This window comes from Mustela nivalis (assembly GCF_964662115.1).
Source record: "Mustela nivalis genome assembly, chromosome: 8".
Lineage (NCBI taxonomy): Eukaryota > Metazoa > Chordata > Mammalia > Carnivora > Mustelidae > Mustela > Mustela nivalis.
In genome coordinates, this window is record NC_139027.1 from 98,038,250 (window position 1) to 98,110,338 (window position 72,089).

The 72,089-nt window shown below is 38.9% G+C and overlaps 1 long non-coding RNA gene across 1 annotated transcript; it reads right to left on the reverse strand.

Annotated features, from left to right (window-relative positions):
* Window positions 1–12,824: 12,824 nt before the first annotated feature.
* LOC309871415 lies at window positions 12,825–41,515 on the reverse strand. Its single transcript, XR_014315264.1, has 3 exons — window positions 41,441–41,515; window positions 32,204–32,301; window positions 12,825–13,238 (listed from the first exon to the last, which is right to left on the reverse strand). It is a non-coding gene; the product is annotated as an uncharacterized lncRNA (long non-coding RNA).
* Window positions 41,516–72,089: the final 30,574 nt, after the last annotated feature.

Genomic DNA, 72,089 nt, shown 5'->3' on the forward strand with positions numbered 1-72,089 from the left:
AAAAAAGAGAGCTATAGACCAATATCCTTGATGAACACAGATGCGAAAATACTCAACAAAATACTAGCCAATAGGATTCAACAGTACATTAAAAGGATTATTCACTACGACCAAGTGGGATTTATTCCAGGGCTGCAAGGTTGGTTCAACATCTGCAAATCAGTCAATGTGATACAACACATCAATAAAAGAAAGAACAAGAACCATATGATACTCTCAATAGATGCTGAAAAAGCATTTGACAAAGTACAGCATCCCTTCCTGATCAAAACTCTTCAAAGTGTAGCGATAGAGGGCACATACCTCAATATCATCAAAGCCATCTATGAAAAACCCACCACAAATATCATTCTCAATGGAGAAAAACTGAAAGCTTTTCCGCTAAAGTCAGGAACACGGCAGGGATGTCCATTATCACCACTGCTATTCAACACAGTACTAGAGGTCCTAGCCTCAGCAATCAGACAACAAAAGGAAATTAAAGGCATCCAAATCAGCAAAGAAGAGGTCAAATTATCACTCTTCGCACTATATCTGGAAAACCCAAAAGATTCCACTCCAAAACTGCTAGAACTTATACAGGAATTCAGTAAAGTGTCAGGATATAAAATCAATGCACAGAAATCAGTTGCATTTCTCTACACCAACAGCAAGACAGAAGAAAGAAAAATTAAGGAGTCAATCCCATTTACAATTGCACCCAAAACCATAAGATACCTAGGAATAAACCTAACCAAAGAGACAAAGAATCTATACTCAGAAAACTATAAAGTACTCATGAAAGAAATTGAGGAAGACACAAAGAAATGGAAAATTGTTGCATGCTCCTGGATTGGAAGAATAAATATTCTGAAAATGTCTATGCTACCTAAAGCAATCTACACATTTAATGCAATTCCTATCAAAGTACCATCCATCTTTTTCAAAGAAATGGAACAAATAATTCTAAAATTTATATGGAACCAGAAAAGACCTCGAATAGCCAAAGGAATATTGAAAAAAAAAAAAAAAGCCAACGTTGGTGGCGTCACAATTCCGGACTTCAAGCTCTATTACAAAGCTGTCATCATCAAGACAACATGGTACTGGCACAAAAACAGACACATAGCTCAATGGAACAGAATAGAGAGCCCAGAAATAGACCCTCAACTCTACAGTCAACTAAACTTCGACAAAGCAGGAAAGAATGTCCAATGGAAAAAAGACAGCCTCTTCAATAAATGGTGCTGGGAAAATTGGACAGCCACATGCAGAAAACTGAAATTGGACCATTTCCTTACACCACACACAAAAATAGACTCAAAATGGATGAAGGACCTCAATGTGAGAAAGGAATCCATCAAAATCCTTGAGGAGAACACAGGCAGCAACCTCTTCGACCTCAGCCGCAGCAACATCTTCCTAGGAACAACGCCAAAGGCAAGGGAAGCAAGGGCAAAAATGAACTATTGGGATTTCATCAAGATCAAAAGCTTTTGCACAGCAAAGGAAACAGTTAACAAAATCAAAAGACAACTGACAGCATGGGAGAAGATATTTGCAAATGACATATCAGATAAAGGACTAGTGTCCAGAATCTATAAAGAACTTAGCAAACTCAACACCCAAAGAACAAATAATCCAATCAAGAAATGGGCAGAGGACATGAACAGACATTTCTGCAAAGAAGACATCCAGATGGCCAACAGACACATGAAAAAGTGCTCCGTATCACTTGGCCTCAGGGAAATACAAATCAAAACCACAATGAGATATCACCTCACACCAGTCAGAATGGCTAAAATCAACAAGTCAGAAAATGACAGATGCTGGCGAGGATGCGGAGAAAGGGGAACCCTCCTCCACTGTTGGTGGGAATGCAAGCTGGTGCAGCCACTCTGGACAACAGCATAAAGGTTCCTCAAAATGTTGAAAATAGAACTGCCCTATGACCCAGCAATTGCACTATTGGGTATTTACCCTAAAGATACAAACGTAGTGATCCAAAGGGGCACGTGCACCCGAATGTTTATAGCAGCAATGTCCACAATAGCCAAACTATGGAAAGAACCTAGATGTCCATCAACAGATGAATGGATCAAGAAGATGTGGTATATATACACAATGGAATACTATGCAGCCATCAAAAGAAATGAAATCTTGCCATTTGCGACAACATGGATGGAACTAGAGCGTGTCATGCTTAGTGAAATAAGTCAAGCAGAGAAAGACAAATATCATATGATCTCCCTGATATGAGGAAGTGGGGATGCAACATGGGGGCTTAAGTGGGTAGGAGAAGAATCAATGAAACAAGATGGGATTGGGAGGGAGACAAACCATAAGTGACTCTTAATCTCACAAAACAAACTGAGGGTTGCTGGGGGGAGGGAGTTTGGGAGAAGGGGGTGGGATTATGGACATTGGGGAGGGTATGTGCCTTGGAGAGTGCTGTAAAGTGTGTAAACCTGGTGATTCACAGACCTGTACCCCTGGGGATAAAAATATATGTTTATAAAAAATAAAAAATTAAAAAAAAAATCAGAGGACTTGAAGATAGGTAATTTGAAAGTGAATACAACATAAAGAACTTATGGGGCACTAAAGAAGACCAATGTATGTATTATGGGAGTCCCAGAAGAAAAAAGAGAAGGGGCACCTTGTTGGCTCAGTGGGTTAAAGCCTCTGTCTTCAGCTCCGTTCATGATCCCAGAGTCCTGGGATCCAGCCCCGTATCTCATCCGGCTCTCTGCTCAGCAGGGAGCCTGCTTCTCCTTCTCTCTCAGCCTGCCTCTCTTCCTACTGTGATCTCTGTCTGTCAAATAAATAAGTAAAATCTTAAAAAAAAAAAAAAGGAGAAAAAGATTAGAAAGTTTATTTAAAGTTATAATGGCTGAATATTTCTCAAATTTGAGGAGAGAAATGGAAACATAAATACAAGAAGCTCAATTAACTCCAAGTAGGATAACCTAGAGACCAAACTGAAACACACTATAATCAAAATGTGGAAAGTCAAAGACAAACACTGAATCTTAAAAGCGGGAAGTAAAAGTGACTTTTACATATGAGGGAATATCAATAAGACATCAGGGGTTATCTATAAGATACAAATACAAAGAATATAAGGGAGTATTTAGAAGATATCAGGGTATCTATACTGCAAGGGAATATCTGTAAGATAGCAGACTTTTCAACATAAATCTTGCAAAGTAGAAGCCAATGGAATGATACAAAGTTATAAAAGAAGACAATTGCTGACTGAAAATATTTCATCAGAAAAAAATTGTTTTTCAAAAATATGGGAGAAATTAAAACATTCTCAGATTAACAAAAGCTGAGGGAGTTCATTATCACTAGATTTGCCCTTAAAGAAATGGTAAAGGGAGTCTTTCAAATTGAAACAAGAGGATGCTAAATAGTAATTTGAAGCTATATGAAAATATAAAGTTCTCTGGTAAAGGTAGATATATGAACAAAATTTGTTTTCTGTATTATGTAATTTCGATTCAAAAGTCCACTTTAAATGCTTTTATAAGATTTAAAATACAAAATAAATATCTGCAGAACATTACCAGAAAAACAAATAAAAAATAACATTTAAAAAGCATAAAAATAAATCCCATATTAATGAGTACACAATAGATAAACATGTAATTTATGACATCAATAATGTAAAGTAGGGGAAGCAGAACTGTAGAAAAGTGTTTTTTTTATGGGATTATAGTTAAATTTTTACCAATTTAAAATAGATTATTACAACTTTAGGATGTTGTTAAGATGTAATCCTCAGAGTAACCACAATCAAAAAAATCTATAGAATATATGAAACAAATGTATATATTATACAAATCTATAGATATACGAAATCTCATGCACAGCTCTTCAAGAAAAACATGAAGATTCCCAAAGCACAACACTGCAAAGGAGAAAAGAGAGGTAAAGACAGATATTAAATTTTTTTATTTTTAATTAATTTTTAATTAATTAATTTAATTTTAATTTTTAATTCTTCATAAATTCCATCCAAAACACTTTAAAATACAGATGAATTTGATGCTTTTTTCCCACAACTTACAAAAATTTGCCAAGAAAAGATTCAATAGTGAATAGACTCACTACCGTAATAGAAACTGAACAAGTTTCTCAAATCATCCTTTCAAAAGGCCCTATACCCATGTGATGTTATAAAATAATCTAACTTGGGCACCTGGGTGGCTCAGTGGATTAAGCCGCTGCCTTCGGCTCAGGTCATGATCTCAGGGTCCTGGGATCGAGTCCCGCATCGGGCTCTCTGCTCAGCGGGGAGCCTGCTTCCTCCTCTCTCTCTCTCTGCCTGCCTCTCTGCCTACTTGTAATCTCTCTCTGTCAAATAAATAAATAAATATTTAAAAAAAATTAAAAAAAATAATCTAACTTAATTTTTAAGGACGAGATAATGTATTTATATAATAAAATGCCCCAGAATGATACATTCTAAGGGAATATGACGGATAATGAAACCATTCTGAATAAGCAAATCCAAAAAGAAGGAGGAGGAGGAGGAGGGGGAGGACAAGAAGAAACGAAAAGCCAATTTCGCCTATGAATACAAAGGCAAAAATAATAAATCAAGCATTAGTATATCTAACTTTATATTAAAATAATTAATACTCTTACGAAATAGAATTTCACTCAGGAAAGAGAAACAGTCAACATTTTTCAGCAACCAAAGAGGGTCACCCTCAACATGATCATGGATATTGATGGGAAACCACAGCAACACCATATTTACTAGCAAAGTGATGGGGATATTCCTAGCACTGTCGGAGAAGTGGCCAGATTCTCCACATACCTGCACCTGTTTAACATAATATGTCTGGGGCGCCTGGGTGGCTCAGTGGGTTAAGCCGCTGCCTTCGACTCAGGTTATGATCTCAGGGTCCTGGGATCGAGTCCTGCATCGGGCTCTCTGCTCAGCGGGGAGCCTGCTTCCTCCTCTCTCTCTCTCTGCCTACTTGTACTCTCTCTCTGACAAATAAATAAATAAAATCTTTAAAAAAAATAATATGTCTGGTTTGAGGTATATATATTTTGTTATAAACACACACACACACACAAAGCATTTTTTTTTTCAGAGAATAAATCTGAAGGAATTGTGGTGGAAAATGAAACTGTCTTTCTATATTTTATAGGCTTGAGCTATTACTTTGTAAATAACAATTTTTATATTATGATTATGTAAGCTTTTATTATTACATTATTAATTCTATCAGTGGTCTTCACCATAGAGTGAGTCACCTTTTAGCACCTTAATAGAGGCAAACAGACATAAACATTCCACCTACCATGAGGACTCAGTGGTGTGTCAGACCATTATGAGTTTCTTTATGGATCTGGAGTGTCTGTGAGTATCAGGCTAGAACAATAAATGTGTTTCTTGTTAATGACTGGAAGACTAGTTTTGAAAGAACAGGACATTTGAAAGTTTTCTGACTTCTCCAGTAAGGAAAGTTTCCTAGTTCCTCTGATTTCATCAGCGATTAGACAAAGTGGAAACTTCTTAGTTTATAAACATACACATTCTTTTATGGTCTATTTTTCAGCTAGCTCTGATACACATGAGTGTAAAGCAAAACTGTCATCAGTTTGTGCCCCTGAAGATTCCTTCTATGTTTTTAACAGTATGATTCTACTGTTCTGGAAGCTTTGATCTCTCCAGTCTGTACTAGTTAGGAAGCTTCTTCAGCTAACTCTTTTCCATAGTTCTTCAGAGAAGAATTTCATGATTTGGAAACCTGGGTCATAATTTGAAAGCTTTCTTCTACTTTTTATAGCAAATGAAAGTTTATGGAGTAATTCTTATCTGAGTTCAAAGCATGCTGGTTTGTTAACATTGTTTGGAAGTGGATTTTCAAAATATTCTCTGTGTTCTGCCAACAAAAGTCAACTGTATGACTGATTCTTCCTTTCTTCATATCTAATTAGATGTAACTATCAATCTATCACCATCATCTATCATTTTCTATTTATGCATACTCCATACTCCCAGAAAAGACTAGAATCAACATAAATTTCAAAAATGTAGTCTTTTATTTTTGGTGATGGTGACTGGTGAGAAGGCAATAGTGAAGATAAATTGTACCCCTAAAATATATGTGTCTAATCAGTTGTTCTGTTCAAGCATGAGATGTTACTCCAAATTTAAAATACCCAAAGCAGATAAAAAGAGAAAATGGGTTGCAAAGATCCTTATAATAAAATAAATCAGGCTATTTTGTTAGAAGAAACAAACTTTTCTCAAAGCATTTCAGCTCTTAGAAGAATCGTCCTTGGATTTTTAAAAGACATGGATGACATAATGTATAGTATGGTCAATAGAAATTTCTCAGGCCAAGCTCCATAGAAGGTAAAAGCACTTCTGTGTAACCCAATTCCATAGACATGCTCATGGAGAAATCTAAAATAATGGAGCTCTGGGTGGAGCTCTCTCCTGAGCTAACATGGCATGAGGTAACGTGTACGGAATCTAAAGTAAAAAGAAGGGGAAGTATGTGTTAGACTAGCTGTGTAAAACATGAGCAGTTTGGGACTGAATAATAACCACTGAGAATCAATATTCTGGGAATCACATGTCCCTAAATAAACACAGATTCCAGAAAAACATGATGTCCCCAATTCCCTGGTGACACTTTGCCCCTTTCACAACCATCTTGCACATGTAGGCACTCAATAAATATTTATTGAATAGATACCTCACATTCTATCAATAAGTCATCATAAGGATGACCTGTTTCAATATATTTCTACATAAACTCTTTCCTGAAAATTTAAAAAAAAAATAGGGATGATAACCTTGAGTGAGAAAAAATCTTTTACTGCATGACATTTATGTATTTGGATTTAAGATGAAGAGTTCAAACTGTTTGTTCTGTCTGTATATTGCCAGTCTTTTGAATGTCACATGTATAGTTAGCAGTCAGCTGAGATGTTTATTGTAAGATTTGTTCTTTGGAGAAACAAAAATTTAACAGGATACCATGTCCCATCTTTACTGTGAGGAAGACTGTTGTTAGGAACTCAAGTGGTTGAATTAAAGGCACGAAAGCATTTGACCCAAGAGTGTACCCTGGCTCTTAGAAAAGAGCAGTTTTGGTCATTGGGAAGCCATTTATTTCCATCACAGAACTCTCCCCTTTTGAAATTTCACTTTTCTGAGAGAAATTGGTAAAGACAACTACTATGTTAGCCTTCCCTGAGACTACTCCCCCCTTTAAAAATCACTTGCTGTTGTTTCTTATGACTACAATTGAATTTGTGATTATCTCAAATTAAAAAAAAATAAAAAACTGGTAAATATTAAAAAAATTCTTAAGTTTTTTTAAATTTATTTTTTATTTATTTTCAACAAAACAGTATTCATTGTTTTTGTACCACACCCAGTGCTCCATGCAATCCGTGCCCTCTATAATACCCACCACCTGGTTCCCCCAACCTCCCACCCCCCCATCACTTAAAACCCCTCAGATTGTTTTTCAGAATCCATAGTCTCTCATGGTTCACCTCCCCTTCCAATTTCCCCCAACTCCCTTCTCCTAATTCCCCATGTCCACCATGCTATTTGTTATGCTCCACAAATAAGTGAAACCATATGATAATTGACTCTCTCTGCTTGACTTATTTCACTCAGAATAATCTCTTCCAGTCCTGTCCATGTTGCTACAAAAGTTGGGTATTCATCCTTTCTGATGGAGGCATAATATTCCATAGTATATATGGACCACATCTTCCCTATCCATTCATCCATTGAAGGGCATCTTGGTTCTTTCCACAGTTTGGCAACCATGGCCATTGCTGTTAAAAACATTGGGGTACAGATGGCCCTTCTTTTCATGACATCTGTATCTTTGGTATAAATACCCAAGAGTGCAATGGCAGGGTCATAGGGAAGTTCTATTTTTAATTTCTTGAGGTTTTTGGTGAAAATTTTGTTTTTAAAGTTGCTTAAGGTCTTGATGAACTTTATTTTTTCTTTTTGGTCACCATCCATCCATTTATCTATTCAGTGGTTTGACTTGCATATATTGAGTATCAAGATGATGTGTGTCAGGGAAGGGTGATACATAAAACAGTCTTTCTCCTCAGTGGTGCTGGGGTAGGCAAATTGTCAGTCTATCTGTGAGGAGTATATAGGATATAGTCCCTCTGAGTGTTCCAGGAACACTGAGGAGAAATAATCATATTAAATGTGGGGGAATCACAAATAACTTTGCAAAACTTCAGACAACCCCAAACTATAGGACATTCATCAAAATAACTGATGAGTTTTCATTTCAGATGCCAAGAACATGAAGAGAAAAACTGAGGAAACATCACATTTTTCAGGAGATCAAAACAACACACAACACAACAATTATGTGGAAAGTGAGATCTTGGATTGGATCCCAGAACAGCAAAAAAGACATTTGTGGAAAGACTAGTAATCTAGTGATTCTTAGTTTATTTAATGGTATTGAACCAAACTGAACTTCTTGGTTTTGATATTTGGACTATGGCTAGGTAAGACTGTTGGCATTAGGGAAAGATGAGGAAATAGTACAGGGACTGTCTTATTTTTGTATGTATCCTATAAATCTAAAATTATTTTAAAATACAAGTAAAATAACTGGATAGCTTCACAGAGGAGGTGCTGTTTAAATGGATCTTTAGAGAGTAGAATTTCAGAGACAACAGTGAGGGAAGAATAAAATAGTATGCTTTTTAAAAAGCCAGGTGCCTGGGTGTCTCAGTTGACTAAGCATCTGCCTTCTGCTCAGGTCATGACCCCAGGGTCCTGAGATCAAGGCTCTCTACTCAACAGGGAGTCTGCTTCTTCTCCTTCTGCCTGCAGCTACCCCCTGTTTGTGTCCCCTCTCTCTCTCTGTCAAATAAATAAAACAAAATCTTTAAAAAAAATAAAAACAGAAAACAAAAAAGCCAAGTTAACTATGTTGTTCATTTAATGTGTGGAAGGAAGTTTATCAAGTAGTAATGTAAAATAACACAGAGTCTGTAACGTTTGCTGTTTAGAGAGAGTTCACAAGTTTTTGTTGAGCAGAGCAGTAACATGATTGACAATATCATTCAGAAACAGGGGAGAGTAGGAAGGAGGTAGATTAAACAGAGGCAGAAGGGGACTCAATAAGACCAGAAGGTTGGCTACTGAGATAATCAGGAGAGAAAAGCTAATGTCTCTTAACAAGGGTCATGACTGGAGGGAGAACCGTTATCTAAGGTGTAGAGAATGGGCAAGGAGACTTATGTGACAGAATGTTCATCCTAGTCATGGTCACTATCTTCTCGACATTAGCTATGATTTATTGGTGATGGAAAGGGGCAAGAGCTTGGCCATTGAAAGAGACTGATTTATGTGTGAAGATCCCACTGTCCGCTCTCCTCATTCATCTTCTTTGTGTGGACAATCTGGAGACAGGATAGAAGTCCTCAGGCCACCAAAGGAGGCTTCTTGACCATCAGTTTGTTCTCTGCCAAACTTTATATTAATTGATAATGAATGAATTAGATTCATATGGAAATGATTTCTCTTAGTTTGACATGTGGATTTAACATCTATAAAGGGAAGAGCTTTACAAAATGTGTTTAGGGTTTGCTCAGCTGAAAACATTTTGGAAATAGTTGGAAATTAAAGCAGTGTCCTTAGGCTCTTCAATCCTGTTTGTTTTGCTATATCAATTTTTGGAGCATGACTATCTCCTTAAAGTCTAGAGTTTTCCAGACTTCAGGGTTGAGTCCAACATTGCATTTCCAGAGGGCATTGGAGAACCATCAGAATGTCTAGCAAGGGAGGGCTCCTGGAGACCACCCTCACTTGGCTGCTCTAATAGTGCTGAAATCAGGGTCTGAATTAGATTTCTTGGTCTGATACACTTGTCTGGCAGTTTCCTTCTGATCAACAGAACAGGCAGACAAAGATGGTAAGCATAGTGTCTTCAAAACTCTGGGAGTTAACTTATCAATTCAACATGGAAAATTAAAAGCACCTTAAAGGCAAATGATTTCTGAATTAAAGAATTAGGAAGAACTGTTTCTAACCTATGATGCCACCATTTGGGGAGACTTTCACAGCCAAGGATCAGGCACTGGGGTATGGCAGGCTATGTGAGGACAGACCAGCATGTGGGAAATTATGGCTGTCAATAGCAGACTGTCTTCTGATGGCAGCCTCTGCCCTCCAAACAGAACAAAATGCCAAAAGGAAAGAATGAGTTAAGCAGATAGTGGTATGTGACCATGGGAGGCTGCTTTGACTGAGACTTATAGAAACTTGACTGTTTTCTGGGAAAGAACCAGAAAAAAAAAAAAAAAGGAAAGGAAAACAAAAACAAAAACAACTGAAGAGCCCCACCTGTCCTTGCTAGGAGAAAGACACAAATGCAAAAGAAAAGATGTTAGTAGACAAGGAAAATGAGAGGGGAAGCGGGGTAGTATTATGTAGCACTGGAATATACTGGTGTTAAATCAAGATAGCTGGAGATTCAAGTCCCTCTTTAGTTCTCACTCTGTCCAGTTAATCGAATTCACTGACCTCAGATCCCTCATCCTTAAAGTGGGGATAGTAGAAGATGCACCTTGCAGGGCTATTCAGTAGAAGAATGTGTGTAAAGTACTTGGCACATGGTCAAATACAAGAAAATAAATTAATGGGGGCAGAGACAGAATGTATGTTTCAAGGAAAATTTCATCACTTCAGAAGCTGAGGTAATAAGACCAGGAGAGGACATAGGACCCTTCCCTTTTCTCTCCCAGGTTAAATATGCCTGTGTCTTGAAAACAGACAGCCTTGGGGGCAGAATTTCCTCTGTCCTAGGAGAATCATCCACTGACCTAAGTGAGTCACGTTACTTCTCTGAACCCTCACAGCTTGCTGCTCTCACACTGGGGCTGCAGTTGGCGGAAGGCTCTGTAGCAATCCCCTCTGGGTTCTCTTAGAAGAATCCAGGTTGGTGGAACCACCTTCTTCCTTCCTGGAGATTTCTGCTACCAGGTCTTTTTGAATCACCCCTGTCTTCAATGGAACTATTTCTTCACAGATACTTTTGTGTTTCTCTCATTTTGTTTTGTTTTTACTGAATTTCCAACCAGGCAGTATTCCAGAGCCCACCCAGACCAACCAATTGAAGCAGAAACTCTGGGGTGGGGCCCAGTGGTTCGTGTTTGAACAAACTTGCTTGAGGATTCTGAGGCTAGCTCAGAATGACTGCTCTACCTCCTTAATTAATCTAAATTCATATCCATTTAATCAATCATGATATCATAAGGATGAGTTAGTTTTATACTATTTTTTTGTTGTTGTTGATTTACTCTGGAAGTCTCTAGAGTTATGCTCTATGGTTCTTTTCTTTGTCATTTGACATGTAAACTGCAGTTGCATATCACTGTGGGTGGTACCATACATTAATATTTGCTATCATTTTTGCTCTAATTTATCACTTTCTGTGTTAACTCTGTCCTTATCTGATATTATTGTGATGTCTAGCTTTCTTTTTGTTAGTCTTTGACCATTCTGTTTATGTTTGTTACTCTTTTAAGTACCTCATTCTGCAAGTGTTTCTTCATGTAAGTATGTTTATCCTATCTGCATTTATTAGTATTATTCCATCTAAATGTACTGATTGAACATTACATTTTATCTTTCACATGTCACTAGCTTAATCTGGGGGATTTTTATTAGTTTTCAATATAGTCTGTATTTCCCTCATTTACTCTAGGAATTACCTTATTTTTTTTTACTTGCCCTCCCTTTTTCTCCTTTTCTCTCTCTCTTCCTCTCTTTTTCCCTCTTTCCCGCTTTCTTTCCTCTTCTTTATTTTTTCCATATTCATGATAATATGTTTGCTTTCTGGCAATTTGGAGGATTTATAGTGCATTTTCGCTTGTCTAGCTGTTATTATGATTCATATGCGATGGCTATGAATAATATATATACACTTATGTCTTAATTTAAGAAATGTAGACAGTATAGATTTTTTTTTGTGCACTATAATATTGTTTTCATTTCTTTTTGTGGTTTCTTTTATTATATCAATATACTTAAAACTTTCTTTAACTTAGTGAGTATAAGGAGAGGTCCTTTCTTATTTTTCTTCTTTGGTGGTAGAAGAAAAGCTGGAATTGTGTTCCTCAGTCTATCCCACCAACCCTAAAACACTGACTTCCAGCTGGATCCAGCCTGGTCTCTGGTGCAAAATACCAGCACTTCCCTGTGGAGAGAACAACTTAGGGAAGTGATGAAATATATCCATTTGACAAGTAAATTGCACTTGTTAATCTTAGAATTTTCTTTATCAGTTTCATCTATTCCTTGGCATGCACAGTAAGTAAACAGTTTTTAATTCCGAATGATAAATATGAGGAGAAATTTGAGTCTTTTGTGCTGACATTAATGAAGTCCTTTGAGAAAGGAGTGATTCATGATTTTGCTGACTGGAAAAATGTTACTATGGCTAGACTCATCTGATTTCAGATTAAAAAACAAAACAAAACACTGTACTTTTTCAAGATTTGTTACAGGGTCTTGGAGAAAGGATGTATCTTAAAACAACTCAGAATGGGATACTTCCTTATATAGCCATCTAACATTTACATATTTTTTTCCTTCTTAAAAATTTAAATTTAACTTCTCATAGTTAAGATCATCATATCCCCCAATTTTCTCACTACTTCATTCCTTCCCCAGCTCATAATTGATTAGCTAGAACTTTCTTCTGTTTCTTCTGGATGCTGTACCCCATTCTCCCCATCACTCCATGTCTAAAAATGAGGTCTCTCCCCACATGTTTGGAGAGACTAACAAACTACCCATCTAAGAAAGGCATGCTAGGAGGCATACACCTAAGAGATCCCATTTGTAGGTAATAGGGAAATCTTTTCTATTTGGCCCATGCCCTGAGTTTAGGAACCCTGAAGCTACCACCTTCATAAGGGACTATGAATTCCTAAAAATTTGTGTATTTCTTAGTGGAAGAGGGCAGAAGGCTTTGTGCTTAGAATAACCTCCTTATCTGTATTCCTTGGTCTTCATGAAAACACCTTCAGAGAACACAAGGGCACTCTTGGGGGTGGAGGTGATTCTTGTAACATGCAAGGAATAAAAGATGATGCCAGTGGATCTTGACTCAGGGATTCCATTATCCCAAGGTGTTTCAGTATTCTTTGAGTAGCCACGCCTCAGATACCTGATGTGACTGGGAGACGCGACAGCTGGTGGTGGCATGGAACACCCCCTGGAGGAAGAAAAAAGATGGAAGGGATTCTTCTCCAGATTCTAGCTATGCTATGTAGGTTGCCTTGGCTATGAGTAAGGTCATTCTAAAAATTGCAGAGAAACAGCTAGAGTTGTCTTGGCAACATCTGATTTTAAAAGTGCTGCTATTGTGCTATTTATACTGTTTTTGTAGATTCGAGACTATTGACTGTTTTTCTTAAAGGAAATGCTGTAAAATATATATATTTTTCCTACTTCAGCTCTCCAGTGGCCAAGTTCTATATTCTGATTTCCACACTCTCCTCCTTGCCCCTCTCTGTAGCAGGTATTGCTGGTGTCTTGTTCACACTCTCTTAGTACTCACTTCTGCAAGCAAAGACTTTGCACTTGTTCTGACTATTGAACACTTATTTTGCCCAGATGGCAGGCCAGAAGTATCAGCCCTAAAAACAGCCTTTGACCACTGATGAATGAGTTATGGAGGATATTCCGACTTCCTGGCCCCTCAGGTGGGATTACTCTGTGACATCTCATTCAGTGGTTCTAAATAGGATGACAGCCCACTTGTCTTCAGCATTAACTTCTTCATGAAGAATCTTTGATGGGCTACTCATATTGGTATATCACCTGGGAAACAGAGAGTAGGAAGAACATGAGGGCTATCCAAGGCAGTGAGAGAGACTATTCAGAAAGCCAAAAGTAGGCACAGATAAACTTATCAAGTCAATCAATGAGGAGGAAGTCAGCTGTCAAAGATAACTGGTGATGCCATGGATTGCTTATAGGTGTGGGGAGTTCTCTGACTATGGCAGCATAAATACTGGGAATATGGGAAATCCTGGGGCAGGGTTTCTGAAAAGGAACCAAACAACAGGTTAGTAGCTGTAACCTGTAAAAACTTTTCCGAGAGTGAAATTTCTCTAGGTACAGTTCTAGCTACTTGGTGACTGAGTAACATAAGCATTAACTCCACGTGCTTGTTTTCTCTGTTTTGAACTTACATATGCAAATGGTGACCTTGAATAGATACAGTTATATGCTTATGGAGTAGTGGGACTCACCCAAAGTCACTGAATGTTTATCTGCTCTTCCAAGTTCAAACACCTGAGGCTTAGATAACTTGACAAGACTATCAGTAAGGTCTCTGTTTCTCTTTGATGAACATCATTTTGATGCCCAGACTATAAAAAGGAATGGTGTCCTGTGTTCACCAGTGGCATCCTCCTCATGTTTTCCTGTGACTGGACTATCACAGGTGCTCAGTAGTTATTTCTGGGATGAAAGAAAGTTATCCCTGAGAATACAAGTGATCTCTGAGGATAAGAAGATGAATATGAAACATCTTTTTTTCTATCAACAAATGATTCCTACACAGCACTGAAGTAGGTAGAGAGGAGGGAGACAGGCATCTGGCAAAGATGAAAGGCATATCAGAGAAGGCTTCCTTGGGAAGTTGTTAGTTGAGATATCTTACTATAGTGCTCCCTGACCTTTATTAGACATGAGAATTACCTGAGGGTGCCATTAAAATGCTGATTCTGAATCAAAGGTCAGAAGTTGAACTCAACATTCTATAATTCTAACAAGTTCCCAGTGATGTTAATACTGCTGGTTGGCAGATCACTCTTTGAAGAGCAAGGGCTTAGAAGTTAAGTAGGTTTTCCAAAAAGGGTGGAAATTCCAGGAAGGGAAAGGGGGATGGAGGCATGAAGATATAGATAGGAAGTTTTGAAAGATTGTTAAAGTAGATTGGGAGACAAGATGGCGGGGAAGTAGGAGGAGGCGCCGTTTCAACCTGTACCCTAAAGTGAGCTGATTACCTACCAAAGAACTTTGATCACCCATGAAATCAGCCTGAGATCAGAATTATACACGTCTGAATCTCTACAGGGGCAGCAGATGCCAGTGGGCAGGTAAAGCGGGATGAGAATGTCAGACTGATATCAGAAGATAAACAAAAGGGGGAGGGAGCCACCAGAGGTGAATGATTGGAAAGTAATACACCCAGTACGAGAATGCCCTATGTCTGGGGACCAGCATTAACTTGGAGACTGGTTGAAAGCACTCAAAAAGAGCAAAGGATCACAGAGGGGAAATTGTGGGAATCGGGGTGGCTAGGGACAGGGGCTTAAGTCCCCAAACCCAGGACAGCCTCCCCGGGTACTGAGTCGGAGAGAGTGTGGTGTGAGGTCTTGGTCCCTGAGCCACCAGCACACCTGAGAATGCGTGGGGTCCAGCTCCTGTGAGGGGCTGGGAGCCTCACCAGACAGCAGAAAGCCAAGCCGTGCTAACAGAGCCTGAGATGCGCATGCCCCTCACCCTCCCCTGAGAGAGGTGTGAGAAGGCCCAGCCTGGTGATCTCAGACCCACGCCCTGTTATCAGAGCCTGAGATGCGTGCGACCCATACTCTCCCCTGAGAGAGGTGCATGCAAGTCTGGTGCTCTTAGACCTAGAAAGACTAGGCACTCCCAGCCCAGGCCAGCAGGAAAATCTCAGTGTGCGATCACTGCTTGGAACCTCTCTGGCGGTCTTGAGCTGCCCAGACAGCCACCGCTGACATGGTTTTGGGTACAAGCAGAAGAGCCTGTGTCCGCAGGGACCACAACTTAGAACCTGCTCTGCCAGCAGCCAAGGGGGAATTTATGTGGGCTCTGAAGCACCCACAGGGGAGCAGACTGAGGCTTTTCTCTGAAAGGGAGGCAGGGTGTAGTTTGCTTTCCTCTAAACCTCCAAAAACCATCAAAAGCGGTCAAGGCAACGAGACAAAAAAAGTGAACAAACATAAAAACCTCCAGAGAACAAAAGCCTGAAAAAACCGGTTTCCTCAGAGCCCACCCCCTTGAGGGGGGTGGGAGGACTTAACTCAGGGAACATCATTGACTGAAAACCCACGTGGCAGGTCCCTCCCCCAGAAAACCAACCAGGAAAGGAAAAAAAGAAAAGAAAAGGAAAGAAAAGAAAGACTACAAGAGAACAACTGCCACTACTTCATAGATACAACTTTTATTTTTAACTCATTCCCACTATTCTGGTTCATTTTTTTTTATATAGATAATTTTTAAACCTATTTACCATTACAGTGAGATGTCCAGTATGTCAAATTCCATAATAACCTTCTAACCTGAACTTTTTGATACATATACCTGTGTTTTTCTTTTGTATTTCTATTTTTTTAATATTTTTTAAATTTTAGTTTAGTTTAGTCTAGTTTATTCCTTTTTTATTTTATTTTCTAATATTCATATAGAGTTAAACTTCAAGGTAATCCCCTTTCCCAAATCAATGCTGCCTCTATAGGTAAACCAATTTTTAATCCCTCTTTATATTAGGAAAGTTGAGTCCTTTAACAAAGACATCAAGATACATCCAGGAAGAATCAAAATAATCTTCCTCATCCACACTGAGAATTTATAACCACTCTCCCATATTTTTCTTCCGCCAGTGTTTCTGTGTTTTTGTGCTTGTCCTGGTAGTATATAAATCTTATACTTGGGGTTCTTTTTTGACCAGGTTCTTCTTTTATTTGCATATATATATATATTTTTTTCCCTCTTGTCATATACTTTTATCAGTCTTTTTGTTTGTCTGTTTTTGTTTGTATACTTCATAAATCTTACCTTGGGGCCCATTTGGCCTGAACCTTCTCTTTTATCTTCCCTTTTTTACCTGTCTCTTTCTCTCTCTCTCTTTTTTTTTTCTTTTTCTTTTCTTTTTTCTCTCATTTGGGTAAGGAATCCTGATTGCTCAGAAGTGTTCCAGGTTGCACCTTGACTGCACTATGGTAGACACATCCAGCTACATCTGTTCAGCCATCTCTTACCAAAATGACTAGGAGGAGGAATGCCCAACAGAAGAAAAATACAGAGGATGGGCCTTTGCAACAGAGCTAACGGCTATCAACATAGACAATGTGGCGGAAAGAGAATTCAGGCTAACAACTATCCCGGCAATAGCTAGGTTGGAGAAAGCCATGGATGACCAAATGTAATTGATTAGGGCAGAACTGAAAGTGACCAGGGATGATGTTCACAATGTTAGGGCAGAACTGAAAGCTACCAGAGATGAGGTTCACAATGCTGTCAATGAGTTCCAATCTAATCTAAATTCTCTAAAAGCTAGGGTAACTGTGACAGAAGATAGAATTAGTGATCTGGAGGACAAACAGATAGAGAGAAAGGAACAGGAGGAAGCCTGGAACAAACAGCTTAGAAGCCATTAAAACAGAATCAGGGAAATAAATGATGCCATGAAACGTTCCAACGCCAGAATTATTGGAATCCCTGAAGGGGAGGAGAAAGAAAGAAGTCTATAAGATACAGTGGAACAAGTTCTTCATGAAAATTTGCCCAATCTCGTGAATGGAACCAGCATTCATGTACTAGAGGCAGAATGGTCTCCCCTCAAGATTATAGATTCAAAAAAAAAAAAAAAACTATCAAGGCACCTGATAGTAAAATTGAGGAATCATAATTGTAGATATAATCTCTTGAAAGACGCTAGGACAAAGAGGCTCCTTATGTAAAGAGAAAAGTCCATCAGAATAACATCAGACCCGTCCACAGAGACCTGGCAAGCCAGAAAGGGCTGGCAAGATATATTCAGGGCACTAAATGATAAGAATATGCAGCCAAGAATACTTTATCCAGCAAGACTGACATTCAAAATGGATGGAGAGAAAAAGAGTTTCCAAGACTGGCAAGGCTTAAAAGACTATGCAACCACCAAGTCAACACTGCAGGAAATATTAAGGGGGGGGGGTTGTTCTATAAAAAAAGGAAAAATCCTAAGAATAGCATTGAACAGAAATATAGAGACAATCTACAGAAAGAAAGCCTTCAAAGGTAACACGATGTCAATAAAAATGTATACATCAATAATCACTCTCAATGTGAATGGCCTAAATGCGCCCATAAAATGGCACAGGGTTGCAGATTGGATAAAACGACAAAACCCATCAATATGGGTCTACAGGAGACACATTTTGAACCTAAAGATATACCCAGACTGAAAGTGAAGGGATGGAGAAGCATCTTTCATGCCAGTGGGCCTCAAAAGAAGGCTGGAGTAGCAATTCTCATATCAGAGAAATTAGGTTTTAAACTAAAGACTGTAGTCAGAGATACAGAAGGACACTACATAATTCTTAAAGGGACTATCCACCAAGGTGATCTAATAATTGTAAATATCTTTGCTCCCAATATGGGAGCAGCCAATTATATAAGAAAACTGTTAATCAAGATAAAGAGTCATATTGATACGAATACATTAATAGTAGGAGATCTTAACATGCCTCTCACAGAAGTGGACAGATCATCGAAGCAGAAAGTCAATAAAGAAACAAGAGCATTGAATGACACATTGGACCAGGTGGACCTCATAGACATATACAGAATATTCCACCCCAAAATAACAGAATACTCGTTCTTCTCAAGTGCACATGGAACCTTCTCAAGGATAGACCACTTATCTATATACACTATGGAGTATTAAGCCTCCATCAGAAAGGATGAATACCCAACTTTTGTAGCAACATGGACAGGACTGGAAGAGATTATTCTGAGTGAAATAAGTCAAGCAGAGAGAGTCAATTATCATATGGTTTCACTTATTTGTGGACCATAACAAATAGCATGGAGGACAAGGGGAAATGTAAAGGAGAAGGGAGTTGAGGGAAACTGGAAGGGGAGGTAAACCATGAGAGACTATGGACTCTGAAAAACAATCTGAGGGTTTTAAAGGGGCAGGGCGTGGGAGGTTGGGGGAACCAGGTGGTGGGTATTAGAGAGGGCACGGATTGCATGGAGCACTGGGTGTGGTGCAAAAACAATGAATACTGTTATGCTGAAAAGAAATACAAAATTAACAACAACAACAAAAAGAATAGACCACATACTGGGTCACAAATCAGGACTCAACCAATACCAAAAGACTGAGATTATTCCCTGCATATTCTCAGATCACAATGCTTTGAACCTGGAGCTCAGTCACAAGTAAAAGTTTGGAAAGAACTCAAACACCTGGAAGCTAAAGACCACCTTGCTTAAGAATGCTTGGATCAACCAGGAGATCAAAGAAGAACTTAAACAATTCATGAAAATCAGTAAGAATGAAGACCCTTCGGTCCAAAACTTATGGGATACAGAAAAGGTGGTCCTAAGGGCGAAATATATAGCCATCCAAGCTTCCCTCAAAAAAATTGAAAAATCCAGAACACACCAGCTGTCTCTTCACCTTAAAGAACTGGAGAATTAACAACAAATCAAACCAACTCTACACATAAGAAGGGAAATAATCAAGATTAGAGCAGAGATCAATGAGGTAGAAACCAGAGATACAGTAGAATGTATCAATGAAACTAGAAGCTGGTTTTTTTGAAAGAATCAATAAGATCGATAAACCATTGGCCACACTAATCCAAAAGAAAGGAGAGAAAGCCCAAATTAATAAAATTATGAATGAAAAGGGTGAGATAACAACTAACACCAAGGAAGTAGAAACAATCATCAGAAGTTATTATCAACAGTTATATGCCAATAAGCTTAGCAACCTAGATGAAATGGATGCATTTGGGAAAACTATAAACTCCCAACATTGAACCAAGAAGAAATTGACAACCTGAATAGACCAATATCTAGTAATGAGATTGAAGCAGTGATCAAAAACCTCTCAAAAAACAAGAGCCCAGGACATGATGGATTCCCTGGGGAATTCTTCCAAACTTTCAAAGAAGAAATAACACCTATTCTTCTGAAGCTGTTTCAAAAAATTGAAGCAGAAGGAAAACTTCCAGACTCTTTCTATGAAGCCAGCATTACCCTGATCCCCAAACCAGGCAAAGACCCTACCAAAAAGGAGAATTTCAGACCAATATCACTGATGAATATGGGTGCTAAGATTCTCAACAAGATCCTAGCAAACAGGATCCAACAGCACATTAAAAAGATTATCCACCATGACCAGGTGGGATTCATCCCTGGGCTACAAGGATGGTTCAAGTTCGCAAATCAATCAATGTAATAGAACAAGTTAATATGAGAAGAGAGAATAACCACATGGTCCTCTCAATTGATGCAGAAAAAGCACTTGACAAAATTTAGTATCGGTTCCTGATCAAAACACTTCAAAGTATAGGGATAGAGGGATCATTCCTGAACTTCATAAAATCTATCTATGAAATACCCACAGTAAATATTATCCTCAATGGGAAAAAGCTTGCAGCCTTCCCGTTGAGATCAGGAACATGACAAGGATGCCCACTCTCACCACACTTGTTCAACATAGTATTAGAAGTTCTAGCAACAGCAATCAGACAACAAAGAGAAATAAAAGCTATCCAAATTGGCAATGAAGAAGTCAAACTCTCTCTCTTTGCAGATGACATGATTCTTTATATGGAAAACCCAAAAGACTGTACCGCCAAACTACTAGAACTCATACAACAATTCAGTAATGTGGCAGGATACAAAGTCAATGTACAGAAATCAGTGTCTTTCTTATACACTAACAATGTTAAATACAGAAATACAGAAAGGGAAATTAGAGAATCGATTCCATTTACTATAGCACCAAGAACCATAAGATACCTGGGAATAAACTTAATCAAAGAGGTAAAGGATCTGTACTCAAGGAACTACAAAACACTCATGAAAGAAATTGAAGAAGACACAAAAAGATGGAAGACCATTCCATGCTCTTGGATCAAAAGAATAAACATTGTAAAAATGCCAGGAGCAATCTATACTTTTAATGACATTCCGATCAAAATTCCACAGGTATTTTTCAAAGAGCTGGAGCAAATAATCCAAAAATTTGTATGGAATCAGAAGAGACCCTGAATCGCTAAGGAAATGTTGAAAAACAAAAATAAAACTGGGGGCATCACGTTACCTGATTTCAAGCTTTACTACAAAGCTGAGATCACCAAGACAGCATGGTACTGGCATAAAAACAGAAACATAGACCAGTGGAACAGAATAGAGAACCAAGATATGGACCCTCAACTCTATGGGCAAATAATTTTCGACAAAACAGGAAAAAAATATACAGTGGAAAAAAGACAGTCTCTTCAATAAATGGTGCTGGGAAAACTGGACAGCTATATGTAGAAGAATGAAACTCGACCTTTCCCTTACACCGTACACAAAGATAAAATTGAAATGGATAAAGGACCTCAACGTGAGACAGGAATCCATCAGAATCCTAAGGGAGAATATAGGCAGTAACCTCTTCGACATCAGCCACAGCAAGTTCTTTCAAGATATGTCTCCAAAGGCAAAGAAAACAAAAGCAAACATGAACTTTTGGGACTTCATCAAGATCAAAAGCTTCTGCATAGCAAAGGAAACTGTCAACAAAACAAAGAGGCAACCCAGGGAATGGGAGAAGATATTTGCAAATGACAGTACAGACAAAGGGTTGATATCCAAGATCTATAAAGAACTCCTCAAACTCAACACACACAAAACAGACAATCATTTCAAAAAATGGGCAGAAGATATGGACAGACACTTCTCCAATGAAGACATACAAATGGTTATCAGACACATGAAAAAATGTTCATCATCACTAGCCATCAGGGAGAATCAAATTAAAGCCACATTGAGATATCACCTTACACCAGTTAGAATGGCCAAAATTAACAAGACAGGAAACAACATGTGTTGGAGAAAGGATGTGGAGAAAGGGGAACCCTCTTCCACTGTTGGTGGGAATGCAAGTTGGTGCATCCTCTTTGGAGAACAGTGTGGAGATTCCTCAAGAAATTAAAAATAGAGCTTCCCTATGACCCTGCCATTGCACTCCTGGGTATTTACCCCAAAGATACAGATGTCGTGAAAAGAAGGGCCATCTGTACCCCAATGTTTATAGCAGCAATGGCCACGGTCGCCAAACTGTGGAAAGAACCAAGATGCCCTTCAACGGAGGAATGGATAAGGAAGATGTGGTCTATATACACTATGGAGTATTAAGCCTCCATCAGAAAGGATGAATACCCAACTTTTGTAGCAACATGGATGGGACTAGAAGAGATTATGCTGAGTGAAATAAGTCAAGCAGAGAGAGTGAATTATCATATGGTTTCACTTATTTGTGGACCATAACAAATAGCATGGTGGACAAGGGGAGATGGAGAGGAGAAGGGAGTTGGGGGAAATTGGAAGGGGAGGTGAACCATGAGAGACTATGGACTCTGAAAAACAATCTGAGGGTTTTGAAGGGATGGGGGGTGGGAGGTTGGGGAAACCAGGTGGTGGGTATTCGAGAGGGCACGGATTGCATAGAGCACTGGGTGTGGTGCAAAAACAATGAATACTGTTAGGCAGAAAAAAGGAATGAAAGAATGAAAGAAAGAAAGAAAGAAAGAAAGAAGAAAGAAAGAAAGAAAGAAAGAAAGAAAGAAAGAAAGAAAGAAAGAAAATTGCACATTAAAAAAAGAAAAGAAAAGAAAAACATGTCTTCTACTGCCCAAAAGAATAAGGTTAACAATAAAACAAAACTGTCATGTATTAAAATGTCCTCCACTTGAACAATCTTTTTCTTTAAATTTTTTACTTTTTTTTCAGTATAACAGTATCCATTTTTTTTGCCCCACACCCAGTGCTCCATGCAATCTGTGCCCTCTCGAATACCCACCACCTGGTTTCCCCAACCTCCCACCCCCCATCCCTTCAAAACCCTCAGATTGTTTTTCAGAGTCCATAGTCTCTCATGGTTCACCTCCCCTTCCAATTTCCCCCAACTCCCTTCTCCTCTCCATCTCCCCTTGTCCACCATGCTATTTGTTATGGTCCACAAATAAGTGAAACCATATGATAATTCACTCTCTCTGCTTGACTTATTTCACTCAGCATAATCTCTTCTAGTCCCATCCATGTTGCTACAAAAGTTGGGTATTCATCCTTTCTGATGGAGGCTTAATACTCCATAGTGTATATAGACCACATCTTCCTTATCCATTCCTCCGTTGAAGGGCATCTTGGTTCTTTCCACAGTTTGGCGACCGTGGCCATTGCTGCTATAAACATTGGGGTACAGATGGCCCTTCTTTTCACGACATCTGTATCTTTGGGGTAAATACCCAGGAGTGCAATGGCAGGGTCATAGGGAAGCTCTATTTTTAATTTCTTGAGGAATCTCCACACTGTTCTCCAAAGAGGATGCACCAACTTGCATTCCCACCAACAGTGGAAGAGGGTTCCCCTTTCTCCACATCCTTTCTCCAACACATGTTGTTTCCTGTCTTGTTAATTTTGGCCATTCTAACTGGTGTAAGGTGATATCTCAATGTGGCTTTAATTTGATTCTCCCTGATGGCTAGTGATGATGAACATTTTTTCATGTGTCTGATAACCATTTGTATGTCTTCATTGGAGAAGTGTCTGTCCATATCTTCTGCCCATTTTTTGAAATGATTGTCTGTTTTGTGTGTGTTGAGTTTGAGGAGTTCTTTATAGATCTTGGATATCAACCCTTTGTCTGTACTGTCATTTGCAAATATCTTCTCCCATTCCCTGGGTTGCCTCTTTGTTTTGTTGACAGTTTCCTTTGCTATGCAGAAGCTTTTGATCTTGATGAAGTCCCAAAAGTTCATGTTTGCTTTTGTTTTCTTTGCCTTTGGAGACATATCTTGAAAGAACTTGCTGTGGCTGATGTCGAAGAGGTTACTGCCTATATTCTCCCTTAGGATTCTGATGGATTCCTGTCTCACGTTGAGGTCCTTTATCCATTTCAATTTTATCTTTGTGTACGGTGTAAGGGAAAGGTCGAGTTTCATTCTTCTACATATAGCTGTCCAGTTTTCCCAGCACCATTTATTGAAGAGACTGTCTTTTTTCCACTGTATATTTTTTTCCTGTTTTGTCGAAAATTATTTGCCCATAGAGTTGAGGGTCCATATCTGGGGCTCTCCGCAGTAAGATTTCTTGCTTGGGAACTCAAATGGATGACTGCATCATTGGCCAAGATAGTGGATATTAGAAGAAGAGCAGCAGGCTGGTAGGAAGACAATGAATTCAGTTACTGATTTCAAGGTTCTTGAGGAATACCCAGACATGTATGCACATGCATATACATACATGCATGTGCCTGTGGGACCAGGGTATATGAGACACACAGGGAAATTCAGATGGTCCTTTTAATAAAGTGACAAAATGTGTGGATATCAGGATTTAAGAATAAAGCAGATTTATTTAATTTATTTTTTATTGTGCTATGTTAGTCACTATACAGTACATCATTAGTTTTTAATGTAGTATTCCATGACTCATTGTTTGTGTATAACACCCAGTGCTCCATGCAATCCATGCTCTCCTTAATTTCCATCACCAGGATCACCCATCTTCCCAGGTCCCTCCTTTCTAAAACCCTCAGTTTGTTTCCCAGTGTCCATAATCTGTCGTGGTTCATCTCCCACTCCAATTTCTCTCCTTCACTTTTCCCTTCCTTCTCCTAATGTCCTCCATGCTATTGCTTATGTTCCATAAATAAGTGAAACAATATGATAATTGACATTCTCTGCTTGACTTATTTCATTTAGAATAATCTTCTTTGGTCCCATCCATGTTGATGCAAAAGTTGTGTATTCATCCTTTCTGAGGGCTAATATTCTATTGTGTATATGGACCACATCTTCTTTATCCATTTGTCTGTTGAAGGGCATCTTGGCTCTTTCCACATTTTGGCTATTGTGGACATTGCTGCTGTGAACACTGTAGTGCATATAGCCTTTCTTTTCACTCTATCTGTATCTTTGGGGTAAATACCCAGTAGTACAATTGCTGAGTCATAGGGTAGCTCTATTTTTAGTTTTTTTGAGGAACCTCCACACTGTTTTCCAAAGTGGCGGCACAAATTTGCATTCCCTCCTACAGTGTAAGAGGATTCCCTTTTCCCCACATCCTCTCCAACATTTGTTGTTTCTTGACTTGTCTATTTTTGCCATTCTATCAGGGATAAGGTAGTATCTTAATGTGGTTTTGATTTGAATTTCCCTGATGACTAATGATGATGAACATTTTTTCATGTGTCTGTTAGCCATTGAATACAACATATTTATAGAGGAATTCAAGATGGCCCTCCCAGAGCCCAGAGGGGTGTGTGCTACATTGTCTGGTAAGGCGGTTGTCACTTAAATCAACAGACGACAAAGAGATTGAACCCTTAAGTTCAGTCCTTATATAGTTTTTGGACCTCTGGAAAGTCATCTATTCTTTCTGGAAGCTGCTTTCTCATTTTTCTTCATTCCATTTGTGTAAATCACCAGTAAATATAGAACCAGACATAGTTATATGCTCTTTAACAACAGATCAACACTAAAAAGGAAGCCCAAGTTCTCAAAAAGGAAAGCAAAAATCGAAGCAAACTGTAAAACTATTTGAAGTAATAAGCCTGGTTTCCTCTTAGCTTGTATTCCTCTTCTTCCTTCCTAATAGCACTCTCCTTGAGACATAGACCTTCCCAACTCCCTAACAGGCTAAGTAAGCAGTTGTCAAATCTGTGTTCTGATAAAACTTTATAAATAATGTAATGTTGGATCATCATCCAAAGTATAAAATAAATACCCTTGAGGCCATACTGATATTTTTAAATATCATTTTTACTATATAATAAAATACTGTAATAATTATAATATTTTAAATATTATATTTTAAATATTATTTATATATATGATAAATAAAGAGAAGATACAAATTTTCCTTACCAGTGAATTTAAAGTAATAAATGAAAACAGTTTCCCTTCTACAAAGTGGAACTTAAACATCCCCCTTCACTCAAAAGTGGCCTGAACTTAGTTGCTCACTTCCAAAGAGGATTATAGAAAGGGAAAATTGCAATTTCAGAGTGGAAGAATGTGGCAGACACCACTTTAACAAAATAATCAAGGTTAACAGCACCATTATATTGTATACTGCCTGTGAAAAGATGTATTAAGAAGGACACCACACCTCTGTAATATTCTTCCTCAAAACTCATACTGATGAGCTAACATTACTATTATGATGTTTTAAATGTTAAGAGATGTTTTGCTCTAATGATGAGCAAAACATTAGAAAACCCAAATTGAATTAGAGGTCATAAAATATTGGGTAGCCAAAACTATTCAAAATCATCAAGGCCATAAAAAAACAAGAATAGGCTGAGAAATAGTCATAAACTAAAGAGATAGTACACTAAATCCAAAGGAAGATTGTAGCTTGGATCCTGGAGTATACAAAGAAATTAGTGGAGAAAAAGCCTGGTGAAAATTAAGTAAAAAATAGTCATATTTTTAATAGTAATAGTTTTAATAATAATAGTAATAATTTTAATTTTTTATGACTTAATAGTCATATACCAAATTTAATTTCTTAGTTCTAAGAAATGTAGCATAGATATGTAAGAGGTAACTATGAGGGAAAACTGGGTACCAGAAGCTTTGTACTACTGTTATAATTATTTTCTGTAAATCTAAAATTAGTCCATAATAAAAAAAGTTTGTTAATTACCCAGTGCAATGTGGGGTCTCAGAATCAGACAACTTGTGATGTTTTTCATATTCCTTTGATTCTTAAAATAATTATGCTAGAATCAACCTAAGCCTTTTTTTTATGTTGAACTGTTATTTAATATATGTTCCTTAGTGACTAAGATAACATTAATTTTTTTTAATTTCAAGGAATCTCATATATTTTTTGCATAAAATATCTCCTCAGGAATAGAAAAATTAGAAAAACTTACCAAAACAGTCATGAGGTTTCATACTGAAATGTATTTCTTACAATCTCTAGTGATTTCTTATGTAAAATGTGGTCTTGATTATTAATAAAGATAGCACTTTAGGATCTTCTCCAAAAGAAGTATATGCAGATCTCTATTATAGCACAGATTACATTATATTGTGAATTTTTAAATAAATCTCTCTCCCCTGACAGTGAATGAGTTCAAGAGACTGTATTCATATTTGTACTTTCCCTCACACACCAGACTGAGCATAAAGTCTGGTACCAATAGTATTTATTTTATTTTATTTTAGAGAGAGAGATTGAGAGAGATGGGGTTGTGGGGGTGAGGAGGGATAGAGAGAGAGAATCCCAATCAGACTCTATGCCGAGCGCAGATCCTGACACAGGGCTCAATCTCACGACCCTGAAATCAGGACCTGAGCTGAAATCAAGAGTCAGACACTCAACTGACTGATCCACCCAGGGTCCCCTGGTACCAATAGCAATTTTGAATAAAAAATCCTGCTAAGCATATTATTGTTTATTCTTTTCTCCCAAATGGCAGTTTCTTAAACAATAGAAATTCATTTGCACCATGAAGTGCTGAGCTCATCTTAAGCTCAGATGTATAACAGCTGCACATATGACTTATGGACATATTTTTGGAAGTTCACTTTTCAAATGGTGTACTATAAAATCACAATCAACATCAGGCAAATGTAAGTAATCAATGCTATCAGGATGTCAGAGGACACAAGGCCAAGAAACAAGGTGAAGGTCAACTAACATCTCTCTGTGACAAGAGTTATCTTTGGAAGTATTTCCTACTGACTTAATAAATGAGAAAAAAAATTCTGGACACTGATCATCCTCAAGACACATTCCACTTAGACTCTTCCTCTTCCCACCCCCTCCTCTGGCATTACTTGTGTGGTCTTGATTGTTTCCATGATGGTTTGGTTTTAATGAAAATGGTAGTGACCACTGGAACACGTTACAATAGCAACTATTCATGGTTGTTGATGGTTACAGAAAATGGACGATTGAGTTTAATCCTAACAGATTGCTCTGGAAAGTAAAAAAGGCAATTGTTCCCTGTGAGTCTGTGAGATGATGAAGGTTGCTAAGAGCTGATAATGGAAAGGTACACAGGGAGAGGAATGACAGAGTACCAGCATGCTGGTTAGTTTGGCCTTGGACACCAGTGCAGAACACATATTTCAAATTCGTGTTGTCTCTCTTGAGTAGAAGTCTGAGGTATAGCATTTGAGAACCAAAAGTGAAACAAGAAGCAATGCAGAAGACCTACAAGTCATAAAGGTTAGGTCAAATGAGCAGAAAGGCAGTGAACATGTTTGGATTCCACTCAGAAGACCTACAAATATGAACCTCCTTGGGTCCTAATGAGATCATAGATCACTGCTCTCTCATGTGAAGTATGTGCATCCTATGGGCTTCTTTTAGTATTCCTGGGTCTTCATTCTCAATCTCTCTGCAGATACTTCTCTTTCTATTTTTTCGTGGGTTACCCCAAACTCAGCACAGTGTCTGGCACCAGTTATAGTTTTGAATAAACAAGTATTACTAAGTATATTGTTCTGTATTCTTAACCACATAAAATATTTTCTTAGACTGGATTTTTGAAAGATAACAAAACACACCACCCTGAAATGTACCAACTCTGACATCAAAATTACTTTGAGCTAAAGGCACATGAGAAATAGAAGATGCAGGAAGCACACTCTTGACCTCTCCTCTTCTCTCTGAAAGCAAGCAATAAAACTCCCCTGTAAAAGATGCCATCCATACAGCAGGAGGAAAAGAACATTCTTATCCCCAGAGATGGGGAGTCAGGCTGAGAGAAATGTGTAAAAACAAACCATATTAAAATAATCCTCATCTTCCTTTAGGCTCCCCACTCATGTTAGCCATTTTTTTTTTTTTTTTTTTTTTTTTTACAGTTAATACTCTTTGTCTAAACTAGTATATGAGCACATAGGCTTAATCACTTTTTGGGTCATTTTCCTGTGAAGTTTACCAAGTACTTATGAAAAATCAAATGTTTATGCTTTTCTCCTGTTGATTTGTCTTATATCAACTTAGTTTTGGGGCCCAGATTGTCTAGGAGGATAGAGGAAAAGTTTGCCTCCCCCAAAGTTTCTCTTCCCATCCAATTCGCTCTCCCGCATCACTACTGTGCTGATGATTCTCAGATTAGCCAACAATTCTCTTGTAAGACAGACTCATAATTTTAGATACAACTTTTTTATATGTCTCTAGAAATTGAATCCACCAGGCTCCACACTTTTCACTACAGTAAGTTTCTATGTTTCTATAATGGTCATTGTCAAAATGCAGATTTAATTTCTGACTGTTTAAAAGCCAACATCTTCCTCTGCTACTCCATTTCTTTAGCCTTTTCTTAGTCATATTCTAGAAAGAGCTGTCTACACCTGCCTCACTCACACTACATTCTCAAGTTTAGTCACTTGGCAGGGATCTTGGGGCCCTATCACTCAATGGAAATCCATTTTCCCCATGTCATAAAAGACCTACTTGCCATGAAATCCAACAGAGAGTTTTCAGCTCTTAGTTCAACTTCATCCCTGACAGCATTTTTCTTTCCTTGTACTTTGTGGCATTCCTATTTTCCTGATTTTCCACCCATACTTTTGAGTCATCCCCACTTGGCTTCCTTTGCTGATTGCTACCCACCCATAAAATGCTATTATCATGAATCTCTTGGCACTTGCATCTTTTCACTCTGTCAAATAAATTAATAATGTTTTCCTGAAACATTGTGTCCATATGTATGCCTTCACTTAGTACCTGTATACTGATTATTTCCTAAACTTCAGACCCATATAATCCCACCATCTAATTCAACATTCCTACGTATATGTCAAAAATAAACATTCCTACTTACAACCCAAATATGGCAAGCCCCAAACCAAAACCATCATCTTCTTCCCCATCATAACCCCCTCATTCAGTGAATGAAAGCATTATTCACCTAGTTTCTTGAGCCACCATTCTAGGATCATTCTGGAATTTTCCTTTTTCCCAACCACCACCTCCCAACAAAACAAAGTCTTTCATCTCCACTTGCTACATATCCTCCAAACCCATCATCTCTTGCCTGAATAATTATAACAGCTTCTTCATTGTCTCTCTGCCTCCATTCTTTCCCCTACCCCAGTCTGACAAACAGACTAGAGACAGAAATCTTTCAAAACTGCCAATATTATAATGTTCTTTTTCTCTGTTAACCTCTTCTATGATTTCCAATTTCCCTCAGCATAAAGAACAGAGCCCTTTCCAAGATCCTGGTCAGCACTTTACCAAACTTTCACTTTTCACTTCCCTGTACCTTGCCTTGGAACAAATTATAGGAAGTTGCCTTCTAAGAAATTCTTTTAGTTTTCCTCACATGAGTCATCCTCAGTCCTCCCCAGGTCTTCAGAAAGGTCTCTCTGGCACCTCCCACTGCTCCAGTGGGATGATCCCTTCCTGACGTGTAGTTTCATCTTGGCTCTCTTTTCCTCATCCCAGGCTTGAGCCTTGAGCCAATTTTACCCCATATTTGTTAGATTAGCTTCCCAAAAACATAGCTTCTGAGACAAGAATTGGAGGGCAAGCTGTTCATTTGGGAGGTAATCCCAAGAAGCACTAGGTGGAAAATGGAAAAATGGAAAAATGGGAGAGGGAAGAGAAGGGAATTGATACAGGTGTGCTATCACGCAGGTTATCGTCATGAGAAAATGCAGTTAATCCCCACTGGAGACCTTGAACAGAAGAACACTTCTTCAGAAGAATTAAGAATCTCCCACACATCACTGGTTGAGAATCACTTCCTGAAGCCTCAATTTCCTGGTGCTTCCTGCTTGCTCTGCATTAAGGGGAGCTTCTTTCTCAACCAGAGACAGCTTCAGACTGAGTCACTGGAGCTCACAGTAGGAAACCATCAGCATGGGTTGGAATAGAGGTGACATGGAAGGACACATAAAGGGTATGCTTTTACAGCAATTAATTGGCATTTATTAAAAATGCCTTTTAACTCTCTACTTCTGTAACTTAGGAACAGCCTTACTTTACAAAAGACGAATACATAGCAATGTATGGGGAAATCTAGTCTGGAAGTGGAAGGAATGGGGGGTGGGGAGTTGAAGCAGATAAAGATGGCCACCAAGGAGACAAGTTGAGTGACAGCTGAAGTTAATATAGGACTGAATGAAGGGCTAAAATAATAGGAGTGGAATCAGAGAATTTTAGTAGACAGAAATCAGGAAAGACATAATGGCAGGACATGAACAACTATATTTAGGGGAGGAAAGGGGGAGAGAAAGTTAGACAAGTCTGAGGTTTTGAGGCCGACTGTCTGGATTCATGCAGGAAACAGTGGAGCTTGGAATCTGGTTTCTGTTGTAGTTCCTGCTAAATAATCTGGAACTACTGGGGCAGTCCCTAACACCTTAGTACCTCTGCTTTATCACTGTTTTCACAAAGACATTGGGATACACTCTATTTAACTTCTGTTTGTCTTTAACATGCCCTGATCTTGGGTTTCTAATAGCAATTGGAAATTCATATTACGAGCAGAGTGCTGAATCATTCTCACTGAAAAACTTGCTCCTGGCACTGGTTTAACCCAGGAGGGCATGGGTCCCATTACACACCTGCACATTGCAATCAGAGGGGAAATGTGTCAAAAGCAATTACAACAAATACAAAAAGTACCAAAGCTTGGAAATTATTTCCTTGATGAAAATTAGAGTTATTTTTAGATATCACTATAACAACATTACTCCTTGCCCAGCAACCATGTTAATAAGTGCCAAAACTAGGTTCAAAAGATGTGGAGTTGAGAGACAGTATCTTATATCACTCACACAGAAAAGAGCTGAACTGTCATGATGCCTATCAGAAAAATTCTCCAGTGACAGATGGAAGTTTAACCTTCTTATACTCCCGCACTCTCACAAAAAATCTTCACCAACAGACACACAGTTGTAGATGAGGAAGATTTCTGAAACTCAGCTGTCCCCTTAGGCCTTGCCTCACACACATGAGGCTAATACCATCCAGGAAGTAATCTTGCCTGAATCCAAAATGGTGGCTGACATACCTGGGTTGAGTGCTCCCTGTAAATGGCAGAGCTGGTTGAGATACACATGATTGCAACAATACAGCATCCAGGTCTCAGTAAACAACCCAAGTTCACACAGTGTGAGTCAAAAATGTCTCTGAATTCAGTGCTATGAGCCTGGCACCTGGGCCACTTACCCACTTTCTCCAGGAGACTTGCTGGTGGATGTGCAAAGAAGCTGTGAATATTGTCTGACATCTTACTCTTGGAACTTCCTTTGGACTTGCTTGATTATCTGGGAAGGAATAGAATGGCCAGAATGAGAATAAGCATTGACCAATTTCCTTCCTTACTGAGGCATTTCTTGAGGTGTTCTTGTACTTTGACCATGAATAAAATGCTGATTACATGGGGATGGGTGAGCCTAGTTCTGGGTATTAAGGAGGGCACATATTGCATGGAGCACTGGCTGTTCTACATAAACAATGAATCTTGGAACACTGCATCAAAAACTAATGATAGTGTATGTATGGTGACTAACATAACACAATTTTTAAAAATGTTTATTATAAGATAATTACAGTGTATTATCAGTTCTCAACATCTGAGAGATTGTTGTCAAAACTTGGGTCCACCCATAGGAGAGTGTCACACTCAGGGGCACTGTCTCTCATGCATGTGTCTATAGGAAAATTTAAAATCCATCATTACAGCCCTTTGTCTGTAGTGTCATTTGTGGATACCTTCTCTCATTCAGGGAGCTGCCTCTTTGTTTTGTTGACTATTTACTTTGATGTGCAGAAGCTTTTTGTCTTGATGAAGTCCCAAAAGTTCATTTTCACTTTTGTTTCCTTATATTTGGAGATGTTTCTTTTTTTTTTTTTCTTTTTTTTTTTAAGATTTTATTTATTTATTTGACAGAGAGAGAGTACAAGAAGGCAGAGCAGCAGGCAGAGGGAGAGGGAGAAGCAGACTCCCTGCTGAACAAGGAGCCCAATGTGGGACTCCATCCCAGTATCCTGGGATCATGACCTGAGCTGAAGGCAGCTGCTTAACCGACTGAGCCACCCAGGAACCCTTTGGAGATGTTTCTTGAAAGAAGTTGCTGTGACCAATGTCAAAGAGGTTACTGCCCAAGTTCTCCTCCAGTATTTTGATGGATTCCTGTCTCATATTGAGGTCTTTCATCCATTTTGAGTTTATCTTTGTGTTTTATGTAAAAGAATGGTGGAGTTTCATTCTTCTGTATATAGCTGTCCAATTTCCCCAGCACATTTATTGAAGAGACTGTCTTTTTCCATTGGATATTTTTTCCTGCCTTGTCAAAGATTATTCCACCATGAGTTGAGGGTCCACATCTGGGCTCTCTATTATGTTCCATTGGTCTATGTGTCTGTTTTAGTGCCAGTACCATACTGTCTTGGTAATCACAGCTTTGTAACTTGATACCCAAAAAACAATCAAGTCAAAAAATGGGCAGAAGACAGGAATAGACACTTCTCCAAAGAAGACATACAAGCGGCTAAAAGACACATGAAAAATGTTCATTATCATTAACCATCAGGGAAATTCAAATTAAAACCACATTGAGATACCACCTTATACCAGTTAGAATGGCAAAAATTGACAAGGCAAGAAACAAGCGTTGGACAGGATGTGGAGAAAGGGGAATCCTCTTACACTGTTGGTGGGAATGCAAGTTGGTGCAGCCACTTTGGAAAACAGTGTGGAGGTTCCTCAAAAAATTAAAAATAGAGCTATCATATGACCTTGCAATTGTACAACTGGGTATTTACTCCAAAGATACAGATGTAGTGAAAACTATATATGCACCCCTGTGTCCATAGCAGCAAGGTCCACAATAGCCAAACTATAGAAAAAGCAGATTCAACAGATGAATGGATAAATAAAATGTGGTCCATATACCCAATGGAATATTACTCAGCCATCAGAAAGGATGAATACTCAGCTTTTGTATCAACGTGGTGGGACTGGAGGAGATTATGCTAAGTGAAATAAGTCAGGCAGAGAAAGTCAATTAACATATGGTTTCACTTACTTGTGGAACATAAGGAATAACATGGAGGATATTAGGAGAAATAAGGGAAAAATGAAGGTGGAGGGGAGATAACCAGTGACAACCAGTGTCAGACAGAAAATCCAGCTTCCTCAAACATGAGACAGGACAACTCTGAAGCATGGCCTACCTACTTTGTCAGAGGTCCCCATAAGGACTGATCCCAGCTTCCTAAAGATGTAACCTGCTCATCAACTCATCTGTAGACTACTCCCTGTCTTTTCTCACTTCCTCACTCTGCCACCCATGCTTCCTGGGACTACCTCCCAAATAGGCCATTTGCTCACATATCCTGGTCTTAGGGTGTACTTCTGGGAAAGTCAATATAGGACTCTTTACTGTAGATAAAAATAATACTAATATTCCAAGTGCCATTCAGGTGTCACCACATTTAATTCCCATAAAAATCCTTTCAGACAGAAGTGAATGGACAGTGGGGTGATGTGCCCAAGCAACTGAGTCCTCAGGGAGGACCCACCTTCTGACCTAGTGGAAACCACATGCAAAGACAGCTTCACTTTGGAACTTACATTAAGGAGATGAAGAGAAGATAAAAATAAGGTCTAATTAAGGACTGAGAGATCTGGAAGACCCAATTTATGAACCTTCACTAATCTGGGTGGGTCAGGGATCCAATGGGTTTGATAATAGTGTCAAGATCAGAGAAATGACCAGTCACTGTGATGGACACAGGGAGGGATTTGACTTCTATGATGTAACTAAAAAGATTTCTTTTGCTTCTACTACCTTTTCTTTTTAGAGTAAATCATGATAATACAATGCTTGTGGCAAATATGCATCCAGCCCTTCACTAATAATTACTATGGAATATTAAAAGGAATGATGTTGTGAATCATAAAAAGCATATATAATTAAAGACAACCTATAAGTAATGTACAGTCTTTCAGGAGACAAAAATCAGGACAATATGTTATCTTTGGTCTTTCAATGATCCATCAATCATAAACAACTCTTCCAGACTCCAAGTTATCATTCAGATAACCAACATCTAAGAATCCATTTGCATAATGGTTAGTCTTAATTTTAAACATTTCTGGAACATCAAGGAAGAATCAAATTTTCTCCAGATGAGTTTTCATCATGAAGGATCTTTAATATAGTTTCATTTATGGTGTATAATTAATCAGGAAAGACAGTTAACCAGAACTCCATACTCCCACCATTAAAAAGAAGAACAAGGCAAATATAGCCAGTGAGCAGCATAATAAAACCAATTCCATAATCTTTCCTTGTATTGAATGTCTTCTTCATTTCCATGAAAATCCTTTTAGCTAAATACAAACATTTCCAATTACAAACAGAAAAAAACATTATTTGATTTTTGCAGTAGCTGACCAATTAATAATGTTTATAGTTAATGGCAAAGAGTTCTTCCAGCCACAGATTCTGAAACAGCTGGAAGAAAAAAAAATAATAATAGCCTGTTGGAAGGGGGTTTTGTTTTCTTTAAAACAGTCTAAATGATCTTGGAAGACAGCTGAAGGATGAAATAAGCCTAACATTAAAAATTAAAAAAAAAAAAAAAAAAAGATGAGGATTTTGTGCTGCTTCACTTAATGGCAATTTCAAATTGCCCCACTAAAGTCCTGATCTATGTCTTTTGTACTGACCTTGCCATTTTCAAAATTTGGAATTTTGCATTAGAGTGAAGAAATTCAGTTTTATGTGGAATCCTGGCTTTTCTTCTTTTTCCTTATGTTTCTTTTAGTTCTTCTTGATCAATACATGTAAGACAACCTATCCTCCTTACTTTCCTATGGGGCTTGGTGGGCTATCTTAGCACTTACTTTGTAGTAATGTAGTGATTTTAGCACTGTATTAAAAATTAGGAAGAATAGAAAACTGCCCCCCCAAAAAAGGTTTTTGCATTATGATAGATTAGATGGTTAAGTTGATTAGACTGTGACAGACCAAAACCTTTAAGATTGGTATCTTAACTATCTTTTGCAATGTTGCAAATGGGATTTAGTGTGCTTCTGGCAAAGAATTTTGAGGTTTCTTTGAAATAAGGGGGGAAAAAGGAAAGTGTATTAAGAATTAGGCAGGTATAATAATTTGTTTTTGAAAAAGATGTGGACCTCTGGCTCTTGCTATGTAGCTAGTATGCAAACAACTCACAGAACACTCATCCCCTGCTTGTTCCCTGTAGCTGAAGGGCTGACCTATCACAGGTGCTATCTCCTTTATCCCCTCAGCATCCTATGAGCTCAGTCTGTTTTCTACTCTCTCCCTGATAAGGAAATTCAGAACAGCACATCTGCCTTTCCACTACCAGCATCTGTGTTTCTGTTTTTTTTTTTTTTTTTAAGATTTTATTTATTTATTTGACAGAGATCACAAGTAGGCAGAGAGGCAGGCAGATAGAGAGAGAGGTGGAAGCAGGCTTCCTGTTGAGCAGAGAGCCCGATGCGGGGGCCCGATCCCAGGACCCTGGGATCACGACCTGAGCTGAAAGCAGAGGCTTTAACCCACTGAGCCACCCAAGTGCCCCAGCATCTGTGTTTCTTTGCCTGACTACTTCTTGCCTGCCCAAGCACAACAGGCTAGAAGTGCTGGAGAATTAGTGACGCCCAAGAACTACCCTCAAAGCAATGACTAGTGGAGGTGGTGGATAGATACTGCAGCTCCCTTTCAACCAGTTCCAAGGTGTGGGTGCAGCCTGGTTCCCAGATTTCTCCAGCAGAACGAAACTTTAGTTTCCTAACATGCTGATTCACTTGAAGGTAACACTTCACTGGCTGCTTTTCTTTCCCCGTCTCCTCCCCATGGTCCTACCAATACTTCCTGTCATCACCTCACAATAAACTGCTTGCATTCTAACCTGTGTCACAGCCATTGGATTCTAGGAAACTAGAACTAAGACAATGCTCTCTTCTTTCAACAAGAAGCAGGAACTTGTCTTAGCCGACAGAAGATAGACATCCCCTGCTCAGCACTCCTCCTTCCTGTTGGAGTTTTTTTCCAAGGCTGCTTACTGTGTTCTGGTCTTTAAAATCACTGCATCTGTGAAAGCAAAAAGTGCCTCTTACCTTGGTCTAGAACAGAAATATTGCAGAAAGAGATTAAGCAAAATGGAAGGTAAAAGGAGAAAATAAAAATGGATTAGCTTGGAGACCCTGACAATTCCCTACCCACTGTCCCTTGTGGATGCAAGAGTGAACATTTGCCCAGGGGCAGGATTGGGGCAGTTGGGACAAAGTTTCTTTCCTTATTTCTGTGAAAGCAATTTTCCTCATATACCCTCAGAAATGTGACTTACCTGTCACATTATGTGTGACTTACTGGGGATCTGTTTTTCTCAAGCTGTGCTGATACAAGAAGTGAATCTAAACCAAGTGCTGCTATGAAGCCCAGACAACTTAATATTCATATCTTGATACACCTTGTATAGATGTCACTGTGAAAACTTGCACCATTTGATCTAAATTTCGATTAAAGTATTGATTTGATCTGGAATGCTACAGTGCAGTTCAGTGGGAAGGAGTTGGCATGGACCCAGGAATAATTGAGAGAGAATTTTAGAGCATGTCCTGGGGGTTCATTCAGGAAATTTGATTTTTTTTTTCTCTTTTACTTGAATGCAGATTTGGAAACCCTCAGTCTCAGATGAGAGCAGACAGGCATGAAATGGGTGAACTAGCAAACAAATCTAAGCATGCAAGGTTGCAATGTCCATAAGTCAGGTTGGAAGCTTGTCAAACAAGGTATTTTAAGGGAACAACTGTCCTTTATTCACACCTGGGGCATGTGCTGGAGAGTTGGGGTATCGTACCTTTTGAGAGGTTGTAAAATAAACTGGTGAACAACCTAAGAAACAATTCCCATAAAGAATGACCAAAGAAACAAAATATTTTTTTGGAAAGGAAAATAGTCATGGGAGTTACAAGAAATTCAGTTATTAGAACTGTCTTGTATAAAAGGGTATCCATGGGCTCTGTGCCACTTTAGAAGGCAGATCATAAACAAACTGGTAACACACAGATGAACAGAAGAGCAGGTATGGATTTAGCATAAAAGGGTGCTTTAACTCCCAGGACTGCGATTCATGAAGTCTCAGAAGTCCCTGATCTATCCCTGCTACAAACCAATGTAGGTGTTTTTAAAGATAGGAACTCAGCAAAGTCAATTCTTTGGCATTTTTGCCATTTTTGTTTTGTTTCGTTTCGTTCCATAGGGAATGAGGGAAACCAGCAGCTATCTCTTCAGCTAGAAACCACAAATTCCTAGAGATACATGCCGTACACTCAGTGTCAGCCTTTGCAGAGGACCAGCTGGCTGTTTTGTCACACACTCCATCACATGCCCATCATGGCAGTCTAAGACTGGAGGATGTGGTGACAGTCTCACAGTGGGTTCACTGAATGGAAATGGCTTGTTTTTTGCTACTGCCCATCATGGGTTCTCTTTCCTAATATGCCTTGTGGAAGCCACTGGTAAAAATGCTTTTCCCACGTCCCCGGGAGTTCTGGCAAGGTGGCTTGCATGGCAAGCAACTGGGAAATCGTATCTTCCATTTCTTGTCTGGCAAAGCAGCAGATTGTGACTGTGCCCATTCTTCCTCTTGGCAGCGTCCCATTCCAAGAGCCCTCCCTGTCAGTCGTGTGGGCTAATGACACCGGGGACTCCTAGGACCTCTGAAGACACAGCATGGTGTAGCAGACTTGTGTTTATATAAGTAACATGGTCAGGGGACTTCAGATTTCACTGGCTGAGGCCAAATGAGTGCTTAATTCTGAGGGAGATGTGGGCAGAGGACACAGTAAAAGGTAAAGGGAAACTGAAGCCATACAGTGCTGGGCTGTGGGGATGGGGGCTGGGTAAGGGAAGAGAATGTTCTGGACTTCTCTCTGAGGAATCTTTTTGTGAGAGACTCCGAGGCAAAACACAACATGAAGGAATGGAAAGTGTGGCTGAAGCACAGCTGGTAGGTGCCAGGCAAGGGGAGATGAGGCAAGAGAAGTGAGTAGCCAGACTTCAAAAATTTTCATGAATCCTCTGAGAACTGGGAGTGGACATGAAGACACAGGGGCACTCAGGTTTAGAGAGTTTACTTTATCCCTTCTTCCTCCACCCCGGGTGAGATTTTTAACTTAAGAATCAAAGAACTTTTGTGTTTTCTTGTTAGGGTGAATGATGTATGTCTAGCTCCATAGGCTCTCTGGTATGCATGTGTGGGTGTGAACTTGTGTGTGCGTGTGTGTTGAGGCTAGGAAGGCCCCCACCCATCGATTTATTTTTTCTCCCTGGCAATTGTTTTTGTGTTCACAAAAGAAATTCTTTGCAACTCAAATGTCATCATGAAGATGACAAAGACCCTCTGTGCAAAACTTTCTCTTGAGGATTATTTGAGACAAGCAGAGAACTCGGCATCATCCTCCAAGTCCCTAAAGGCCAGGCAAAGGAGGCTGGAGCTGGGTGGGTTGCTCAGCTTCCCCACTGGATCTGGGCATGCACCTAAGGTCATGGAGGCACCCTGCAGAAATGTCAGCCCTGGAGGGATCAGAGGCTGACTCCACTGTCTTATCTTCCCAGAGTAAGTGTCCCCAGCCTCCTGAGAAGGGACACGTTCAGAGAAAATATCCTTAGTGGTGGGTCTTCATGGATGAGACAGGGAACAAATATGAATTTCCAGATTTTAGCAAGCTAAAGTATTTCCCACAATCCTCAACGTCCCACTGGTGACGTGACAAGAGTCACTGAACCAAGAATTACCTGGGTCTGGGTGTGCCTTCTGACCTCAGATAAAGTGGGCTTGAAGACAAGGTGTAAAATGAATAAGCAACACACCTTTAGCTTCTAAAGAGAGTAACTCCAGTGGGAACTGGAAATGGTGCTGAGCTGCCTTCTTGGGCAGGGCTTCCGTTACAAGTAAAAGATAATTCTCACACTGGGGTTTATACTCTGACTCTTGGTCCCCCCACACCCCCAGTGATGAGCCCAGATTAGATCTCTCTAATTCTTTAGCTGTGAAATGTTTGATACACACAATTATAATATGCATGTCATAAAGCCCAGAAATAAAACTGCATGCCCCCACCCAATTAAAGAAACAGATCAGTAGCCCCCAGGTACACTACCTGGACCTGACTCCCACTTCGCCCCCAGAGGTATCTGCCACCCTGGAGTTAGTTGTCTCTCCTCCTGTCTATGGAGATTTGGGTTGCTCCCAGGGCTTTTGCTATGAGAAGAATGCTGTTGTGAGCATTCTTAAACACGTATCTGGTGCACGTAGGCCAGTTTCACCAGCGCAGATGATCCTGTGTGAAATTGCTCCACGGCAGAATACGTGCAGTTTTACTTTACCAGACAGTGCCAAATTCTCCTAAGTTACAGTCTATCCAGAAATGCACTGTTGTTCCGTTGTACCTTTGCGTGCTGCTCCACAGCCCTGCCAGATATCAGATGTGATCAAATATCTTAACTTTGCCAGACAGCATATGTATAATGCAATTTATTTGTATATTTCCCTGGTAACTAATGATATTGGGAATTTTTAATGTTTCCTGCCATTTGTGTTTCTTCATCTATGAAATGCCAATCCCAACTCTCTCCCTTTGGGCTGTCTTCTCTTTTTCTTACTAATCGGAGCCTTCTTCTCTTTCTCTCTCTCTCTCTCCCACCTTCCCCTACTCCATTGCCATTTAACTGTATGACACTTCTTTTTCACTTTCTTTGAGTTATTTTTATGAAGAGCAGCTCTCAGTTTTAATGAATTTGGATGCTTCACTATTATTTCCTTTGGTTCATATTTGGTTAAGGAAACCCTTTCTGACCTTGAAGTTCCAAGGATACACTTGTATATGTACTTCTAAAAGCATAACATTATGCTTTTATATTTAAATCTCTATTCCATGAGATGCATGGCATGAAGCAGTGTGCATTCTTGTTCTCCACGTGGATATGCAGTTGTCCCAGACTGTTTATTGAATACATGTGTGGGTCTGAGTCTTCACTCTTCCACTGGTTCATTTCTCTCTATACTAAAACCTCACTCAAATTACTATGGCTTTATAATCCTTTGGTATCTGTAAAGTCAACTTTCCCCACTTTGTTCTCTGTCTCCAAGGAGCTGTCCCCAATGCTTGCAGCTGTTAAAACAGAAGGTTGTGAACTTCCTGTGAAAAATGGACTTCCCAAGTCAACTGATGGCTATAGCACCTGCTAATCTCCTGGGACTTCTGATCTCACTTTATTTCTGCCATCACAGTACTGTGCTTACTATCTTACAAGAGCTGCCATTCATTTAAAAGTGTATTTTAAAATAACCTTCCAGCATTTTTCAAGTTTTATCATAGACATTTTTAGTCCACCACTGAAACCACAATTGATTCCTCACTAGTAGTACATCACAGAAGTCCATGGAGAATGCTCTTCTGGGAGTGACACAGTGGATTCTGCTGCTTGTGTGCTGGGGTTGGAACTTGTGGCACAAGGCATGTTTAAGGAGTTCTATTTGGTTCTAAGAGTTCAGTGGGATTCCGAAGTGCTTGAAGATAATCCTGGACACTTCAACCAATAACCCCTGCACCCCCTTTTTTTAAATCACCTCCCCTAACTCAGGGTCAGCCCAAACTCAAGAGACAGAAGAAGACTCTCCAATTCCTAATGGAGAGCTTCTTGGGGACTTCCTGATAATTGAGGTCAGTTGATAATAGGTATTGCTTGTCCTGTAGTCTTTCTCTTCTTTGTTGGAAGTGTTCAAGCTTCCCAATGAAACCCTGATACAACTTGTGAGATTAGTACTCTAAGAGTAGTCTTCTGAAAAGCTATAGAAACCCTAAGGCATTTTTTAGTTTCCTACAATTGGTGGCTTGAGGCCACCATTTTTGATAGTTTAATTAGAGGCTACCATTGTTGATAGTAGATAATAGTAGATAACACTTTTAGGGTCAACACTCTCTCCAGGTTGGGACCCTGTGTATCCACTATATGAATAGTAGTTCAGAAATGTATGCATACATATCCAAGGACAATTTTAAACTGTTTCCTCTGGGACACAAGACATCCAAAGGACCCTGCTTCTGTTTTTCTGCTATCACGGAAAATAATTATCTCATCTAAATAAACAAATGCTGCTATGTATTTCACATCCTCATTAACCTTGTCTTTTGTCTCCAGGCCTCTTTATAAATTGCTAATGCCCAACAGGGAAATGAAGGCAATTTGTGTCTTAGTTCTCATCAGCCAAGGGGACTCCCTAAGTCTTCTACTTAATATTGATTCCTGACTCCTTAGCAACAAGTACAAGCTTTTGACTCCTTAGCAACAGTCCAAGGTCTACTAAAGCCAAGCTGAAATGTGCTAATCTACCTTAGCCCATACTAGGAAGTCTGTACTGGCTAGATTCCACAAAAGCAGAGGCTCAAATATTATTAAATGCTGTAGGATTCCAATATTATGCTCTTAATTAACACCTCCTTAATGGGCTCTTGCAAGTCCTTGATAAGCTTAGACTTCTCTGCAAAAGGTTAATATTGTTCTCCTCTGTTCTGCATTGCTTATTCTGATGGCAGCTTATATCCCATCCCCCGAATGTCTGTCTCCATTTCTCCTTCCAGTATTCAGTAATGAGGAGTCATTACCATAAAAATTGTCAGACTATGTTTGCAGGGGAAGGTTCCATACATACTCTCCCAGGAGATACATGACAGTGAGCCTTTGTTAAGTCCCTATCTTTATATAGTATCTGAACATGAAAGACAAATATAAAGAGTATCTAGGTATTCATATGTGCATGTTGTTCACCATACTGGGCCAGAATACTTTAAAGGTCCCTAGAGAAAAACCCAAGCCCCTTATCTAGAATTCTCTGTGTCTGTAACTCACCTCTAACCCTCCCTAGCTTGAAGATCCCACTGTGCCCCATCGTTCCTCCTGCTATTGATGATCTAGTCTTATTTCCTCAATATTTAGCATTTATGCATATTGTTCTATGCTACAAGGTCCTGCTTCTTCTGACCAAGGAGGCGTGTTCAGCCTGCTTGAAGAGCAAACCAAAAGTAATGAAAAGGATACTTCAATCAATGCAAAGTGGAAGATGGTGAATAAATGCCCCAGCTTCCCTACCTTCAGATAAGATAACTCTGAGCCATGTTCTACCCCAACTTCCAGATGTCTCCATGGGATAAAGTCGCATGTTCCAATACTGACCTGCTTACTAATGTACACTAAGTTGGCTGCCTCCTCTTCTGTATCATACTTCCACTTACCCTAGGTGTGCTTGCTGGAATCACCTCCAAAAACTTCTCACTTTTAAGTATTTGTTTCAAAGTCAGTTTCTGGAGGTACAAACTTGAGACAACAACTGCAAGAATGGGAGTTGTCTTGGTCAGCTTTGACATTCTCTGGCTCCTGTTTCTGTGTCTACTCCATGTGCTATCTCCCTCCTTACCATCCCCCGCTCTCCCTTAGAAACAACCATATAGATATAGTTCCAGTGGGTTTTAGTCTTTAAGACAAACTGGCCAAGCTGATCCTATATTCATCACAGATAGTGTCTCAGCTCTCTGTCATTAATTGTCAAGGACACACAGGTCAGTTGGGACCCAAGTACTCTGAGTTTCAGCCCTTTCTATTTTCACAGCCTCTCTGGGAAAATACTTATATGATACCTACCAGATCCTATAGGAAAAACAAAATGCTGTTAGGGTGTTTACCATAAACTTATGATGGTAGGGCTCAGGAATAATCCAGTTCCCCTGCTACTTTCCCATTTTGCTTTAGCTAGGCAGCCTTTTGAGACAATTACATTCTCTTCTTCATCATATTAGATTAAGCTGGATCCCTGTGTGGGGGTTACAGAGATCCAGTTAGCTCAACTGTTGATTCTTAAAGAGCTTTGTGGAAGGCAGAATAATAAACTCCCCTCAGAGATGTCCACACATTAATCCCCAAATCCTGTAAACGTGTTATGTTACATGGCAAATAAGAACTCAGGTAGCAGATGAAATTAAGATTGCTAAAAATATGAAGATTATCCTGGGTTATCTAAGTGAACCCAGTACAAACCCAAGAGTGCTTAAATTCAGGAAAAAAAGGAGGGTGAGGTCAGAGTGATGCAGCCTAAGAAGATCTCAGCCCAGTGTTGCTGATTTTGAAGATGGAGAAAGAGTGCTATGGGCCAAAAAAATGTGGGAGGCTTCTAGAGGCCAGAAATACCAAGGGAAATGATTCTCCTCCAGAAACTTCAGAAAAGAATGCAGTCCTGCTGACGTCTAGATTTTATTTTGCACCTCTGAACTACTAACCTGCAATGTATGCTATGTTAAGACATGAAGTGTGGGTAATTTCTTAAAGCAAACACAGGCACAGAATACAGACTTGTTAAGGAGTTTCTCTTCCTGCTATTCTAAGGCCCCAGATGTTTCTAGAAGCTTACACTGCAGCTGCCATCTGATTTGCCTTTTCCACCTTTGTCCAGGCTACTGGGATTTGGCTAGTATCACCACTCTGCTTCCTTCTAAGGTTTACTTGTCTTTGCTCTTGTTGTGGGTGTAAAATGATGAATGAATTAATCAAACCATCAATCAGTGAGACCAAGCCAAGGGCACTGCATGGAGTGATGGGGGCTTTGCTGGGATTGTGCATTGAACTGAGCACTCTGCCTGATCCAGTTCTTTGTACCCAGGAGTGGCAATGGTGCAGGTGGAGAGAGGAGCTTAGAGACTTTCTATTACATTAACCTTCTCCACTCCAGTAGTGATAATTCCTTCCATGTACTGTTTTGAACTTTGAGACATATGTAAATAAAATTGGCGTCAGCTTTGAGTCCTCTTGTACCTCCAAAGCCACATTACTGGAAGGACTGTAACTCTGCTGCCAACCACTTTCTATGGCTATAATTAGACATTCCCACTCGTCCTGTGCTGATAGCTGCAGCTATTCAGGGTGGGTGTAGGAGTTGGTGGAGGGATGGGGAGAAGAGAGGAGTGTTGAAAGACATCCATATAAGAAACTGTTCCTGTTGAACCCACTATAAAGCAATAATAAGTAGGTCACCACTTAAAATTCAGGGATTAGATTCCAAAGAGCATGTTGGCTCATAGAATAAGTCACATTTTCTGTGGGCTTAGAGCCATAAAGCACACAAGCTTTTGCTTATGATGCTTATAAGCATCATAAGCAATAAATAAGCAAAATACGCATCATAAATGATGCTTATTTAAAAAAAATTAATTTAATTTGTGTGTGTGTGTTCCAAAATTCATTGTTTATGGACCACACCCAGTGCTCCACGCAATACGTGCCATTTTTAATAACCACCACCAGGCTCATCCAACCCCCCACCCTCTCCCCTCCAAAACCCTCAGTTTGTTTCCCAGAGTCCACAGTCTCTCATGGTTCATCTCCCCCTCCAATTTCTCCCAACTCACTTCTCCTCTCCATCTCCGCATGTCATCTGTGTTATTCCTTATGCTCATTTGTTGTTGTTGTTATATTGTTTAATGGGAATTGGCCTGAAACATAAGAGTTGGTCTTTCTCTTTTCATGTCTTGTGGTCATTTTGTTATTGCAATTTATAAAACAAGAGGTAATCTTAACAAAGTAGGATTATATAGTAATTGGTATTTATTTCAAATGTAAAGAAATAAGTTTTAGGCTAAACATCCTATTCTCAAATAAAGTTAATAGAAAAGATCAGATGATTTAAAAAAATAACTTTCTTTCTTTCTTTCTTTCAAGAGAGAGAGCATGGGGGGACGAAAAGGACAAAGAAAGAGAGAATCTTAAGCAGGCTCCACATCCAGTGCAGAGTCCTATGTGGAGCTCGATTTCATGACCCCAAGATCATGACCTGAGCCAAAATCAAGAGTCAGACATTTAAAAGACTGAGCCATTGACTTTGTATCCTGCCACGTTGCTGAATTGCTGTTTGAGTTCTAGTAGTTTGGGGTTGGAGTCTTTTGGGTTTTTCATATAAAGAATCATGTTATCTGCTAAGAGAGAGAGTTTGACTACTTCATTGCCAATTTGGATAACTTTTATTTCTCTTTGTTGTCTGATTGCTGTTGCTAGGACTTCTAATACTATGTTGAACAAGAGTGGTGAGAGTGAGCATCCTTGTTGTGTTCCTGATCTCAACGGGAAGGCTGCAAGCTTTTTCCCATTGAGGATGATATTTGCTGTGGGTCTTTCATAGATAGATTTGATGAAGTTCGGGAATGTTCCCTCTATCCCTATACTTTGAAGCGTTTTAATCAAGAACGGATGCTGGATTTTGTGAAATGCTTTTTCTGCATTGATTGAGAGGACCGTGTGGTTCTTCTCTCTTCTCATATTAATTTGTTCTATCACATTGATTGATTTGCGAATGTTGAACCATCCTGGTAGCCCAGGGATGAAACCCACCTGGTCATGGTGGATAATCTTTTTAATGTGCTGTTGGATCCTGTTTACTAGAATCTTGTTGAGAATGTTAGCATCCATATTTATGAGTGATATTGGTCTGAAATTCTCCTTTTTGGTTAATGTCAATGTGCAGAAATCAGTGGCTTTCTTATACACTAACAATGTTAAATACAGAAATACAGAAAGGGAAATTAGAGAATCGATTCCATTTACTATAGCACCAAGAACCATAAGATACCTGGGAATAAACCTAACCAAAGAGGTAAAGGATCTGTACTCAAGGAACTACAGAACACTCATGAAAGAAATTGAAGAAGACACAAAAAGATGGAAGACCATTCCATGCTCTTGGATCGGAAGAATAAACATTGTTAAAATGTCTATACTGCCTACAGCAATCTATACTTTTAATGCCATTCCGATCAAAATTCCACTGGTATTCTTCAAAGAGCTGGAGCAAATCGAAAATTTGTATGGAATCAGAAGACACCCCAAATCGCTAAGGAAATGTCGAAAAACAAAAATAAAACTGCGGGCATCACATTACCTGATTTCAAGCTTTATTACAAAGCTGTGATCACCAAGACAGCATGGTACTGGCATAAAAACAGACATATAGACCAGTGGAAGGGAGTAGAGAGTCCATATATGGACCCTCAACTCCATGGTCAATTAATCTTCGACAAAACGGGAAAAATATACAGTGGAAAAAAGACAGTCTCTTCAATAAATGGTGCTGGGAAAACTGGGCAGCTATATGTAGCAGAATGAAACTCGACCATTCTCTTACACCGTACACAAAGATAAACTCAAAATGGATAAAAGACCTCAACGTGAGACAGGAATCCGTCAGAATCCTAGAGGAGAACAGGGGCAGTAATCTCTTCAATATCAGCCACAGCAACTTCTTTCAAGATATGTCTACAAAGGCAAAGGAAACAAAAGCGAAGATGAACTTTTGGGACTTCATCAAGATCAAAAGCTTCTGCACAGCAAAGGAAACAGTCAACAAAACAAAGAGGCAACCCACGGAATGGGAGAAGATATTTGCAAATGACAATACAGACAAAAGGTTGATATCCAGGATCTATACTGAACTTCTCAAAATCAACACACACAAAACAGACAATCATATCAAAAATTGGGCAGAAGATATGAATAGACACTTCTCCAATGAAGACATACAAATGGCTATCAGACACATGAAAAAATGTTCATTATCACTAGCCATCAGGGAGATTCAAATTGAGATACCACCTTACACCAGTTAGAATGGCCAAAATTAATGAGGCAGGAAACAACATGTGTTGGAGGGAATGTGGAGAAAGGTGAACCCTTTTCCACTGTTGGTGGAATGCAAGTTGGTGCAGCCTCTTTGGAGAACAGTGTGGAGATTACTCAAGAAATTAAAAATAGAGCTTCCCTATGACCCTGCAATTGCACTCCTGGGTATTTACCCCAAAGATACAGATGTCGTGAAAAGAAGGGCCATCTGTACCCCAATGTTTATAGCAGCAATGGCCACGGTCACCAAACTGTGGAGAGAACCAAGATGCCCTTCAACGGATGAATGAATAAGGAAAATGTGGTTCATATACACTAGGAGCATTATGCCTCCATCAGAAAGGATGAATACTCAACTTTTGTAGCAACATGGACGGGACTGGAAGAGAGTATGCTGAGTGAAATAAGTCAAGCAGAGAGAGTCAATTATCATATGGTTTCACTTATTTGTGGAGTATAACGAATAGCATGGAGGACATGGGGAGTTAGAAAGCAGATGGGAGTTGGGGGAAATTGGAAGGGGAGGTGAACCATGAGAGACTATGGACTTTGAAAAACAATCTGAGGGGTTTGAAATGGCGGGGGTGGGTGGGATGTTGGGGTACCATGTGGTGGGTATTATACAGGGCATGGATTGCATGGAGCACTGGTATGGTGCAAAAATAATGAATACTGTTATGCTGAAAATAAATAAAAATAAATTAAAAAAATTAATAAAAGACTGAGCCACCCAGGTGTCCTATACTTTATTTTTAGAGACAGCTAGGTTTAAAAAAAAAAATTGCACAACTACAGAGAATTCCCACATACACCCTTCTCCACCTCATACTTATCTCATTTATTAATATCATGCATTAGTGTCATATATTTTTTACAATTGATGAGTAAACATTGATACATTTCTATTTTAAAAGACAATACTTTACTGTAAGATTTCACTGCCTTAAAAATTCCTTGTGTTCCACCTATTTGCCAATCTCTTCCCTTCTTCTCAAACTCCTGGAAAATTAACTTCTTAGGGCATTCACTTCTGTTAGAGAAAATGGGCTGTGTAACATTTTTATGAAATATTTTTAAAACTATAATTTTTAATATTTCTTTCAGAAATAGAATTCTAAATGCAGCCACTGGAAAAAAAATTAAAAAAAATTAAAAAGTAAAAAAAAAAAAAAAGAATAGAATTCTTTTAACAACAAACCACTATGATTACATAGTATATAGGCATTCATATATGTACAAGATCTATGTGAAGAAAACTACAAATATGCTTATGAAAGAACTCATAGAAGATCTAAGTAAATGGAGAGAGATTTCATGTTCATGATTAAGAAAATTTAATATTTTTAAGATGTCATTTCCTCACAAATTGATCTGTAGATTCAATGCAATCCCAGTCCAATTCTCAGAAAGTCGCTTTGTGGATATTAACATACTTATTCTAAAGTTTATACAGGCTAACATTTTCTGATTTTAAGAGTTAAAATAAAGTTACAGTGATCAAGACAGTATAATATTGGTTTCAGAATAGACAAATAGGTCAGAGGAATGGGATAGAGAACCCAGAAAAATAAGCACACAAATAAAGTCAACTGATGTTTGCAAAGGATCAAAGGCATATCAATGGAGTCAATAGTCTTTTCAACAAATGGTGCTGGTATAACTGGCCATCCACATGCAAAAATATATATATATATATCTAGACACACAGACCTTAGACCTTTCACAAAAATTAACTCAAAATGGATTGTAGATGTAAATGTTAAAGACAGAACTATAAAACTCTCCTAAGATAACATAGAGGAAAATCTAGGGCAACCTATTCTTGGTAATTATAATGTCAGCCAAATCTATTGGCAATTATTTTTGTGGAAAAAATAAGTTAATAGGTTGGACTTAAAATTACAAACTTCAGCTCTATAAAAGACTCTGTTAAAAGAATGAAAACTCAAGCCACAGACTGGATGAAAAATATTTGTAAAATACATATCTGTTAAAGGAATTGTATCCAAAATACACAAAGTACTTTTTTAAAACTCAACAACAAGAAAACAAAATATCTGATTAGACATCACACCAAAAACGTTACACAGATGCTACATAAGTATATGAAAAGATGTTCAACATACAACATTATAAAATTGTAACTTAAAACAATTAGATAACACAACAAGATGCTACACTACACTCTTACTAGATTGGCTAAAATCTCAAACAGTGATAGTGCCAGATGCTAGTGAGAACGTGGAGTAACAGGAGCTTTTATTTATGGCTGGTGGGATTACAAAACTGTAAATTTGGAAGATAGTTCAGTATTTTCTTACAAAGCTAAACATAGTCTTACCATACCATACACCAATCATGCTTCTGGGCAGTTAGCCAATGAGTTGAAAACATGTCCACACAGAAAACGGCACATAAATATTTACAGTATCTTCATAATTGTCAAAACTTGGGAGCAACCAAGATGTCCTTCAGCAGGTAATTGGATAAACAAACTGCGTTATATACAATGTAGTACATACTTTCCATACAATAGAAAATAACGTAGGGATAAATAGAAATGAGCTCTCAAGCCACCAAAAAACAGAGGAATCTTAAATGAATATTGCTAAGTGAAAGAAACCAGTATGGGAAGGTTACATAGTGTAGGATTCCAAATATAGGACAAAAGGCAAAACTACTTGGATAGTAAAAAGATTGTTGGGGGCCTGGGGAGAGAGGGAAGGATGAGTATGTAGAGTTCAGGGGATTTTTCAGGCAGTAAAACTATTCAATATAAAATTTAATTAAAAAGAAAACTATTCAATATGATACTGTAGTGATGGATCCATACATTGTGTGTTTGTCAAAACACACAGAACTGTAGAAAAAAAAGACTGAGCCTTAATATGAACTTTAGTTAATAATAAGGTATCAATATTAGCTCATCAATTTATATATATATAAATCAATTTATATATATATAAATATATATATTTATATATATAAAATATATCACATTAATGGAAGATGGTAACAATTGGGTAAACAGTGTGTGAGAAAAGAGAAAGTATATGGAAGCATCATACTTGAAGTTCTAGCAAATACAATAAGACAAGAGAAGGAAATAAAAGATATACAGACTGTAAAGGGAAAAATGAAAACATCTTTGTTCACAGATGACCTGATCATGATAGTCTCTGTAGAAAATCCCTGAGAATCAACAGCAAAATACTTCTGAAATTAAGATATGAGTATATCAAGTTCCCTAAACAAAAGGTCAACATGATGAATTATCTGTTTTTGTTTATCTGAGAAAGCTTATTTCTCCTTTAATCATGAAGAATAATTTCACTGGACACAATACTGTATATTAGTGCTTTTCTTTTCCTTTTAATACTTCTAATATCCAATTCACTTTCTTCTGGTTTGCGCAGGTTCTGTTGAAAAAAATATATAGATATAGATATAGATATGAATGATAGAACTCTTTTCCATGTTTCTTTGTAGGTATGGTGGCTTTATTTCCCCCTCTGACCTCTTTCAAATTTTCTCTTTGTCTTTGATTTTCTGCATTATGAATATAGTATGTCTAATTGTAGATTTTTTATTAGTATTATTTAGTTTGGTGTTCTCTGGGATTCTTGATTCTGTGACTGGTATCTGCCGTTTATCTCAGAACATTCTCAGCCATTAATACTTCAAATATTTTTTCTCTTCTTTTTATATATTTTTTTCTGCTGAAATTCCTATTACATGTAAAGGTACATCCTTTGAAATTATCCAACAGTCCTTGGATGTTCTAGTCTTTCTTTTTTCTTTGTTTTTCAGTTTGGAAAGTTTCTGGTGATATATATTCACGCTTACTGATTTTTTTTTTTCCTCAGCTGTGTTCAGTGTGTTGACAATTCCACCAAAGGCATTCTTTGCTTCTCTTAGAGTACTTTTGGTTTATAACATTTCCTTTTGGAGTTTCCATCTCTCTGCTTACATTCCCCATTTGTTCTTGCATGTTGTCCTTTTTCCATTGAAGCCCTTAGCATATTATCATAGTTAATTCACATTCCTTAGTTCCAATACTCATTCCAATCCTCCGTTCCCTAGTTCCAATCCAATATATCATTGAGTCTGGCTTTGATGATTACACTATCTCTTCAGACTGTGCTGTTTTGTTTGTTTTTGTTCAGTTTTGTCTTTCAGTATGTCTTGTAATTTTCTGGAATATCACATAATATATTGAGTAAAAGAAACTGAGAAATAGAAACAGGCCTTTATTGTGAGGTGTTTTTGCTTAACTGGCTAGTAGTTAGGCTGTGTTTATATCTGCTATATTTGACAACATCAGAAACTTCATTTCCTCTAGTGTTCTTTTTCTTCTTTTCTTTTTTTTTTTTTTTTGTCTCTTTGTCTTTAGGTTTACCTACAGACTTTTTCTTAAATAATATCTGAAACTCACAGTTTTTTCAATTGTATCCCTTGTTATGATACTGAGTTCCTCCTGATACGATGGTGAATTAGGTGAGGGGAGAGGAAGTAGTATATTTAAGTCTCAGGCTTTTAGCAGGTCTGTGCCTCTGACCTATGACTTGCACAGTACTTTTCATCTTTTTTTCTTCCTTTAAGTAGGACCCAAGCATTAGATTGATATTTCCTCTTAATCCATACCGGGTTAGACTCAAATGGTTTTTCTTAAAGTTCTTTGGTAAGGACAACAGAATGCTCTACACACATTTTCTCCCTGTGGTTACTTACCTCCTCCTTCTGGGAGTGGGTGGGAAGTTTTCTCTGATCTCTGCCCTGAGAACCTGGTGGAGTTCTTGGAGGTAAGACTCATGAAAGTATGGGGTCCCATCAAGGTTACTTCTCCAGGAACCTGCATTCATTCTTCAGGAGATCGTTGACTATGATTAAGTTTTTTTTTTAATTTATTTTTTATTTATTTTCGGCATAACAGTATTCATTATTTTTGCACCACACCCAGTGCTCCATGCAATCCGTGCCCTCTATAGTACCCACCACCTGGTACCCCAAGCTCCCTCCTCCCTGCCACTTCAAACCCCTCAGATTGTTTTTCAGAGTCCATAGTCTCTCATGGTTCACCTCCCCTTCCAATTTCCCCCAACTCCTATCTCCTAACTCCTCTTGTCCTCCATGCTATTTGTTATGCTCCACAAATAAGTGAAACCATATGATAATTGACTCTCTCTGCTTGACTTATTTCACTCAGCATAATCTCTTCGAGTCCCGTCCATGTTGGTACAAAAGTTGGGTATTCGTCCTTTCTGATGGAGGCATTATAATCCATAGTGTATATGGACCACATCTTCCTTATCCATTCATCCATTGAAGGGCATCTTGGTTCTTTCCATAGTTTGGTGACCGTGGCCATTGCTGCTATGAACATTGGGGTACAGATGGCCCTTTTTTTTTTCACTACATCTGTATCTTTGGGGTAAATACCCAGTAGTGCAATTGCAGGGTCATAGGGAAGCTCTGTTTTTAATTTTTTGTGGAATCTCCACACTGTTCTCCAAAGTGGCTGTACCAACTTGCATTCCCACCAATAGTTTAAAAGGGTTCCCCTTTCTCCACATCCTCTCCAACACATGTTGTTTCCTGTCTTGTTAATTTTGGCCATTCTAACTGGTGTAAGGTGGTATCTCAATATGGTTTTAATTTGACTCTCCCTGATGGCTAGTGATGATGAGCATTTTTTTCATGTGTCTGATAACTATTTGTATGTCTTCATTGGAGAAGTGTCTGTTCATATCTTCTGCTCATTTTTGAAATGATTGTCTGTTTTGTGTGTGTTGAGTTTGAGAAGTTCTTTATGGATCTTGGATATCAACCTTTTGTCTGTACTGTCATTTGAAAATATCTTCTCCCATTCCGTGGGTTGCCTCTTTGTTTTGTTGACTGTTTCCTTTGCTGTGCAGAAGTTTTTGATCTTGATGAAGTCCCAAAAGTTCATCTTCGCTTTTGTTTACTTTGCCTTTGTAGACATATCTTGAAAGAAGTTGCTGTGGCTGATATCAAATAGGTTACTGCCTATGTTCTCCTCTAGGATTCTGATGGATTCCTGTCTCACATTGAGGTCTTTTATCCATTTTGAGTTTATCTTTGTGTATGGTGTAAGAGACCAGTCAAGTTTCATTCTTCTACATATAGCTGCCCAGTTTTCCCAGCACCATTTATTGAAGAGACTGTCTTTTTCCCACTGTATATTTTTTCCTGCTTAGATACACACAATTTCTTGATCTATTTATTCATCAATGAACAGTTAAGTTGTTTTCACTTAGTCCCTGGCTATTATAAATAATGCCACAAGAAACATGAAGATGTATGTATCTTTCTGAATTGTGTTTTGTTTTCTTTGAATATAACCAGAAGTAGGATTGATGCGTCATACAGTAGTTCTATTTTTAAATTTTGAGAACCCCCATACTATTTTCCATGGTGGTTGTCTCAATATACATTTTCCACAAGAATACACAAAGGTTCCCTCTTCTCCATATCTACACCAACGCTTGCTATTTGTTGCCTTTTTGATAACAGCCATTCTGACATGTGTAAGGTGATATCTCACTGTGGTTTAGTTTGCATTTCTCTGATAATGAGAGATGTTGAGCATTTTTCATAAACTTATTGGCCATGTGTATGTCTCCTTTGGAAAAAGGATCTGTTCAGATCTTCTACCCATTTTTTCATCAGATTGTTTTTTTGCTATTGAGTTGTAGGAATTTTTTGCATATTTTGAATATTAGCTTATCAGATTATGATTTTTTTCTCCCATTAAATAGGCTGCCTTTTCATTTTGTTGATGGTTTCCTTTGCTGTGGAGGAACTTTTTAGTTTAATGTGGTTTCACTTGCTTATATTTGGTTTTGTTTCTTTTGCTTTTGGTATTAGAGTAAAAAAATTATTACCAAAACCTATGTCAAGAAGTTTATTTTCTATGTTTTCCTCTAGGATTTTTATGATTTCATATTTTACTTACAAATCTTCAATCATTTTTAGTTAATTTTGTGTATGGTGTACTATAGTGTCCAATTTATTCTTTTGTATGTAGCTCTCTAATTCTCCCAACACCATTTACTGAAGACATTATCTTTTCCCCATTGTATATTCCTGACTCCTTTGTTATAAATTAATTGACCACAAGTACATGTAACTTCATTTCTGGACTCTCTATTATGTTCCATTGATCTATGTATCTGTTTTTATGCCACAGATACATAGAACAGAACAACATACTGTTTTAATTACCATAGCTTTGAAATAATAGTTTGAAATGAGGGAGCATGGTGCCTCCAGCTTTGTTCTTTCTTATGATTGGTTTGGCTAGTCAGGGTCTTTTGTAGTTCCACACAAATTTTAGAGTTGTTTGTTCTATTTCTGTGAAAAATGTCATTGGAATTTTGATAGCTTTTGCGTTGAATCTGTTCTTGGTTATATGGACACTTTAACAATTTTAATTCTTCCAATCCATAACCAAGGAATGTCTTTCCATTTATTTGTGTCTTCTTCAATTTCCTTCCTTAATATCTCACAGTTTCAATATAATATAAAATTCCCATTCACCTCCTTAGTTGAATTTATTCCTAGAATTGTATTCCTGTATCAGATACCCATTGGCTATTTAACCTTCCAGATATTTAATGACAAGGGTAAACTGTGGGTTAGACCATGTGGAAGTGTTGGGAATTTCAACACACCCAGCACTTAGGGGATGAGTATACTGTCCTAATAGAGTGATCTAAACATCTTAGTGTACTGGGGCTTCTGTAACAAAATACCACAGACTAGATAATTTATAGGTAACAGACATTTATTTCTCACAGTTCTGGAGGCTGGAAGTCCAAGATCAAATTGTCTGTTTGGTAATGTTCTGATGAAGGCCCCATTCCTCATTCATAGACAGCTATCTTTTCACTGGGTCATATGTGGTGGAAAGAGCTTGGGAGCCCTGCGGTATCTTTTTTTATAAAAGCACTAATCCTATTTATGAGGATTTGACTCTCACCACCTCTGCACCTCCCAAAGCCCCCACATCCTAATACTATCACTTAGGATTTCAACAGGTGAATGTTATGGGTGTAGGACAAAACACTCATACCATTTCTCCCAGGCCTGTGTCCCACCTCCTCCTCTTGCAATTAGGTTAGTTACGTTAATAAAGGACCAAGCATCAATTAGTGTTAGGAGAATCATGTGGGTTCCCCCCCCCCACTTTGCCTTTCTATTATGCTTTGAGGAGTTTTGTGCATATAATATGATCTTGTGGAATAAATACATAAATGGCCTATGGGATCAAAAAGAAAATAAAACAAAGCAAAAAAAAAAAAAAAACACCATAAAACAAAAAACAAAACCTTTTGTACCATTTAATAACTTGGTGATCTCTATGACGTCCAACACAGGATAGTTATTTTAATTTTATATATATATATATATATATATATATATATATATAGAGAGAGAGAGAGAGAGAGAGAGAGAATTTTATACATTTATATATAGTTGAGTGACTAGTCCATTTAAGGGAAATGTTTCAGTAACAATGTCTCCAGAACAATTATATAAGTGAAAGTAAGAGGGGTAAGGGTGGGAGGAGACAGGGGAAAGGCAATGGGGAGAAGGTTGATGGTGCTACAAGACCTTGAGAGACACATGACCAGGGTGGGACTCATAACTTATGACTCTGCGCTCCTTTATACAATTCAGTTTCCTGGCGCCTGCATGAAGAGTCCAAACATGAAAATCACTATTGTCCCCTTCTAATTAGATAGAATCCCGGATGTGACTAGACTTTGAAAAAATGAGATTCTGCAAGAATTTCTCCTTACCTGTTTGTGTCCAGTCTGGACACTGGGGTCCTTGTGGTAATACTCAGGAGAGGAAAAAACAAGTCACGTATTCTTTAATTTGGAGTAGTTTGAATTTAATAGAGCATTAGTGAGCACTAATGCACTGCACTATGGAGAGGAAGCTATTGTATTCTCTCTGATTCCAATACACACCCTTTTTCCGTCACATTCTTTATGTTCCTGAAATTGGGATGCAGTAAAAGTTTACAATTAATGTTATGATGCTCCTTTCTCTTAAAGGAAAAGAAAGCAAAACTCTGGTGCTAAGTTGATTTTTATCTTCCATTTAACAGTGTCACATTAAGAAAATATGTGCCACATGCTTTTCACTATACAATTAATTTAAACATAAAGATATGAGATAACTAAAAAAGGTGACTCTAATGAACTCTGTCATGAGCATTCCAAAGATTTTCTTAGATGAAGAAGAAGCTCCTGTTCCCAATCATTCTGCCTTTTCCTTATTTTTTGTTCTAATCTTCCTTTTATCTATATTTCTTGGTCCAACCTGATCTTACCTGGACTATCACATTGCTGTTTTAAGTCACTTTTTATTATTTGAAAAAAAAAATCTTATTCTTTGACTATGATTATGCTTAACATTCACTTTAAGAGAAACTTTTTTGTTTGTTTGTTTGTTTGTTTGTTTGTAGAGAGCAAGTGTTAGCAAGTTGGATGGAGGGAGACAGGAGGGGTGGGTTGGGCATAGAAAATCCTAAGCAGGTTCCATGCCCATTGCAGAACCCAGCCCAGGGCTTGATCTCACAACCCGGAGATCAGGACCTAAGTCAAAATCAAAGTCAGATGCTTAACTGACTGAACCTCCAGATATGTCAGAGAAACAAATTTTTTTACTAATTTATCCAGTGGTTTGTTTGTGCCTAATGCCCTTATAAATGCCAGCTGCCTAGACAGGTATGATGCCCTCAAAGATGATAAGAATTAAACTTTTTAGAAAGGACAAATGGTAGAGTGTATGTCTGGCTCAGTTGATAGAGCATGTGACTCTTGGTCTTGGAGTTGTGAGTTCTAGCCTCACATTGGGTAGAGAGATTATTTAAAACTAAAATCTTAAAAAAAAAAAAAAGAAAATTTAATCAAATGCTATCATTCATATACTTATTAATGATCATAAGCTGTTGGGGAACAAATAAACTAAAACCCAGAGCACTTTCAATCTTTAATTATCTGTGCAAATCCAGAAAAATCCTGAACCCACATTCCTTCCTTTAAGCACTTGCAGGTACTCTAGACCTGTCAGAATACATTCTCTGACCATTTATCTACCAATATTTTTCTGTTTCAAGCCTGCCTTGGGTATGAGAGAGAATTGAGGAAATTTTCTGAACTTTAGACAGTAGGAGTCTCAGAACCAGAGTGTATCTGTCTTGTGAGATATATCTATCTATCTATAGATATAAATATATATCTATGATCTATGTATAGATAGATCCATCCATCTATCTATCTATCTGTCTGTCTATAACTAGTAATTCCACCTTTTCAGACACAGATGGTGAGCAGAGTCTCAGAAGGCCCACTTTTTCTTGCTGAGCCAGAAATAAGTGTGTGAGCGCAGAGAAGGGTGCCATTTTCCCATCCTTTTCAAAGAGGATATTGATCACACCCTTTTCCTTCAGGTCATAATGGGGACGGGCTGTTTCAGGAAAAGTGGCTCCTCCTTAAAGAAGTTCAGGATACAATTCCACAGCCATGCACACACACATCCCAGCCCTTTCCTGTTCATCTCCTTGGGCTTCAGCATTGCATCGGGCCAAAAGCTCTCTGATCCTGTAAATAAGCAAACCCTGCCTGGCCTTCATTTCTTGAAAGGGTTAAGTCAGCTTTTGTTGTTGTTCCACAGACAATAAACATTTTTTCTCCAAAGTATATACAATTGAATCCACTCTCCACACATTGTTACAAAAATTGTCCCAAGTACTTGTTAGCCGTTTATAATATCTTTGGAAAAGATATATTAGTTGTTTTTTGGTAAGGGCTTTTTTTTTCTTATTGAATTGTATGAGTTCTTTATGTATTTTTTATATTAACCCCTTATCAGATATAGGGTTTGCAAATATTTTCTCCAATGCCATAGACTGTTTCTTCATTTTCTTGTTTCTCTTGCTATGCAGAAACTCTTTGGTTTAATTTAGTCCTACTTGTTAAGATTTGCTTTTATTGCTTGTGTTTCTGATGTCATGTCCAAAACAAACAAAAAAAAAAATCATTGCCAGCACCAATACCAAGGAGGTTTTACCGATGTTTTCTTCTGCGTTTTATGGTTTTAGGTCTTGTTTGAGTCTTTAATTCATTTTAGGAGAAATTTTGTGCTCTGCATAAGAGAGGGGGTCCAATTTCATTCTTCTGTATGTAAATTCCAGTTTTTTCTGCACCATTTATCAAAGAGACTATCATTTCCACACTGAGTATTCTTGGCTCCCTTGTCAAATGTTAGTTGACCATATATGTGAGAGTTTATTTCTGGGCTTTCAATTCTGTCCCACTGCTCTGTGTCTATTTTTGTGCCAGAACCATACAAAATGCACATCTCTCATGGCATCTTGCATTAAGTGGTTCAGTGGTTATCTGCTGCTCCATGATCTAGTTTAATACCTGCAGGCTTATTGTTGGGACAACAGAGGCCATGTGGACAGATGTAGGACACAGGGCACATGGTGTGACTTCCCCATCTCCACTCCAGCTTCACGTCCAGCTACTGTGATGTCGTGACACCTCAAATTTAAATTGTTGAGAATTCAGACTCCTTGTGATTCCTGATAACTTGTCACTGTTTCTCTGGCTTCAGGGCTGGTGCTATCCTTCATGGAAAGAGGATGCAGCTGGCCATGGGCTCTGCTAGGTTCATAAAATCTAATTTATAGTCAAATAAAACAGGAGGGATGGAAAAGGTCTCATATTCTCTACTTGTAAAGAACCTTTACATACGTCATTCTCATATGCCTCACTTCTCCACATTACAGCAGTCCCCAGCAGTGAAACAAATGGGTTTTCCAACTAGGTTGTACCTTGTTTTGATTACTTGGGGATTACTTAAGGCATGAAGGATAGCTTCCATACTAGTATCCGTAATGAAAAAGCCATGGTGATGATGTCATTGCTGCTTATTTGTGAGCCTCAGTAGAATATTTGGCATTTGTCAGAAAACCAGCAATGTGGTTTCTTACCACAAGGACTTCCAGTCTTGTACTGTGGATAATGCATCTGTGATGTAAGCTGAAACAAGCCATATGGCAGGTAGCAAAAAGGCAGTGTTCCTCATTTTGAGTTTCCTACTCCTTTGAGTCCAATTGATCATTCAGAACCAAACTTTCATTCAAAGATGCAGGTAATACTGTAGGCTTCTCTTGGGATGTTTGTCCAGCATGCCACTAGCTTATTGATTCTCCACCAACATCCCAGAGTGTGCCTCAACAGCCTTACATTTAAGTTCATTATAACCTCTCCATGCCAGCCATGGTTCATTGGACTCCAAGTGCACCTTCACTCTGCTAGACTAATCAGGGTCCTATTCTGGGAATTCAGGATTGAACTCAGGTTCCTTGTCAGTCTAATTGACTTCTTGAATAAAAGAAACAGGGTCATGGTCTTATAACTACCAAGCTTTTTAAGATCACAGAGAGTATGTGAGATGGCCAGAATTAAGTGTCCAGCTAGCCAGGCATTTGGCTCTGATCCATTATCAACTGTGACACTGGGCTCAGAGACACATTCATTTTGACTTAAGCTACCTCAAGGTGTTTTTTTTTTTTTTTTTGAAAACTAAAAGTCCTAACACAACCTCTCCCAATGGGATACTCTAATATAATAAGAAATTTATCTTTGGTCCTAATCCCTGGTTTCCAGCACATGAGCTACCAAAATATTTGGAATTTCCTAAGTGATGGGAGTGGGAAGACTATCTTTGGTTCACTCATAATAAGCCCTTTTCAACCATACTTGAGTTTATGCTATGAGCTGGTGACTATTAAAAGATGGTGGTTTGTTGTCAGAGTGTTGGAAGTTTCAGCCTTGTCCTCCAGCCTCCTGGTAAGGGAGTTAGACAGTGGGTTGAGTGAATCATCAATGGCCAATTATTTAATCAATCATGCTTATGTAGTGGAACCTCAGTAAAAAAAAAAAAACCCTATGCAATAGGGTTCAGAGAGTTTCTGGATTGGGAACACACCTATGTGTGCTCAAAGGAAGACATACCCCGAACTCCATAGAGACAGCACCTCCTTTATTTTGGGAGGTGTGCACCTTTTCATCTGGCTGTTTATTGTGTTAAATAACAAAAACTCAACTGAATAGATTGTAAAGATCTAATTGACTTCATTAATCAATTCATGAATCAGGCAGCATGGTATCTAGCCAGTAGAGGAGAGCTCCAAATGAACTACAAGAGGGAAAGGGTTTTTTTTTGTTTTTTTGTTTGTTTGTTTTCTTAAGGCACAGCAAGGAAGTCATAAACAGGAAAAAAAAAAGGATTATTTCAGGGAAATATGCAATTATTTCAATAGGCAATATTTCCTTATTGAAATACTCATCCTAACCCTAATCCAATATGAGGTCTCCTTCATTTTGGGACAGAGGGGTCTTTGTAGGTGTATTCCCTCATCTTCCTTTGGGGGATAGAAAGGGTCCATGTGACAGATTATCTCATTGTGTTGACCAGGAAGTTCCTGACTAAGCAGTGGACACTGCATTTCAGGAAGAGGTTGAAACTACAGTTAGGGTAGTTAATAAGTTTTGGTCTACTGACTTGGGGCTTTAACCTAAGTGATGCTTTTATTGGTCGGGGGTTTTCTTTTTAACAATTTGTATGTTTTATAATATGCTTTATCATAAATCAGCAATAGTACATAAATTGTTCCCCTGATTTCTGTGAGCTGTTATAGAATATTGTCAAAGCTAAAAAGAAAGTCATGAGAATCCCCATTTGTAGCTAAGTTGGACAGAAGTATGGATAATCTGGGGACCCACTGCTTTTAATTGGCATCTGAAGTGAGGGCTAGTCCTGTGGTATCACCCTAAGACCTGACCTTGTACTCACTAACCTCTGTCTTAAATTTTTTCTTAAGCTCTTCTTTCTGGATTACCTCTTAATTCAGGAAAACACCTGTCAGGTGATGGACCACCCTGACAAGACCTCCTACCAAGACCATGGACTGACATCTTGAATGACTAACAGTTCCCTTTATCTCATTATAATACTAACATCTCCACCCAAGTAGGAGACTCAGCCTCAGTTACCTAATATGCAGTGTATATATGCGTATGTCTCCTTAAGGCATATGCACGACTTCGTGCCCACCTCTATATATGATGACATGTCTTCCCTATTGAAACATCATCCTAACCCTAATCCAAAAGAACTCATTACTCAGCCATCAGAAAAGATGAATACCCACCATTTGCATCCACATGGATGGAACTGGAGGGGATTATGCTAAGTGAAATAAAGTAAGCAGAGAAGGATAATTACCATACGGTTTCATTCATATGTGGAACATAAGGAATAGTGTGGAGGACCACATGGAAATGGAGGGAAAACTGAAAGGGGAGAAATCAGAGAGGGAGACAAACCATGAAAGACTCTGGACTCCAGAAAGCAAACTGAATGTTACAGAATGGAGAAGTGTGGGGGAATGGAGCGACCAGGTGATGGGTATTGAGGAGGGCATGTGTGTTGTTAGTCCTGGGTATTATATGCAACTAATAAATAGTTAAACACCACATCAAAAATTAATGATGTATTATATGTTGGCTAATTAACCATAATAATCATAAAAAACAAACATCCATCCCTTTTCAGGGAGTCACAACTTTTGAAGCCATTCCCCGTGATCTCCTTATTTGCCAAAAATAAAGTTTTCTTTGTGTGATAGCTCACCCGCTGCAGTTTCTGTGACTCACCAAGGAGTGGACTCATGTTGGTCAGTGACAATGCAACTGTTTTTGAACCTCTGAGTTCTGTGCTTATTCCGGGTAGTTAGTGTCAGAATTGCATTACAGTGTAGATGCATTACAGAGACACAATCCCAGGTGGTGTCTGCACAGAACTGGAGAATTGCTTGTAAGAAGACTCACACATTTGGTGTCAAAAAGATTGAAAAATTTTTCCTTTCCCCATCAGCTTGGCAGTTGTATTTTTTATTGTGGAACAGAGTTTGTTGAGTAGGACACAGGAACCCCTTTCCCCATCAGCTCACCAGTTGTATTTTTTATGGGGGAACACAGTTTGTTGGGTAGGACACATGAACCCACAGAACCTCCAGGCTGGTCTCAGCCATAGTTTTGGGCCCATCTGTCACTGTCAGACTGTCTTCCCTTCCTATGGGTAAATGCTACCAGCAGGCTGCCAAAGCTGTAATCTATCCATATAGCCCAGTACTTTGGAAATGTTACATGGCATAGTAGCCTACAAAAAGCTAAGCTCGGGAGGCCTGCCATTTATACATTTTCAATTTCTGCAGTGTTCAGACAAGACCCAGATGCTGTGGCCTCTTTCAGTGGCCTGAATCTACAAGATATTTGCAGGTTGTCTCTTCATGTCTTATAGCTCGCAATCCACACAGTGTGATTCTTAGGAGGTTTGGTTATCATACTGGTCACTGAGCTTGACAGAAAGGGAGGAGAGAATGTGTATGACCCAAGTCCCACATTCCCTAATCTATTCATTGTTTATTCATTCCACACATATTTTATTGTGTTCCTTCCATGAGCTTGGTGCTATCCCAGGCCCTGGGGTCACAGCAGGAAACAAGGCAGGAGAGACCCTTTTTCCCATGAAACTTTCACTCTTAGTGGAGACAAATACTAATCCAGTTGCTACTTACATGTGGTGGGAAGGAAACTGGTCTAAACTGGAGTAAGGTGCCTATATGGGATGGAATTCTTGAGGAACTGAAGTTCAGGATTGGGCTTCTAACATGTGCAATATTAAGCTGGGCTGAGATGTTTGTACAGGATACAGAAGTGAGCCTTCCAGAAGAAGCAACACGTGTATAGGGCCTGTGACAGAAGACAATGTGGTGAGCTCCAGGGCCTATGAGAAGACCAGTGTGGGTGACAAGGGGGACAGAACGAGGCAAAAGGGGACAGAATGAGGAGGCCCACACTGGTGAAGACGGCTGGTTTTATCCAAACTATCATCCATATTAAGGACTTTTGTTTCCAGCTTAGGCACAATCGGAAAATGGGAAACCACTGAACTGGGAGGGAGGGTGGGGAGGATCCCCTTAGGAATGTGTTGTGGTCCATTATTCCTTGAGAATAATGGCAGCTTTGGCTAGGAGGTGACTATGACTGTGGTCTGCAGAGGACAGATTTAAGAGTTACTTGGGACAGAGTATTCACTGGATTTAGAAGTGGATAGAGTATGGGAGGTGGTGGGGATGGCAGAGAAGGAGATACCAGAGAAGGTTCTTGGTTTCAGATGTATAACTGCACCAGCACTTCCTGAGGCTGTGCTACTTCTCTGCAGTGCTGCTAACACTCAGCAAATGATACACAGAATGCAACCTCTCCTCTTATCTCTGTAGTTGCAGAGAAGACAAAGTTAGGTCAATGCATCCCCTTTGTACTAGTAAAGACTTCAGTCCAGAACTCCTAACTCTCCTGAGCTGGACAGGATCTCCTGTGAGCCACACATACTCTTGTGTGACTCTGGGTAGGGCTGAGAGCAGCTGGGTGGCCCTGAGCCCTGTCTTCATGTCATAGAACAGCCAAATTATAACCTTAAATGGTTTTTTACTCCAATTGTAAAGGGGTGAGGGGCCTTCAACTAAGACCATCTCACAGAGGAAGACAAGGGTTGATTGTCTCCAGGGCCTTCTGTACTCTGATTCCTTTACCGCTTCAAGATGGGGAGAAGGAAGGACACACATTTAAGGCACATGTACCCATAAGACAGGCCTGGCCTTCCTCAGGCACTGAATGAGCAAAGAAAGAAAGGCCCCACAAGAGTGGACTACAGAGTGGACACTTCCCTGTGCACCAAAGGCAAGGGACCCCCAGGAATCCTGAGTGTTAGTGCTTATAGAAGGGCACAGGCAGCTTCTGCCACAAAACCATGGCTGGTATACCATTCTTGCCCACGGCCCTCCTTGACTGAGAAGTTGAAAAGTGTGGGAGGAAGCATTAGGGTTTTGAGTTCTTTATCATTCTGGAGGGCAGCACCGAAACATTAAGCCACCAGGAGCGGGTTTGGGGACTTAGGAAGCAGACCCTCTTGTTTTCAACCCTGAATTAGGCCAAAGACGGCCACATGCTTCTGGAAGATCCAGAGTTGAGTAAATACTCTCAGTGTGTTGAATTCCGAACTTTAAAATGTTCTTTCCTGTATTTCAAAATTGGGGGAGTAGTTCTACAAATGAGCATGTAGGTATATTCGAATCAATACAGTAGGAGCCTCAGAGATGTCTAACTTTGTGACAATTCTAGATACTGATGGTGCTTTCTCAAGTTCCTCCATGCCCATTCCCTTGACCCAAGCCCTGGCCACTGCTTTTGTGCATGCTGGCTGTTGTTTTGTTCCTTAAACACACCCAGCTGTTTCCTACTACAGAGCCATTGCACATGCTATGCTCTCTGCCTAAATGCTATTCATCTTTGCACTGCTTACCCCTGTTCAGTCTTCTGGCCTTAGTCAAAACAGGCGATCCACAGAGAGGCCTTCTCACTGTGCAGACCATTTGACTGCAAATCCCTTCCTCCCCACATCCACCCCACTCTGTCACTTACCCTTATCCTAATTTTCCATATTTATTTGCAGAGTGCTAATCAGAGTGCTAAATTATTTTATGCATTGGCTTGTTTACTTTTTAGTTGGTGTTTTTATGAATTTTGTAGCTCTCACACAAGGATGCCAACAAAAAAGGACATGGATCTTGTCTCCCTGGCTCATTTTTCATACACTCAGCACACAGGACCCAGTGCACAGGACATGGTAACAGGTCATAGTGTTTGTTGAAAGAATGAACCATGGGGTGCCTAGGAGGCTCAGCCATTAAATGCCTGCCTTCAGCTCAGGTCGTGATCCTGGGGTGCTGGGATTGAGCCCCACATCAGGCTCCCTGCTTCTCCTTCTCCCACTCCCCCTGCTTGTGTTCCCTTTCTCGTTGTCTCTCTCTCTGTGTCCAATAAATAAATAGGATATTAAAAAAAAACAAAAACAAAAAAGAATGAAGGGACAAACACATTAATGAATGGATAGATGAGAGTGTGAGCGAGGGGAAGAGTGAAGGGAGGTATGAGCAAACCCAGTTTTGCCCCTGTTTATGCTATGACTCTGACATCAAAGAACTTCACAGATAGTGGGAAGAGATGTTTATAGGTAATTTTTCCATGTTAAGAAGATCATGCCCAGGGGGCTATGGGCACCAAAGAGGAGTCCAAATGATTTTTGTCCAAATATGAGGCTATCCCCAAAGTCACATTATTTCTATCTTCATAGTGGGCAGATATTTCAAAAATATGTTTTTTTGTGGATGTAGATAAAGTAGTCAAATGCATGCTTGTAATACTTTATTCATTAATTGTTTTTACAGTTACATACTTAAAGTCACATATTATTTAAAATATTTATGTATACTGTATTAATGTATACATTCAAAAAAAAACTTTTTATTTTAAAACAAATATAGATTCATGGGAACAGCCAAAGAAATGTACAATGATGTCCCACAGACCCTTCCACTTTCCTCCAGCAGTGACAATTTAAGCCACTACAGCAGAGACCCAACCCCAGGAATGTGGCATTGGTGCAATCATAGATCTGATTCAGATTCTACCAGTTTTACCTGTACCCGTGTGTGTGTGTTTGTGTGTGTGTGTATCTATACAATTTTATCACATTCACAGAACCAACATCATATCAAGATACCTACCTGTACCACCACTAGCTTCAAGCATCAAGATAACCTACCTGTACCCCACTAGGGTCCTTCAGGCCAACTCCATTATAGCGATATGCCCTAGCCTTAACTTCTGGAAACCACAATCTGTTCTCCATCTCTATAACTCACATACTTCACAAATGTTGTATGAGTGGAATCCTGTGGTACATAAGCTTTTGAGATTGGCTTTTTTTACTCAGCAGAATTTCCTTGAGTTTCAGCCAGTTGTTGTCTGTATCCTTAGTTATTTCTTTTTGTTGCTGAGTAGGATTCCATGGCATGAATCAACCACATTTATCCTTTTGCTTATTGAAGGACACTGGGCAATTTCTACTTTGGGGCACTATAAATAAAACATTTGTGTACACATTTCTCTGTGAACACATTTTCATTTTCTGGAACATATGCCCAAGAGTATAATTGCTAGGTCCTGTGGTAAGTCCATTTAAAATGAGTTTGAAATTATCTTTCAGACTCTTCACCAGCGTCTCTAACACTTAGGCCTTAACCTTGTCTATATTACCCTTTATTGAAATGGTTTTGTAAAACAATCTTTAACGTACTTGTTGGTGTCAACACTAATAGAAACATACTCACAACTTTGATGTCATTACTTAAGATTTCCGTTTCTTTCTTTTTGAAAATCCTTCAATAGATATCCCAAACAACACTGACTAGGTCACTTTGTGCCAGCATGCCTTAAAAAAGTATATTTTTAAAAAATAGAGTAGTTAAGAGTCTGTTGTATGAAGGACTTCATCCTTCCTTGAATATAGGGAATCCCTCCACTTTCTGAGGGGTAACCCAGACACAAGGAATAATTCTGGGAAGACATGAGCCATGATTTCACAGCTTGAATGGCAAAGGTGTTGCCAGCTCTGTCAGGGATGAAGACAAAGAACCAATTAGCCCTGGAAAATGAGAGGTCAGAGGACGAGGGTATGGCCTAGGGGATAGGGAGCCTTATGGATGTAGTGCCATTCTGCAAAAAAGAGAAAACACATTCATTTACTGCAATTTCCAGGGTCTCTTTTTGTGCTATGAAACAGCCATAACCAAGTACAATTTCAATTATATCATTTTCTAAATTCTGCATGTATTTGCTTATAGTTCCCATAAACTTCTAAGCTTCTGACTATCTTTCATTTAATTGAATCCATTAGGCAGTGTTACTCACTTTCAGGTAATGAGATATAATGTTTTGACTCTTGAATAGTATCCACTGCTTAGTCAGCAATTCTGTTTAATGAGTATTTTGGAGCAGAGAAAATGGTTTCATCATTCAGAATTATAAGTGATTATCCCCTGATACACCCATTGTGGTCCACTGGGACTAGATGGGAGTGTTGTGAAAACCCATACACCTAGGGCTTGTTAGGTCATTAAGCAAGTTCTGAAGCCGTCATTGTCCCTTGAGTCTGAGCCATAGGCTTCCGATCCAACAACAGGTTGATCTTTGCCCTTGACCTGACCTATGATCCTTTCTTGGTATTTGCATCTTCTTTAAATGTAAAGATAGTCAGTAACTATGAGGAAAGCCTGTTCAAGTCATTGCGCTCTTCCTTCTACCTTGTGCCCAGGGAGAAGGTCACAAAATAACTAATGCTGCTGTTGAGTCTATCTGTGTCATTAATGAGAGTCAAATAAATTATTTTGGCTTCCCAACATATATAAAAGTCATGTTTACACAATACTGTGTAATACTACTAAGTGTCCAATAACCCTATGTCTAAAATAACAATGTGCACACATTAATTTAAAAATCACCTAGGGAGGAGGAGTCAAGATGGTGGAGAAGTAGCAGGCTGAGACTACATTAGGTAGCAGGAGATCAGCTAAATAGTGTATCTAAAGATTGCAAACACCTACAAATCCAACGGGAGATCGAAGAGAAGAAGAACAGCAATTCTAAAAACAGAAAATAAACCACTTTCTGAAAGGTAGGACTGGTGGAGAAGTGAATCCAAAGCGAAGGGAAGATAGACCACGGGGGTAGGGGCCGGCTCCGGCAAGTGGCGGAGCAACAGAGCACAAAATCAGGACTTTAAAAAGTCTGTTCCGCTGAGGGACATTGCTCCAGAGGCTAAACCAGGGTGATGCGTTTGTGGGGTCAGCGTGGCCTCAGGTCCTGCAGAATCACAGAAGGATCGGGGGTGTCTGAGTGTCGCAGAGCTTAGAGGTATTAGAATGGGGAAACCGGCTACAGAGACAGAGCCGAGGATTGAGCTCCCAGCTTGGGGTTACCTTGAACCGGTCGCAGGCTGGGTGAGCTCGGAGCACAGCCAGAGGCCAGGGAGACAGGAGTAATTGGGTGTTATTCTCTGAGGGTGCACTGAGGAGTGGGGCCCCGGGCTCTTGACTCCTCTGGGCTGGAGACCAGGAGGCCCCCATTTCCATTCCCATCCTCCAAAACTCTGTGGAAAGCGCTCAGGGAACAAAAGCTTCTGAAAGCAAACCTGAGCGGATTACTCAGCCCAGCCCCTGGTAAGGGTGGTGCAATTCCGCCTGGGGCAAAGACACATGAAAATCACTACTCAGGCCCCTCCCCCAGAAGATCAACAAGAAATCCAGCTAGGACCAAGTTTGCCTACCAAGGAGTGCAGTTTCAATACCAAGGAGAGCCGCGGAATTCCAGAGGAGGAGAAAGCAAAGCACGGAACTCATAGCTTTCTCCTCATGATACTTAGTCTTGCAGTTAATTTAATTTTTTTCTTATTTTTCAATTTTTTTTCTCTTCTGCTAAATTTTTGTTAACTTTTACCCTTTTCTTTTTTAACTTTTTTAAACTAGTTTACCTAATATATATATATATATATATATATATATATATATATATATATATATATATATCTTTTTTATATTTTTTTATTCATTTTCTTTTTTAAATTGTTTTGTTTTGTTTTGTTTTTCTTTCTGAAGCTCTTTTACCCCCTTTCTCCCCCATCACGATTTGGGATCTCTTCTGATTTGGTTAAGGCAAATTTTCCTGGGTTGTTGCCACCCTTTTAGTATTTTACTTGCTCCTTCATATACTCTTATCTGGACAAAATGACAAGGCAGAAAATTTCACCACAAAAAAAAAAGAACAAGAGGCAGTACCGAAGGCTAGGGACCTAATCAATACAGACGTTGGTAATAGGTCAGATCTAGAGTTCAGAATGATGATTCTCAAGGTTCTAACCAGGCTCGAAAAAGGCATGGAAGATATTAGGGAAACCCGCTCAGGAGATATAAAAGCCTTTTCTGGAGAAATAAAAGAACTAAAATCTAACCAAGTTGAAATAAAAAAAGCGATTAATGAAGTGCAATAAAAAATGGAGGCTCTCACTGCTAGGATAAATGAGGCAGAATAAAGAATTAGCTATATAGAAGACCAAATGACAGAGAATAAACAAGCTGAGCAAGAGAGGGACAAACAGCTACTGGACCACGAGGGGAGAATTTGAGAGATAAGTGACACCATGAGACGAAACAACATTAGAATAATTGGGATTCCAGAAGAAGAAGAAAGAGAGAGGGGAGCAGAAGGTATATTGGAGAGAATTATTGGAGAGAATTTCCCCAATATGGCAAAGGGAACAAGCATCAAAATCCAGGAGGTGCAGAGAACCCCCCTCAAAATCAATAAGAATAGGTCCACACCCTGTCACTTAATAGTAAAATTTACAAGTCTTAGTGACAAAGAGAAAATCCTGAAAGCAGCCCGGGAAAAGAAGTCTGTAACAAACAATGGTAAAAATATTAGATTGGCAGCAGACTTATCTACAGAGACGTGGCAGGCCAGAAAGAGCTGGCATGATATATTCAGAGCACTGAATGAGAAAAACCTGCAGCCAAGAATACTATATCCAGCTAGGCTATCACTGAAAATAGAAGGAGAGATTAAAAGCTTCCAGGACAAACAAAAACTGAAAGATTTTGCAAACACCAAACCAGCTCTACAGGAAATATTGAAAGGGGTCCTCTAAGCAAAGAGAGAGCCTAAAAGTAGTAGATCAGAAAAAAACAGAGACAATATACAGTAACAGTCACCTTACAGGCAATACCATTGTATTATGCACTAAATGCACTAAATTCACATCTCTCAATAGTTACCCTGAATGTTAATGGGCTAAATGCCCCAATCAAAAGACACAGGGTATCAGAATGGATAAAAAACCAAAACCCATCAATATGTTGCCTACACGAAACTAATTTAAGTCCTGAAGACACCTCCAGATTCAGGGTGAGGGGGTGGAAAACAATTTACCATGCTAATTGGGATCAGAAGAAAGCAGGAGTGGCAATCCTTATATCAGATCAATTATATTTTAAGCCAAAGATTATAATAAGAGATGAGGAAGGACACTATATCATACTCAAAGGATCTGTCCAATAAGAAGATCTAACAATTTTAAATATCTATGCCCCTAACGTGGGAGCAGCCAACTATATAAACCAATTAATAACAAAAAGACACACATCAGGGATGCCTGGGTGGCTCAGTTGGTTAAGTAGCTGCCTTTGGCTCAGGTCATGATCCCAGCGTCCTGGGATCGAGTCCCACATCGGGCTCCTTGCTCAGCAGGGAGCCTGCTTCTCCCTCTGCCTGCCATTCTGTCTGCCTGTGCTCGCTCTCTCTCCCCCCTCTCTCTCTGATAAATAAATAAAATCTTAAAAAAAAAGATATTTATAAAAAAAAACACATCAACAATAATACAATAATAGTAGGGGACTTAAACACTCCCCTCACTGAAATGGACAGATCATCCAAGCAAAAGACCAACAAGGAAATAAAGGCCTTAAATGACACACTGGACCAGATGGACATCACAGATATATTCAGAACATTTCATCCCAAAGAAACAGAATATACATTCTTCTCTAGTGCACATGGAACATTCTCCAGAATAGATCACATCCACTGTCCTAAATCAGATCTCAACCGGTATCAAAAGATTGGGATCATTCCCTGCAAATTTTCAACCACAATGCTCTGAAGCTAGAACTCAATCACAAGAGGAAATTTGGAAAGAACCCAAATACATGGAGACTAAACAGCATCCTTCTAAAGAATGAATGGGTCCACCAGGAAATTAAAGAAGAATTGAAAAAATTCATGGAAACAAATGATAATGAAAACACCGCGGTTCCAAATCCATGGGACACAGCAAAGGTAGTCCTGAGAGGAAAATATATAGCGGTACAAGCCTTTCTCAAGAAACAAGAAAGGTCTCAGGTACACAACCTAACCCTACACCTAAAGGATCTGGATATATAATAAGAAAGAAACCCTAAACCCAGCAGGAGAAGAGAAATCATAAAGATCAGAGCAGAAATCAATGAAATAGAAAACAAAAAAAAAACAATAGAACAAATCAACGAAACTAGGAGCTGGTACTTTGAAAGAATTAATAAGATTGATAACCCCCTGGCTATACTTATCAAAAAGAAAAGAGAAAGGACCCAAATAAATAAAATCATGAATGAAAGAGGAGTCATCACAACTAACACCAAAGAAATACAGACAATTATAAGAACATACTATGAGCAACTCTACGCCAACAAATTTGAAAATCTGGAAGAAATGGACGCATTCCTAGAGACATATAAACTACCACAACTG